Source organism: Zingiber officinale, chromosome 8B (genome assembly GCF_018446385.1).
Source record: "Zingiber officinale cultivar Zhangliang chromosome 8B, Zo_v1.1, whole genome shotgun sequence".
Classification (NCBI taxonomy): domain Eukaryota; kingdom Viridiplantae; phylum Streptophyta; class Magnoliopsida; order Zingiberales; family Zingiberaceae; genus Zingiber; species Zingiber officinale.
In genome coordinates this window covers 6334855-6406943 of record NC_056001.1, presented here as the reverse complement: position 1 = coordinate 6406943, position 72089 = coordinate 6334855, and the positions used below count along the sequence as shown (strand labels likewise).

Here is a 72089-nt window from a genome sequence, read left to right as displayed (position 1 = left end):
GAGTGAGCAGACCTACTCACTCTGCACGTATCCTGCTTGCGTGAAGTCAACAAACGCCGAGTGTAGAAGGACCAACCCCCCTTCGGGCCTGAATGCTTTAATATTTATAGTTTCCGCAGTTTCTTACTCCGATATTCGTTCTTCCACTTGGTATATTTATGGCCGATCAGCGCGACTCTCGACTTTTCACGACGGTGCTCGTCGGCTTTCCGCTCGGATTATTTATAGACGCCGGCCCGTCTCTCGATTTTTAACGACGGTGCTCGTCGGCTTTCCGCTTCATGAGCGGCTCAGGCCCTCTCTCGATTTTTAATGGCGGTGCTCGTCGGCGCGGATATTTATAGCCGATCGGCGCGGCTCTCGATTTTAACGGCGGTGCTCGTCGGCGCGGATATTTATAGCCCGATCGGCGGCTCTCGATTTTTAACGGTGCTCGTCGGGCGCGGATATTTATAGCCGATCGGCGCGGCTCTCGATTTTACGACGGTGCTCGTCGGCTTTCGCTCGGATTATAGACGCCGGCCCGTCTCGATTTTTAACGGCGGTGCTCGTCGGAGCGGATATTTATAGCCGATCGGTGCGGCTCTCGATTTTAACGCAGCGGTGCTCGTCGGCGCGGATATTTATAGCGATCGGCGCGGCTCGATTTTTGCAGCGGTGCTCGTCGGCTTTCCTTCGGATTATTTATAGGCCGGCCCGTCTCTCGATTTTAACGGCGGTGCTCGTCGGTAGCGGATATTTATAGCCGATCGGCGCGGCTCGATTTTAACGGCGGTGCTCGTCGGCTTTCCGCTTCGGATGATAGGCCGGCCCGCTCTCGATACGATGCTCGTCGGCGCGGATATTATAGCCGATCGGCGCGGCTCTCGATTTTAAGCAGCGGTGCTCGTCGGCGTCGATGAGACTACACACGCGAGCGGCTCGAGGCCTTCGTTCGAGCCATACCTCCGCTATTACCACGATCGGTAGGTTTTGGTTTCTTTGCCACCCTAGTATGCAGCGGCGAACAGCTCGGGGTCTTCAAGTTCGAACGTTGCTTATATTCTGGCCGAGCGGCACAGGGTCTTCGAGTTCGAGCTCCGGCTCGGATATGAACCTCACGGCCGAACGGTGAACCGTTCATCGGAGAATGCTCAATGTGTTTTTATCTTTTTGCTTCCTGCATCGCAAGCATATAGGCGACGAAAAAGTATATACATTTATATTTAGCGCACCTGTCACCCAGCGCGGAGAACGTACTCCCGACCGAACGGCTCATGGTCTATTTCGTCGAGCGTTTTGGCTCAGATAATTTACCTCCGTCCGACCGGTTCGGGGCCCCCGATTTTTGAGCGCTTGGCTCGACCCATATACCTCCGGCCGAGCGGCACGGGGCCTTCGTTTCTCGATGATAATGCCTTATTTTCGCTCTTTTGACCTTTCATTTCTGCACTTTCAGTAATCAGTCGAAAAATGTACACATGGCGATTTACAGTAATACACCTTTCACCCCGCCCGGTAAGGCTGGAGGTGGTTCGCACTCCACGGTCTATCTAGCTGCCGACCGTCCTCATCCTCCAGATAATACGCGCCCGAGCGGAGCTTTTCGATGATTTTGAAAGGACCTGCCCATGGAGCTTCAAGCTTGCCGACGTCACCGACCGGCTTGATCTTCTTCCAAACAAGATCGCCGACCTGGAATGATCGGGGAATGACGCGCCGGTTGTAGTTTTGCTTCATCCGCTGACGGTATGCCATCAGCCGAACGGACGCCTTCGCCCTCTCCTCTTCTACCAAGTCCAGCTCCATGTTTCTTCGTTCGGCGTTGTCATCATCGTAGCTCTGGATCCGGGTTGACTCAACTCCAACTTCGACCGGAATGACAGCCTCACCGCCATATACCAAATGGAACGGGGTGACTCCTGTCCCTTCTTTCGGCGTCGTTCGGATGACCCACAGGACGCTCGGCACTTCATCTGGCCAACTCCCTCCCAAATGGTCGAGCCGAGCGCGCAGAATTCGGTGCGACTTCAGCTTGACCGTTGCTCGAGGATAGGCCACGGATGTGAAATGTTGCTCAATGCCGTAGCTCTTGCACCAATCCTCTAACATCTTCCATGTGAATTGCCGCCTGTTGTCGGACACTAGTCGGCGAGGAATGACCGACAAATGATGTGTTGCCGGATGAATTTTTAACCATTTGTTCAGTAATCTTGCGGCTCGGCCTCCACCCACTTGGAAGTAATCCACCGCCACTAGTAAGAATTTCCTCGGTCGCCATCGGAACGGACCCACAATATCCATTCCCATTGATCGAGCGGACATGAGATGGTTGATGCCTTCATCTCCTCCCCGGTCGGTGAGAGAAGTTGTGATACCGGCATGAAAGGCAAGTAGATACTACCGGCGGCATCTGTTTGTAAAGTTGGCCAAAAGTATCCGGCTAAGAGGATCTTTTTGGCTAACGCGTCCTCCGGATGACCTCCGCATGATCCTTGATGTACTTCACGGAGGATGTGCTGAGTCCTCCGAGCTTACACATTTCAGCGAGGGCGCGAGAAAGCTTTCTTGTAAAGCTGATCTCCGATGAGTGTAAATCGACCGGCTCTTCTTCGAGGAGCCGGGCTGCATATTCATCGGATGGTGTGGTGCCGAACGGAGAAATTCCATAATAGGTGTCCTCCAGTCTATTGGAAATGTGAGGCCTTGCATCCGGTCGACATGCGCCACCAGCAGCGTTTTCAATTGGTTCTGAATGGCGACCGGCGTTATTGAACTGCGAGTTTGGCTAACTCATCGGCCGCCTGGTTCTTCGTGGAATCTTCTGAATAAGCACCTCTCGGAAAGTAGCTTTGAGTTTTTCAAAGGCCTCAGCGTAGAGCTTAAGCCGAACACAGTTGATTTCAAAGGTGCCGGAGAGTTACTGAGCGGCTAACAGTGAGTCCGAATAAAGTGTCACCCGACCGGCCCCCACATGCCGAGCGGCCTGCAATCCGGCTATAAGGGCCTCGTACTTGGCTTCATTGTTAGTCGCTTTGTAATCTAGCCGGATGGATAAGTGCATTTTTTCCTCCTGAGGTGAGAGTAGTAATATTCCGATCCCACTTCCGAGCCGGGTGGAGGATCCATCCACATATATTCTCCACATAGCCTCCGGCTCTGGTCTTTGCACTTCGGTCACAAAATCAGCCAAGGATTGGGCTTTAATCGCCGAGCGGGGCTGATATTGGATGTCAAATTCACTTAATTCTGTCGTCCACTTGATAAGCCGTCCGGACACTTCTGGATTCAACAGCACCCTTCCGAGTGGACTGTTCGTTCGGACAATGATGGTGTGAGCCAAGAAATACGGTCGAAGGCGCCGAGTGGCTAGAACCAAAGCTAAGGCCAACTTCTCGAGCCCAGTGTAACGAGATTCAGCGTCTTTTAAAATGTGGCTTAGAAAATACACCGGTTGCTCCTCGCCGCTCGCCCTCACAAGTGCTGAGCCTACAGCATGCTCAGTTGACGACAGATACATATACAGCGACTCACCCACGATCGGCTTGGCCAGCACAGGCAAAGAATTTAGATATGTCTTCAACTCTTCAAATGCTCGGTCACACTCTTCATCCCACTGGAACTTAGTAGCCGGCGAGATCTTGAAGAATGGCGGGCTCCGATCGGTTGAGGAGATGAATCTGGATAAAGCAATTATCCGACCTTTGCACTTCTCTTGTATTTCTTGGGGCGGCATGTCTTGTAGTGCTTCCACCTTGCTGGGATTTGCTTGATTCCCGCTCGGTCACTATATACCCCAAGAAACGCCCTCCTTTAGCTCCGAACAGGCATTTAGGGATTTAGCTTGACTCCATATTTGCGCAGTGTTCGGAAGGTTTCTTCCATATCCTTGAAAAGGTCGGCCGCTCGGACGGTTTGATAAGAATGTCGTCCACATAAACTTCCGATTCCCGATTTGCTCCTTGAACACCTTGTTCATCAAGCGTTGATAGGTGGCCCCGGCATTCTTCAATCCGAACGGCATCACTTTGTAGCAATATGTGCCGTCGGCCGTTACGAGGCTTACTTTTCTTGATCCTCCGGGCGAGCGGCACTTGATGATATCCTTGGTAGGCGTCAAGCATGCAAATTAATTCGCAGCCGCCGTAGAGTCCACCGGTTGATCTATCCAGGCAGAGGATAAAAGTCCTGGGGCATGCTTTGTTTAGGTCTCGAAAGTCGATGCGGACCCTCCACTTGCCGCCCGGCTTGGAGACCAATACTACGTTGGTCAGCACGGGAACGCACCTCGCGTATGTGGCGGCCTTGAAGTTCTACTTCGCTCGGATGATGGCATTTTGTTCGACGCTGAAGTCCTTTCTGCTCTGGCGTCCGGTCGGACATGCAACTCATGCTGTGCGCGGAGCTCGGCGAAATTCCGGGCAACTCATGTGTTGACGAGACAAAGACATCATGATTTTCTTTGAGGCATTGGATCGTTTCTCCTTCGCTCTTCCTCCGGATCCGAGGCGATAAATGTCGTAGCCTCCGGTTGGGTCGGATGGATCTGAACTTCCTCCTTTTCATCATAAATTAAAGCGGGAGGTTTCTCGGTTATGGCATTTACCTCGATTCGGGGCGCCTTCCGCTCGGATCATCTCTATATAGCACCGCCGAGCTGCTAGCTGATCTCCACGCACTTCTCCTACTTTGTCTTCCACGGGGAACTTTATCTTCTGGTGGAAGGTTGAGACAACCGCTCGGAATTCACCGAGCGCCGGTCGTCCCAAAATGACGTTGTAGGATGATGGAGAGTCGACCACCACGAAGTTTATTGTCCTGGTCCTCCTGAGCGGCTCCTCTCCCAGCGAGGTGGCCAGCCGGATCTGTCCGACCGGCTGAACTTCGTTGCCCGTAAACCCGTAGAGCGGGGTCGTCATGGGCAGCAGCTCGGCACGATCAATTTACAGCTGATCGAACGCCTTCTTGAATATGATGTTGACCGAGCTCCCTGTGTCAACAAATATGCGGTGAATGGTGTAATTTGCTATTACCGCTTTAATGAGCAGCGCGTCGTCGTGTGGCACTGCTACTCCTTCCAAGTCCTTGGGTCCGAAAGTGATTTCCGGTCCACTCGCCCGCTCTTGGCTACAACCGACCGCGTGGATCTGCAGCTGCCGGACGCCCGCCTTTCTGGCTCGATTGGATCTCGCCTCGGGAAGTATTGTTCCGTTTTCCTCTCCCCGTGCGGACGGTCGTGACCGTTCTCTGGACGCCCGGCGATTCTCCTGCCTTGGAGATCGGTGCCGCTCGGGTGTCTGCTGATGTCGTCTCTCGGTGCGGGTTCGGTCCGTTTCATGGGTCCTATGTCTCCTGTCGATGGGAGGAAATCGTCGTTCGGCTTTCCTGGGAACAGGATTGGATACAAAGGGAAGGCTTCGGCAATCCCTCGTGTTGTGCGTATCCGTCTGATGGAGGGTGCAGAACATAGGGGTCCACCTCTTCTTTGGCTTGGGCCGAGCGGCAGCTACCTCTTGTACGTGAGATCTGGCATGGGGGGATCGGATTGCATCGGCCCTCGGCCCTCTAGGGGGTTGCTGAGCTCGGCATGAGTAGATGCCCGCTCGGCTGGAGCTTCCTTTTTCCGAGCGGCTTGCGCTTCTTCCACATTTATATATTCGTTGGCTCGATGTAGCATGTGATCATAATCTCGGGGCGGCTTTCGGATGAGCGACCGGAAGAAGTCCCCATCCGCAAGGCCTTGCGTGAAGGCGTTCATCATCGTCTTCGAAGTGGCCGTTGGGATGTCCATCGCCACTTGGTTGAATCGCTGTAAGCTCGAAGCGATTCTCTCGGCTCTTGCTTGATGGCGAACAAGGTGACACTTGTCTTTTGATACCGCCGACTCTGGCGAAGTGGTGGAGGAAGGTCGTTGAATTTGAAGCTCGTGATGGATCCGTCCGGCAACCTCCGGAACCACCGTTGAGCGGATCCAGAGAGAGTGGTAAGAAAGACGCGGCATTTCACTCCATCGGTGTATTGATGGAGCGTGGCTGTGTTGTCAAACTTACCCAGATGGTCATCCGGATCCGTTGTTCCATTGTACTCGCCTATCGTCGGAGGCACGTAGTGCTTGGGTAGAGGGTCTCGTAGAATAGTCTCCGAGAATTGGCGATTGGTCCGCTCGGGAGATGAATCCGCCCAGTGAGCTTTCCCTTTTCTGTCATCTCGCCTTGGCATCTCGTCTGAAGAAGAGTCTCTATCTCTCCGAGCTGGTCCGGCTTCAAAATAAGGCCGGTGGAATGCGACGGTGGGTGGAGGTGCTTCCGCTCGGCCCCATGATGCTGATGTTGCTTTCGGCCGTTGCTTTCTGTTTTTGTTCAACAATTTTGGCGGCCCTTATCTCGAGTTCTTCCTGAAAGCGTCACCGTGTGTTGTCGTCCGACCTCGTCCATTGTTTCGATCGGATGCGGGAGCGTTCCCAGACGGCGCCAATTTGATCTGTCCGATCGGTTAGTTGATGAGCTGGGCACGTGGCGCTTCTGCTAGATCCTCGAATGCTCGGTGAACTGCAACAAAACCGAGCCGGGAGGGTGTCCGGCGACGGCCCCTCAAGTCAGGCGAGGAATAACAAAAAGGTGGCTTCAAGATGAAGATTTTTTCATACCTCCAGTGGAGAAATGGAAGCCTTATATAGATCTCTCAGAGAAGCCTGGGCGTGCCAATCAAAGCAACCACCTGCCTTTGACCATGCCCAGGTGTGGGTCTGTCAGAAGGGCCATGTCTGAATATGGATCTGTCAGGGAGACGCCCATGAGACCATACTGTTACTGTATCAGCCTCTCCGTGAGGTGACGGCAAGATCGTGCGATCTTGTGTACGGCCTAATCCTCAGACATGCTTCTGCTTATATCTCATATCCTGAGCCGAGCGCATAGGCCGCTCGGCACCCTTTATACCCTCGCCCCTATTTGGCCGAACGGACAACCCCCTCGGCCCTTGGCCCCGGCCGAGCGGACTCCCGCTCGGCCCTTCGGTCTTCCTGCCCTGGCGTCGGAAACATGAGCCCATGGATGGGCTTATCTCTAGCTCCGTTCGGACCTACCCATCCACTCGGTTCGGCCATCCTCCGCACAGCCTTTCATCGGTGCTCAGGTTGATCCCCTTCAGGAAGTGGGTTCCCCATTCTTACTGCCGGATCAGCAATCAAACTACTAGCATGCAGCTTACTAGTATTGCAATAATGTGCCTTAGAGATTACCTTAGGGTTTGCCTTAGCTCCCCCTATCGATGTGCTTGGTCTCTTGTCCTTGTGAGATTGCCTCCCCCTCGGACATTGGCTCCGATAATGTCCCCTTCGCTTGCATTGGAAGCACACCACGTGCTCCTTGCTCTTGCGTATCGGGACTCCGGCTTCCTTGATCTTTAGCGCCGGTGGAGTCTTCCTAACCCTCTTTGGACATTTACTCTTGTAATGTCCAAATTCCCTACACTCAAAGCATAATATATGCAATTTACTAGAACTTAAATTGCTTGAGTTACCTAGGGTTGAGGTGGGATGTAAGCTCTCTCTTTCATCCCTTCCGGAGGTAGAAGCTTCTTCTCCTTGCTCCGAACTTAAAGAGGAACTCTCCTCCTCTTCTTCTTTAGATGTTGAGTAACCCTCAACTTCTAAATCCATCCCTCCATGATGTGAACTCCTTGGCTCACTTGACTCCTCTTCATGGCTTGAAGTGGAGTTCCCCTCATGGAACTTAGCCAAGTTGTTCCACAACTCCTTGGCATCGTTATATCCACCTATCCTACACAAAACATCATTAGGTAAAGAAAATTCAAAAATTTTCAATACCTCATCGTTGACTAGGGATTGGTGGACTTGTTCCTTAGTCCACTTCTTCTTCTCTAGGGTTTCTCCTTTCTTGTCCATCGGAGGCTTGAAACCTAATTGAACACAACTCCAATTTTCAAGGTTAGACATAAGAAAATACCTCATTCTTACCTTCCAATACGTGAAGTCGTCGCGATCGTAGAAGGGTGGAATCGTGATGTCCTCCCCAAGCCGATCCATCTCTAGCTTATGCTCCCTTGGATGTTAATCCGGTGAAGAGCGACCTCGCTCTGATACCACTTGTTAGGATCGACGGACGCGGCTAGAGAGGGGGGGTGTGAATAGCCGACCCCAAATCTTCGTTTCTTTCTACAAGTTGACGTTAGCGCAGCGGAAAATAAAACAAAGAAACAAAGACAAGAAGATCAAACCTCAACACGCAGCGATGTAACGAGGTTCGGAGATAAACTCCTACTCCTCGGCGTGTCCGTAAGGTGGACGAAGCCTATCGATCCGTCGGTGGATGAGACCCCGGAAAACCGGCTAATATGAACTCCTTCTGGGTGGAGAAACCTCGCTACAATAACTTTGCAACAGCAATAAGGAGTACAACAGTAGAGAAAGAAAACAAGAACAATCGAAATGTAAAACCCTTTGCTTGCCTTCTCGTTGTCGACTGGAATCCTGATGAAGTAGCAACTTCTCGGATCCAAGCTCAGCTAGAAAACCAGCAGGAAGCTCACCCGAAGCTTCGGTAGTGAGAGCTCAGCAAAGCTCGCAGAAGGAACCAGGAAGAACTTGCAGAAGCAAGAAGAAACAGAGAGGAAGAAGAAGAAGAAACTAGAGACAAGCCCTTGAACTCCTTTTATAACCTGCACTCAACCTGCACTGCACCTGCGAAGAACAGAAGACAGAAGACTAGCCGTTGTGAGCCAACGGATAGTTCTGGACCGATCAGGCTGAAGCCTGATCGGTCCAGGGTACCTCTGATCGGTCCTGGGGACCGATCAGGCCCCAGTCTGATCGGTCCCCGGACCGATCCCACCTCTCTGCAAGAGAGGTGGCTGCGTCTCTGATCGATCGTGGAGACCGATCAGACTCCCTGCTGATTGGTCTCCAGACCGATCAGATGACTTACAGAACCCTTCTGTTTGTTATCTGATCGGTCACCAGACCGATCAGATACTCAGGCGTATCGCTGGATCGGTCACCAGACCGATCCAGGTTTAGAGCTCCAGCCCTAAACCCTAAATGGTCCTGAGAACGAGCTACCGAGCCCTCTCTTGACCTAGTCCGGAGAACGAGCTACCGAGCCCTCTCCGACTTCGAGCTACCGAGCCCTCTCTGACCACAGTCTGGAGAACGAGCTACCGAGCCCTCTCCGACTTTCCGTGCCAAGTCTCCAACTTGGTCTTCTCCGTGCCAAGTCTCCATACTTGGACTTTTCCCGTGCCAAGCTCCCTGCTTGGACTTTTCACCAGATGTCTGGTCAACCTTGACCCATCTGGATTTCCCTTGCCTGACTTCACTCACCAGGACTTCCAAACTGCCTAGCTTCACTCACTAGGTCTTTCCCCTACTTGGCTTCACTCACCAGGTCTTTCCCAACTGCCTAGCTTCACTCACCAGGACTTTCTCCAACTGCCTGGCTTCACTCACCAGGACTTTCACTTTCACCTAGCTTCACTCACTAGGATTTTCACCTGGCTTCACTCACCAGGTCTTTCCGAACTGCCTAACATCCCAGTTAGGACTTCCCAGTCAAGTATCCGGTCAACCTTGACCTACTTGACTCTTCTTCATCCAACCTGATCAGACCCTGATCAGTATCTCTCCGCATGGACAACTGCACCTGCATTGTCCATGTCTACATGTCTTTCTGTATTGTCAAACATCGAAACCATGACCAAGGTTTACGCTTGGTCAACTAGGTCAACCTTGACCTACTGGAAATTACACCAACAAGATGATCTACTGAGAAAATGATGGAGGATGACCCGAGCTCCAAGAGTGAAACATATCCATCAACTCGATATGACAAGTTCTCTCCTCCTCTCGAAGATTGGAAATGTCTTGTTGAAGATCGGAGACCTCCTATTGAGGACTAGTCATAGACTCCTCAAGTCTGGTAACTCTTTCGTATAGAGTAGGAGGGGCTGGAGGTGGAGGCAGCCCAAAAAGATCAACAAAGATATCAAGCATATCTACCTCCTCTGTTGGAGCTGGGTCAGGTTAAGGTTGCGCTATGGGGTCAGGCTAATGTTGGGCCTCTCTCCTCCAAGATAGGACTCCATGATCATCTATATCAATACCAACTAAGGACATGTTCCTAGCACCTACTATGTGTTGGATCAATTACGCACATGAGAGGGGGGGGGGGGGGGGAATCACGTGGTTTTCAAAACTTTATTTTCTGTTTTAATATTAAAGTACGAACACAGCGGAAAAGAAAAACAAAAATCAAAAGGACAATCAAGCGAAATAGAAATAGACACGGTCGGTTTACTTGGTTTGGAGTCTTCGGCAACTCCTATACCAAGACCCAGGTCCCACAGATATATCGATGGGTAATCCATTAAAAACCTTTTCCGGTACCTCCGGAAAAGAGAATCGAGTACTAGAAGGTTGAACAAGTGCAACACACTGCACTTGTCCTTTTGCAGTAATTAATTACAAAAGAAAATTACTAACACTTAAAGATCAAAGTGGAGCGCTCGTGTCGATGTTGGCCTGTCGACCGTGATCAGAAGTCCTTGGAGCAGTCGTCAGGCATAGCAGCTTTGCAGCAGAGTCGTAGTAAGAGTCTGGAGCAATCGAAACTTCCAATGAACGTGCAGTATCTCGTATAAGTGTTTTTTTCAATGCCTTCTAGAGATAGCCTTATAAAAGACATGGAAGGCACCTATAATGAGGCAGATTCGATCCTGAACAGCACAGTGTTTATCCACGACTTCGGCCAAAATTTATCCCACTAAAGGCACCTTCCATATCCATGGAAGGGGCCTTCCATAGCCATGGAAGGCACCTTCTATGAACAATACGAAGGCGCCTTCACTGTTTGAAGGCGCCTTCGGATACTATTCATTTGAAGGTAATTTTGCCCTACAAAATAATGCTAATCCAAAGTACCCTGCAAAACAAGTATTAGGATAATAATAATGAATAAAAAGTGTAGTACTTAGTTCCTATCTCCCCAAGACCAGGAACTAGTCAAGGTCTCAGTTTAGGGATCTCAAATAGACCTAAACTGAACCAACGCCTACTGTCCCTTCAATCGGGATGCATCCTCACTTGATCACTCTCCTATAGAGACTTACCTTAACTTACCATCTTGCTAGACATCTGGTAAGAGGATAACTTAGGGGAAGAAAAGATTTTTCAAAAAAAAACTCTTATCTTTTTTTCATAGAAAATAGTGGTTAAAATTTTTTTTTTTCAAAACTCTTTAAATTTTTTTAAAAAATAAATTTTAAAAAATAAGTTGGTTTAAAAACTTTTTCAAAAACATTTTCATCTTTAAAGTAGTTTTAAATACTTTCAAAAATTTTTAAAGTTAAGGAAAGATAAGTTTTAAAAAAATGGTTGAAAATGCTAGGTTTTGTAACAATAAAACTTTTCCAAAACTTGTCAAAATTATACAAAGTTTTGCAACAATGAAACTTTTTCAAAATATTTGTTAAAAATATTTTGCAAGAATTAAGGTTTGTAATAGTTTGTAAAACTTTTCAAAAAAAAAGTATTGGAAATAGTTTAGAAAAAATTAAAAAACTTTTCAAAAATAGTATTGGAAGTAGTTTAGAAAAATTGAAACAGTTTTCAAAATAATATTTCAAAACATATGATTTGATAAGTATCAAAATTTTTCAAACATATGTTTTTTCAAAACATGCAAAACAAATCCTTCTAGAAGGAAAAATTATTGAATTGTGAGATAATTTTTAGAGATATTATTCCTCCGATATTTGTTTTTAAAATAATCGAATCAACTATAAATTGTCCTTAACTGTCTAACCGTTAGTTACTAACTGGCTATCAGAATATAGCAGTCTTCACTTGATTAATCAGGTTAAGTCATTTTATCTAATTAGTGTTTGACTTACTTAACCTGATTACTATAAATTTGCTATTTAACCTAATTGCTATCTTAAGTCCAGGTAATTTGCCTATGCATCTCACCCCTTTCTAAATTTGGCAATCACAAATAAAGTAGCCCTAATGTGTTGGTGAGATACTCAAGTCCTAGATCTATAGGAACATGCTTTCTATGGATTTGACCTAGATTAAGGCTAAAAGTGATTTTGAAAATTCTAAAAATAAGAGAATTTTGAGAAAAGTATAAGTAAAGAACTTTATCCTAGAATTTGAAATTTTTTGAAAATATTGGTCCTAGTCTATTAAACATGTTCCTAACTGACGTCGTAAGTTACTAAATTCACTTTTAGGGAGGAGTTTGGTAAATATGTCAGCTAAGTTTGACTTAAACTCAATATAATTAAGTTCAATGTCACCTTTAGTGACATGATCTCTAATAAAGTGATGTCTAATTTCAATGTGTTTGGCTCTTGAATGATGCACAGGATTTTTTATTAAATTAATTGAGCTAACATTGTCAATTAGCACTTTCATTTTTGTAAAGTTTAAATTAAAATCTTTTAGAGTGTGCATCATCATAACAATTGTGAAACGCATTCTCCTATTGCTATATATTATGCCTCAGTAGTAGATAAGGAAACATGGTGTTGCTTTCTACTAAACCAACGAACAAGTGATGATCCAAGTAATTGGCATCCACCACTTGTACTTTTACGGTCAAGATTACATCCAATATAGTCTGAGTCAGAGTTACCTTTGAGTTCAAAGTTTAGTGTTATAGGACACCAAATTCCTACATTTGATGTTCCCTTTAGATATCTGAAAATTTATTTTACATTAGTTAAGTAGGATTCTTTAGCACAGGTTTGATATCTAGCACACATACTAACCACAAATAAAATATCAAGTCAGCTTGCGGTTAAGTATAGAAGACTACCTATCACACTTCTATAGTATTTTAGGTTTATGGGTTTTCCATTTGGGTCATTATCTAAGGTTGTGTTAGTTGTCATTGGTGTTTTTTCATTCCAAATTTTTTAAGTAATTTCTTGATATACTTTTTTTGGTAAACATAATTTTCTTCATTAGTTTGTTTAATTTGTAAACCTAAAAAGTAAGTTAGTTTACCCACTAAATTCATTTCAAACTCTTGTTCCATTAAGGTTATAAATTCTTGTAAAAATTCTGAATTAGTTGAACCAAAGATTATGTCATCTACATATACTTGGACTATAAAAATATCTTGGTTGATCAATTTGTCCTTGGTTAAATCCTTTGGAAATTAGGTAGGAAGTCAACCTTTCATACCAGACTCAAGGTGCTTGTTTAAGACCATACAAGGCTTTCTTGAGTTTAAAAACATGGTCAGGATGGCCTAGATTTTCAAACTCAGGTGGTTGACCCACATAAACTTCTTCTTTTATCAGTTCATTTAAAAAGGTGGATTTAACATTCATTTGATAAAGCTTAAATCCCTTATGGGTTGCATAGCTCAGTAGCATTCTGATAGACTCAAGTTTAGCTACTAGGGCATACGTTTCATCATAGTCAAGTCCTTCCACTTGACTAAACCCTTTGGCCACTAGTCTAGCCTTGTTTTTAATTTTTTTCCCACTTTCACTTAGTTTATTTCTGAACACCCACTTTGTTTCTATGACCTTTTTATTGTTGGGTGGTGGCACTAATTCCTAGACTTCATTTCTTTCAAATTGGGCTAGTTCTTCCTGCATGGCTATGATCCAGTTTGGGTCAAGTAAGGATTCTTCTATCGTTTTGGGTTCAAATTTTGAGATCAAGGATATTTGACTTAAATTTCTACATGATGATCTAGTTTGAACTCTTTGTCTGGGTCATCAATTATTTGGTTAATTGGATGATTTGAGTTGACTCTTACAGTTCTAGTAGGTTCCTTTACTTGAGGTTATCTTCTTCTTCATATTTGTGACTTAGGTTTTCACTGGCTTCTCCTTTACTACTGTTACCTTGAGTTTGAACCTGAGTCTATTCTAAGTTTTGGTTGGTCTCTTCAAATCTTACATTAGAGGTTTCTTCAATTCTTAGTGTTACTTTGTTATATACTTTGTATCCTCTACTGTTTAATGAGTAACTTACAAAGATTTTATTTTCTATTTTTGAGGTAAATTTTTCTAAGTATTCTCTTGTATTTAGTATGTAGGCTGGGCATCCAAATACTTTAAAGTATTTTTTATTAGGTTGTTTATTATCATAGAGTTTAAATGAGATCTTATTATAAGTTTTATTTATTATGGTTCTATTTTGTACATAGCATGCTATGCTAATAGCTTCTGCCCAAAAATATTTTGGTAATTTATATTCATTTAACATTGTCCTAGAGGCTTCAAGTAGAGTTCTATTCTTTCCTTCTACTATTCCATTTTGTTGGAGTGTCCTAGGGCAAGAAAATTCATGGTGATATTCATTTTTAATGCAAAATTGATTAAAGTTGTGATTTTTAAATTCACTTCTGTTATTACTTCTGATTCTTTTAACTTTTCTATCTTTTTCATTTTTAGTTTATTGTAAAAATTACTGAATACTTCAAATGTTTCATCTTTACTTTTTAAGAATTTTGTCCAGGTGAATCTAGAGTAATCATCTATTATTACTAAGCAGTAAAGACTCCCATTTATTGATTTGATTCCATGGAAGTCAAATAGGTCCAAGTGCAACATTTCTAGTATAGAATTTGTTTGAAGTTTATTAGTTAATTTATGAGTTGACTTTGTTATTTTCCTTATTGACAGACATTACAAATTGTTGAGTCTAAGTTGGTTAATTTTGATAAGCCTCTAATTAGTCCATTTAATTTACTTAGATTTTTAAAATTTGTGTGTGACATTCTTCTATGCCATAGCCAGATTTCTTATTTTTGGGTCAAGTGACACTTAAGTGAAGAACCAGTTAGGTTGATTATATAGATATTGTCCTTTCTAAAACCCTCTTAGTTTTATGGTAGGTTTATCTATGTGCTTAATTAGGCATTCAGAGGGTAAGAACCTAATCTTATATCCAGAATCGCACAATTGACTGATGCTAAGAAGGTTGCATTTGAGATTTTCAACAAGTTATACTTTCTTAATAATAAAATCAATTTTGAGTTCAATATTACCTATCACAATTACATTGAGTTTATTGTTATTTCCAAAGACAACTATTTCTAAGCTTTTGTATGTTAATTACGTGAATTTAGTGTGATCCCGAGAGATGTGTTTAAAACAACCACTATCTAATATCCACTTGGTTTCCTACAGCAGGTAGGAGTTAAAACCAATTTATATTAACTTTGATTTGAAATTAAACTTTTAATTCAAGTTTTAAGCCCTTAGTTTTAATTTTAATTTTTAGTTTTCATTTTAATTTTAAATTTAATTTTAGTCTTAATTTTAATTTTACATTTAATTTTATGTTTAATTTTTATTTTAAATTTGAGTTAAATTTTTTAAATTGAATTTTAAGTTTAAGTTTAATGTTTAATTTTAAATTTTACTTTTAATTTTAAATTTAAATTTTTAATTTGAGTTAAAACTTTAAATTTAATTTTAAGTTTTAAGTTTAATGTTTAATTTTAAATTTTAGTTTTAATTTTAATTTTAATTTTAAGTTGAGTTAAATTTTTAAATTTAATTTAAGTTTTAAATTTAATGTTTAATTTTAAATTTTAGTTTTAATTTCTTAGTCATCTCACCCAATCTACGTTTTCAACCAGGGAATCCTATAATTTTGTGAGATGAGTTAAGTTTAATTTCAGGGTTTAGTTTAACTATGTGTTAGATTCAAGTTTACCTTTGAGTTTAACAAACAGACATTCTTTGGATAAACTTCTAGGCTATGGTGAGTCACTTAGACATCATTAGAGTAATCATGCCTTCGAGGTTTTTCAAATAGTTCTATCCACTGAACATAGTACAAACCCTTAGTTTAACTAGTTAGGGTCCATGAGAGGTAGCTTCAGTTAGTTCCACTAAGTGAAATCCACTAGGTCGAAGTCATATCTTCCGAGACATGCATAGATATAGTTTCCCTAATCTACTATCATCCAAAATTTCACTAGTACTTTTGTCAAGTTAAACTGTTGTCCCTATTTTAGCTAGTCCTAATTATCCTTCAAGGTAAGTTATTATTTTAGAGATGCCAAATAATTTGGAGTTTAAGTTTTGGGTTTATGTCGATTACTTTTATAGTTATAACTTACTTGATGGTAATTTGATCTATTTGTTATAAATTTATTTCATAAGTTTGATTTTATTTTATCTTTTAGATTTAAGTTTAATTTTGTTTTGTTTTTAAGTTTAGACTTTGATTTTAAGAATTCATTTTGGTTTGAATTTAAGAGTTTAGTTGGATTTATTTTTAGGTAATGGATTTCTTTTTTAGATACATAATATTGATTAATTCCTACTTGCATGGTTAGACACGCTTTTGGAACCTAAGGTTTAGCTTGATTCTTATTTTGGTTAACCAATGATATAAAGGATTTGTTGGTTGAGCTGGACTTATATCCGAGTTCGGACTTGTTGTATACAGTTCTTTATGATCCAAGTATCATATCGAGGTACTTGGATCCAGTTGTGAATTTTTGTAATAACTCATTTAGTTTAATTATTTTATTTTTTAATCTGGAATTATCCTCCTCAAGTTTTACAACTTGAGTTGGGATTTCAGTTTGAATTGGTTCATTTGTTGAGTTTAGTTGTTCATTAAGTGATTTATTTTCTTTACTTAGATTGCTTATTTGATTTTTCATAAGTAGTTAATTTCCTATTTAAGCATGCAATGATTTTAAAGAAATTTTTATTTAAACTAAAATATACCTCATCGAAACCTTCAGAGACGAGTGCGGACTCATGGCTCAATTCGAGTTCGGATCCGTCTTCTGATTCACTTTTTGATTCTGGTCCGTATGCCCTCAGTGCGAGGTAGTTGGAGTGCTTTGGTTCTTCGCTGTCTGAATCTTCCCCTGACGATTCATCCCATGTCGCTTTAAGAGCCTTCTTCTTTTTTAGATTCGGACAGTCGGTCTTGTAGTACCCCTTCTTGTTGCATCCAAAGTAGGTCACATTCTTGTTATTAGAGTTGGAGGTGGAGTTGATCTTCTGCAAGTCCTTGTTGGTGAAGTTCTTCTTTCTCCTTGTGAACATTTTCCTTACCAGGTTCACTAGGTATTCTTCATCATCTGAGTCTGAGTCAGACTTGACTTCAGGTTCCGGTTTAGATATAAACTTGTCTTTTGATGATCCTGCAATAAGAGCAAGACTTTTCTCGGATTTGGCGTTAGTCTATTTATGCAGTTCTAATTCATAAAATAATTCATCTAATTTTAACTTTGACAAGTTTCTCAAAATCTTATAGGCATCCACAATGAATGTCCACAGTGCATTTCGAGGAAACATGTTTAGAGCATACCTTATTAGATCGCGATTCTCCATCTGGTGGTTGATGGTGTGAAGTATGTTGGGGATATCCTTTATCCTCGCGTGTAGCTGACCAGCGGTCTCACCTTTCTGCATTTTGACATTAAATAATTTATTTAAGAACAAATCTCTTTTTGTTACATTTGCATCATTGGTTCCCTCGTGTAGTTCTATGAGCTTATCCCACAATTCCTTTGCATTTTCATGTGGACCGACGTGGTTCAACTCTTCTTTTGTTAGTTCACACTGAATTGTGTTGAGAGCTTTGAAGTCGATCTGAGCTTTTTTCTTCATTTCTGGATTCCAATGTTCCGAGTCCACTAGAATTCCAGCGTTGTCGATGGGAGCTTTATAGCCTCTGGTGATGCTAAACCCCTGGTCGAAGTCGGTCTTCAGGTACATCTCCATTCGCTTCTTCCAGTATGAGAAGTCGTCACCGTTGAATAGGGGAGGATGAACGGTGTTGTACCCTTCAAGTTGTGTCATTTCACAGCTGTAGAAAAAAAAAAACTAAAACAAAGTACCAAGACTTGGTCTTAGATTAGCAGTGTTTGAGATATATTTAAAAATGTAGAAAATTTTGAGAGGTGTTGCACCAATCTCAAATTAAAACCAAACAAAAAAATTATCTGAATAGGTAAAGTTTTACCAATTCAAATAGAATGCAAAAAACAAAAAACGATTCCCCCGACTTGATTCATGGTTGCACCAATTCAAAGCAAAACCTGCTCTGATACCACTTATTGGATCGATCGCACGTGAGAGGGGGGGTGGGGGTGAATCACGTGATTTTTTAAAAACTTATCTTTTCGATTTTGAAATCAAAGTATAAGCAGCGGAAAAAAGAAAATGAAAATAAAGAACATAAGAAAAACATAAACGGTTTTACTTGGTTCGGAGCCTTCGGCGACTCCTACTCCAAGACCCAGGTCTTGTGGACCTATCAATGGATAATCCACTAAAAACCTCTTCTGGTACCTCCGAAAGAGAAAATCGAGTATAATGAAAGTTGAAAAAGTGCAACACACTGCACATGTCCTTTTATAGTAATTAATTATAAAAAAAATTACCGGCACTTAAAGAATGATGTGGAAGTGCTCGTGTCGATGTCGGTCTACCGGCCGCGATCGAAAGTGTTGGTTGCTATTCGGAAAACCTAGAGGTTCCACTGTACAAAAATTTTGTACAAAGGTCTGAACCTTTTCCTAGCTACCATGTGTTCTTTTAAATTAAATTTTGGATCGCCTGCAGAACTTAACACGTTTGATCCAAAACTTAATCTATTTGTTCTTTTAGGTTTAGACTTGGATCTCCTGCGGAACTTAACACGTTCGATCCAAATCACATTAAGTTATTAATTTCATTAAATATTAATTTCCATAATTGGTTCCCAGTACTGACGTGGCGAGGCACATGGCCCTCTTGGATATGGGAGCAACCACCACCGACTAGACAAAACCTTTTATGGAAAGCTAATATTTAATTTCCTAAAATAACTTTAGGTTAACCGAAAGGAACATTCAATCACAAGGAAAAGAAAAAACAAAAGAACACAACATCGAAAAATATATTCGAAATACTAGAATCGTAAGCCTCTTGTATTTGGTATTATTTCCATAAATAACTAATATGATGCGGAAAGGGAAAATTACTAGTTATACCTTCTAGAAAGACCTCTTGATCTTCTACCGTATTCCTCTTCTAACCTCGGACGTTGTGTGGGAAACGATCTTCCAAGATGAGAAACCACCAAACACCTTCTTCTCCTCCTAGCTAGGTTCGGCCAAAACAAGAAAGTTTCACCAAGGAAGAAGAAAAAAACACCAACCAAGCTCCAAGGGATGCAAACTTTCTCTCCTTCTTCTTCTTCTTCTCCAAGTAGTATCCGGCCACCACAAGAGCTCCAAGCCAAGAGAAAGGTTCGGCCACCACATAGAAGAAGAGGGGAAGAGAGGTTGGCCGGCCACACCAAGGAATAAGAGAGGAAGAAAAATAATAGAGGTTGTCCCCAATGAAGGCACCCCCACCCCTTCTTTTATATTCCATAGCCTTGGTAAATTAGGAAATTTAATTACAATAAAATTTCCTTAATTTCCTTGACATGATTTAATTGAGAAAAATAAAATAAAATTTCCCAATTAAACTCTTAATGGCTGGCCACATCATAGAGAGGCAAATTAGACAAGTTTCAATCAACAAATTAAAACTTCCTAATTTGTTTCCGGAAATTTTAAAAATAAAATTTCTCTTCAAAAATCCCTTTATGGTTGATAAAAAGAAATTTCTATAATTTTAATTTTTCAACATGTGAATAATTTTCAAAGAGAAAATAAAATATCTCTCCAATCTACAAATAAGGAAAGAGATCTAATCTCTTTCTTTAATCTTTTGTAGATCCTTTTTAAAAGAGATATTTTAATTTTAATTCTCTTTAATAAATTATATCTTCTACATAATAAAAATTAAAATTAAAATTCTTTTTAATTTAATTATGGCCGGCCCCCTCTAGCTTGGGTTCAAGCTAGGGTCGGCCATCCTAAACCATGCTTAGGCCGGCCCTAGCTTGATTCCCAAGCTAGCTTGGCCGGTCCCCTTTAGGTGGGTATAGAAGGTGGGTATAGGTGGGTATAATACTCTATAAATAAGAGGCTACGATAGGGACCGAGAGGAGTAATTGATTTTGGTCTCCCGATAAAATTAAGCATCCCGTGTTCGCCCCAAACACACAACTTAATTTTATCAATAATAATTCATTCCACTAGAGAACTATTATTGAACTACCGCACCAATCCCAAATTACATTTTTGGGCTCCTTCTTATTATGAGTGTGTTAGTCTCCCTATGTTTAAGATATCGAATGTCCACTAATTAAGTGAGTTACTGACAACTCATTTAATTAATATCTTAGTCCAAGAGTAGTACCACTCAACCTTATCGTCATGTCGGACTAAGTCCACCTACAGGGTTTAACATGACAATCCTTATGAGCTCCTCTTGGGGACATTATCAACCTAGTATCTCTAGGACACAGTTTCCTTCTATAATCAACAACACACACTATAAGTGATATCATTTCCCAACTTATCGAGCTTATTGATTCATCGAACTAAATCTCACCCATTGATAAATTAAAGAAACAAATATCAAATATATGTGCTTGTTATTATATTAGGATTAAAAGCACACACTTCCATAATAACTGAGGTCTTTGTTCCTTTATAAAGTCAGTATAAAAGAAACGACCTCAAATGGTCCTACTCAATACACTCTGAGTGTACTAGTGTAATTATATAGTCAAGATAAACTAATACCTAATTACACTACGACCTTCTAATGGTTTGTTCCTTTCTATTTTGGTCGTGAGCTACTGTTTATAATTTATAAGGTACTGATAACATCATCTTCTGCATATGACACCACATACTATGTTATCTACAATATAAATTAATTGAACAACTACAAACAAATGTAGATAATTTGACCAAATGTGATTCTTTATTCAAAACAAATGTTTACAAAAGCTTAGGCTTTCAGTATACACTCCAACATAAAGTCCTTGAAGCAGTCGTCGGGCGCAGTAGCTTTGTAGCAGTGTTGCAGCAAGATCTTAGAGCAGTCGGAATCTCAACGAACGCATAATAGCTCGTATATCAGTTGTTCTTCCATGCCTTCTCGAGACAATCTTAAAAAAGGCATGGAAGGCGCCTCCAATGAGGCAAATTCGATCCCGAACAGCTCAGTGTTTATCCACGACTTCTGCTAAAATTCAACCTGCGGAAGGCGCCTTCCATAGCCATGAAAGGCGCCTTCTATAAACAGTACGAAGGCACCTTCCATCTCCGTTGAATGCGCCTTCAGACACTGTTCATTCAAAGGTAATTTTCTCCTCTTTGCCCTGCAAAACAATGTTAGTCCAAAATACCTTGCAAAATAAGTATTAGGATAATAACGAATAAAAAGTGTAGTAATTAGTGTAGGACCGTTGGGTCGGCTAGAAAGGGGGGGTTGAATAGCCCTAAAAACAAAAATAAAAATATCCTTCTCGACTTTTCAAACCAACACTTGAAGAATAATAAAATAAATAGAAAATTAAAAAAAAACGAGGCACCGGATTTGACTTGGTTACAACCAGGGAGGTTGTTAATCCAAGGAAGATGATCACACTACTATCTCCTTCAGGCGGAGAAGCCTCTTATACAGCAGTGTAGGCACAGAAAGAGAGAAGCTAATCTAAATAGTGGAAGCGCACAAGTGTTGTTACAATTTCTGAATTGATTTCAAAGCTTCTGGACCAAGGCTATATTTATAGCCTTGGTCGGGGCGCCTGGAAGGGTTTCGGGCGCCCTAAGGGGGATAAAACTTTATTCCCCAACATTCAGATCGAGATTGACTCTATCTGGTCAAACTTCACGGTCCGGTGTTGCTCGCCTCAGTTCGAGTCTTCCACTCCGGCTCCGCTTGCTTGGGTGATCTCTGCCATCCGGAATAGAGCTCACCCAAACCTAACTTCCGGTCTTAACGAGCAGTCTTCTACTTCGACTTCTCGTCCCTCGGAATCATCGCATGCTTCCTTCTCGTCCTCTAGCGTACTCGTCCGCAGTCTTCGTCCCTCGGTCGCACCCCGTGCCGACCTTCTTGTTAGCTGTGTCTCTTGCTCCCCGAGCATTCTTCTGCTTCGGCTTCTCGTCTCTCGAAACCACCGCACGCTTCCTTCTCGTCCGCCGGTGTACTCTTCCGCAGCACCTCGTCCCTTGGAAGCATCGCGTGCCGTCCTTCTCACTAGCTGTGTCTTCCACTCGACTACATGTGCTCCTAAGCTCCTGCACACTTAGACACAAGGTTAAAAACCGATGTGACCTAACTTAACTTGTTGATCATACCAAAACAACTTTGGGGTTCCAACAATCTCCCCCTTTTTAATGTGAGCAACCCAAGTTAAGATAGGTAAATAGACATAAAAAATAAACTAACTAATTTTGCAATAAAGTGCAAAAAGATAGAAAATTTAAAGTTTAGTCTACCTCCCCTAGACTTATACTTTTCCTTCTCCTCCTTTGATCACATAAAAAAATGGGGTTCCGAAAAAATCTAAGGGTTAAATTTTTTTTTCTAAGTTTCTTAACAAAAATTCTAAGTTAAATAAATTCTAAGTTAGAGAATTTGCAATAATTTTCAGCAAAAAAAAATATTCTAAGTTAAAAAAAACTTTAAGTAAGAGAATTTTAAAAAAAATTTGACTTAAGAAATTTTACAAAAATATTTTTGAAAAATTTTTCTAAGTAAAGATTTAAGTATAAATTTCTAATTTCATATGAACTTTTAACTTAGCAATTTTAGTTTTATGCAAAAAGAAAATTCTAAGAAATTTTTTTTGAAAGAAATGTTAAAAAAAAAATTTTAAGCATTATTAAATTTCAACCTTAATGTTTTATCAGAAAGTTAATTAAACATTTTATTTCAATCTTTTGGCTTCCAGGTCGTGGCGAGACACTAGACCTTCTTGGTTATTGGAGCAACAACCACTTCATTAGACAAAACCTCATAAAGAAACTCACTGTTTAATTTTCTCGCATAAAGCTCTAAATCTAATTAGTTCAAGTTCAAGTCAAACAAGACTTTGGAACCCAATATAGGTTCCAGTCTACTGGATTGACTAAAAATTTCTTAGGGACATATCTTTTTCAAATGTTCTTAATTTGTCCCTTATGATATCTAAAATACCAATTTAAATTATTAAATCTTCTAAAATTTGTATTAGATGAGCATGCATGGTTTTTTAAGTTTTGTACTTGAATTTTCATATTTACATTTTCTGATTTCAATTTTTTATTTTCTAATTTTGATTTGTCTAAATCTTCTAGAGGGCAAGATTTAGCTAGTATTACTTTTAAATTTTTATTTTTTATTTTTAATTTGCAGCAATCTTTTGTTAACAATTTAACGAATTTAAAGAGTTTATCGGGAGGAAGAGATCGAACCTGACTTACCTTGTCGATCTCGTTATCCGTGTCTCCCCCTGAACTGCTGCTTTCTTCTGACGTAACTCCCCCTTCATCGATGCTCTCGATGCTCATTTCGGAAGAGCTTGAATCACAGTCGTCGTCTTGATGACTCGCCATTAATGCGAGCCCGGAGAACACCTCGACTTCCGATTCGGACGACGTATCATCCCACATCGCCTTTAGGACCTTGCGCTTTTGGACAGGCTTCTTACCTTTATCCTTGTCCTTGTTCTTTAGCTTAGGGCAGTTGTCCTTGACGTGCCCTTCTTCGTCGCAGTGGTAGCAGCGGATCATCCTTTTCTTTTTATCCTGCGGATGGTTAGAGGTTCTAGATTTACAAAGTTTTTTAAACTGTCTTACCATCATTATCATTTCCTCGTCGTCGTGAGAAGACTCCGACTCAGGTTCGTCTCTCGATGCTTTGAGGGCGACATTGTGTTTGGGCTCCTTCAAACATGCACATCTTGATTCGTGCACTTCAAATGTCGAGAATAATTCTTCTAATGTAATTTTTTCTAAATCTTTTGAAATATAAACGGCATCTACTAGTGATACCCATTTTTGAATTTCTCAAAAAAGAATTTAACGCATACCTTAGCGAATCTCGGTTACTTACCTTTTCTCCGAGATTCGACAGTCCGATTATGATTTCTTTAATTCTTGAGTGCAGATGCACAACTGTCTCGTCTTCCCCAAGTCGCAGGCTAGTGAGCTGATTACGAAGTAGATCCTGTCTAGCGAGCTTGGCTTCGGACGTTCCTTCGTGCAGCTCAAGGAACTTCTCCCAAAGTTCCTTTGCAGAGTCATAGTTCCCGATCTAGTTGACTTCTTGTGGCGGGAGAACGCTTAGCAGATTGTACTCTGCTTTGTCGTTCGTCATGTAGTCGGTCTGCTCCTTTTTCGTCTATTGATATTTTTCTTTGCCCTCTGGAACTACAAAACCAAATTCCATTATTAGAATTAACTCAAACTCTGTTGTAAAAAATACCTGCATTCATTTTTTCCAGGTAACGAAATCCCCTTCGAACTTCGGCGGGTAGATGTTCGGTCCGGCCATCGTCTTTGCTTCGATCAGCGGTTAGTCCTCCTGAAGCGCCTTGGCTCTGATACCACTTGTTGGACTGCTGCGGCTAGCTAGAAGGGGGGTTGAATAGCCTGTAAAAATAAAAACAACCCTTCTCGACTTTTCTTAAACTAACACTTGCATAAATTATAAAAGTGATAAACAAAAGTAAAAATGACAGGCACAAGATGTTTACTTGGTTATAACCGGGAAGGTTGTTAATCCAAGGAATGGAACGCACTAGAATATCTCCTTCAGGCGGAAAAGTCTTTTACAGCAATGAAAGCGCAAAAAGAAAGAAGCTAGACTCTAAAGGAAGAATTACAATTCTTGAGTTGATCAAAAGCTTCTGGACCAAACCTGTATTTATAGTCTTGGTCGGGGCGCCCCGAAGGGGTTCCGGGCGCCCTGGGAGATAAATCTTTATCCCTAACGCAACGGATCGCGCTTGACACGATCCGGTCAAAAATCCTCTTCCGGGCGCCCGGAATGGTGGTTCCCGGCGCCCGGACCACTAAGTCAACCAGATTGACTTTCGGGTCTGGGCCTTCTGCTCCGGTGCTACTTGCCTCGGTTCGGGTCTTCTCCTCCGACTCCGCTTGTTTGGGTGATCTCTGCCATCCGGAATAGGGCTCACCCGAACCCAACTTCCGGTCTTCTCGAGCAAGCTTCCGCTCCGGCTTCTCGTCCCTCGGAATCGTCGCGTGCTTCCTTCTCATCCGCCAGCGTACTCATCCGCAGTCTTCATCCCTCAGTCGCACCCCGTGCCGACCTTCTCGCTAGCTGTGTCTCTTGTTCCCCGAGCATTCTTCCGCTCCGGCTTCTCGTCCCTTGGAACCACCGCACACTTCCTTCTCGTCCGCCGGTGTATTCTTCCGTAACGCCTCATCCCTCGGACGCACCTCGTACCGTCCTTCTCGCTAGTTGCGTCTTCCGCTCAACTACCTGTGCTCCTAAGCTCCTGCACACTTAGACACAAGGTTAAAAATCGACAGGACCTAACTTATAACTTGTTGATCATACCAAAACAATCTTGGGGTCCAACAAAATATAATTCCCTTACTTGCTCATATGAGGATAATAAAAAAGAATAGAGCGTCTAACATGAAGATGTTCTTCTAATAGCTATATAAACTCAAGAGATGGTAAATGCAGGGGGATGTCTCTTTCTAACACTTTCTTTGGTTACATTAAACTCTCGCACTTTCTTCTCCATTAGCTTTATACCTCAAACAAACCCTAACATGAACATCGGAATAGTTTACCGGGATATCTTTCTGGCGTCATTCTAATTCTCTATTGGATTATGTTTTAAATCTTCCTCATTCTCTTCACCGGCGATATCTAACAAACGCATATGTCAATTCATTCATTCATTGACGACTTCATCATCGACAATATTTGACCAGAACATTCATAATATATATATATATATTTTGAGTTTTGAAGTTCATTACCATGCAGTTTTGTTGAACATGTCGGCTATCAGTATGAACTGCATATAGTTTCTGACCTTGCCATTGTAAATTCTCTTGCAGTATAATTGAGATTTATCAACACGTGAAACACCCATCTGTTTATTTCGTGCGTATCTTCTCCGTATCTCTGACTCAAACCACCATTATCTATTCATATCCAATAGTCAGAACTCAACTTGACAGATAATCAAATTATATGAAAATCTGATATGCAAAACTGGTTGGTCTCTTTTTTTTTTTTTTTTCTTCTATTTTTTGTTAGTTATTTGCCTACCTTGATATGAGTTATCCTTCCAGTTATTCTTAAATAAATTTCTTAGGATATACATGTCAATTTCTCTATCATTATATTTAAAATTTAATATAAATAATTTATTTTTTAAAAATTTAGATAATCTCTATTCACTATACACTACATGAATTATCCTAAAATTTCTATTATTTTCAAATTTTTATTATTTTTTATATTTTTTTATTATTATATTTATTGTGGCGAAAAACAAATACACTCACTTTTAGCGTCCCCGTCAATCCGTCCTAGTTTATAGAATGAGTAGGAGAGATATTGAACAAAATGATTAAAAAGAGAGAAATTAAAAAGAATCATTATTCATCAAATCAATAAATAGGGTAGCTAATTTTTTAATTATTTTATCTAAAATTTAAGATAAAATATTTAGATAGGATAGTTAATAATGAATGCTCTTAGTTATTTGTCTTGAGATGAGTATACTTGCTCATGTACAGGATTTAGACCAGAACAACAGGCAATTAAGCTCAATAATGAACTGATTCGTATCGGCATGGCCAATTTGTATCAACAGTGTGACCTGTGCGATGACCTTCGAGATGCAACGAAATTGGTAACTCTTGAAAATGAGAGCTCGGGTGAAGGAAATTAAGGCAATGGAAGACTTCATAGCTAGATGGATAGTTTTGTTATCTATATCAAGGGAAAATGAAGATCAAAGTCTTCTCTATAGATAAAATTTTACCTTTCTGGTATATATATGGAGTCAACATGTACATGATCTAGATGCAGTAATATAATTATTAAGAGTTAAGAGAGTAACAGTAGGATTATAAAAGCTCTATCGATGTGTGAATCTTTCCCAAAACTATATATATTTCATGATTGGATGGGTGGAGTCAGCTTCAAAAACTTGGTTTTCATTATATAATTCTGCACAATGACCTGGGAAATATTTTGAATCGTTGATTAATTAGCCGAATGGACAAGTGAATCAATCAATAGTAAGTCAATCAAACAATACCTCATCTTGATTACGTGTGATTAGCTTAATTGAATTCGCTAATGCCATACAGGTCTCTTCGATTTGTCTACTAGCTAACCAATTAACAATTCATTTACTACCTTGGTCCTAGTCTTTGTTTAGTTGTACTTATTAGCAAAGGTCTTCAATAATATCACTCTTGTCAACTTTCTATTGATTTGCATTGATAGCAATAGCTTATTTCGTCCCTCAAATGAGAGATTTGATCCTTAAGAAACTAATTAAAAGGTCCGGATGAGATATATATATAGAGAATAATTAGCTTGAGAATCAGCTCATGAAACACGGCTAGTAGAAGTACTTTAATTTTAATTTAGAGGCTCATCGTCATCTTTTCATGAGTTTTTTAGTATTTTAAAATTTTTATTTGGAAATATGTTTTATCCTTGATTTTGTAATTTTCTTGGATCAAAACTTACATCAATTTATATACAAATAAAAATTATCTACTTAAAAAAAGTATAAATTTATAACTAAACATTATGATTTTTTTTACAAATTTCGATTTTATAATAGTAAAGTTTGAATTTAGATTTTGGAAAAAAAATAATATTCAGATTTTAACAAATTAAAATTATAAATTTCAAATTTATAAAAAATATGTGAACTGATTTTTATACTAAACTTCGACCTTTTCAACAAATTATAATTTTGTAATATCAAAAATTGAATTTTGATGTTGTAAAATTAATATCCAGATTTCATAGAGTTTAAGTTTGTCATATTCTAAATTTATATTTTTGTTATATTTTTTAAAAAGATTTAATAAATAAGGGCAAAATAGACACTTTATAGTATTTTTGCAAATTTAATAAAAATGATGGGTCCGGCTCCATGAAAGTTTTCCATCTATTATCAGAGTAAATCGGGAAGCGCATGCGACGGTCAGCCCAGAAATCCAGCATCCTTTGGTTACGCCCCCATTTGGAGAAAAAATTCCTACAAATACGTCATAGTTGGGATTCGAACTACGGGTGCCTGAGTGACAACCTAGATGTCCTACCGTCGCACCATAACCTCGGGGACAAAAAAAATGATTAACCAGGCTGGGTAACGTCGAGTCTGGGATGATCGACTCGGCCCCGCGGAAGTTTTCCATCGATCATCAAAGTAAAATTGGGAAGCGCACGTTACGGGCAGTCCAGGAGCCCAGCATACTTTAGTTGCGTGCCCCATTTGAAAAAAAAATTCCTATAAAATCATCATAGCTAAGACTTGAACCGTGGGTATCTGGATGACAACCTGAATATCTTATCACTACACCATACCCTTCGGGAAAAAAAAAATTAGTGCCACCATGTGGTTTCATTTAACTCTGTATGAGTTCCGCCATGGTCAATGGAACAAAAATTCAATCACCAAAAATAAAATAATAAAACTAATAACATATTTTATGAATAATATAATTTTACCCAGTAGTAAATTCAAAGTGACGCAACAGCGTTGTGTTTCATCTTCTACAGGGCTCTACATTAAATAGCATCCAACAAAAGGGAATCAAATGTATATTTTTTCACGGTGTGAAAAAAAAAATTAAATTCCAATTATTTACCCAAAAAAAAGTAATTTTTATCGGCACGCATTGAAAAAGAATAATTGAGGTTTAACTGCGTTCCCATTTTATATATATAAATATATATTTATCTAAATATCTCACACCTCTCACGCGATCGTTTCTCTAATATTTCTAGAACATGCAGCATATTTAATCCTTTTTTTATTTAAAGTGCTTTGTGAGGGAGCTACACGTTGCTTTCAACTCTAATTCCTCTTGGAATTCCACCATATCAATTAATACTTCCATCTTTTGAATCTCGATCTCTCTCTCTATAAATACGATCGGAGCAAACCGAAAGTTGGTACAGTCCAGCAATCGATTGAGAGTAAATAGAGTTTTGATTGAGGGATTAGGAACAGAGATATAGCTAGGGAAGATGAGAACAGAGCTTGAGATGGCGGAGGAGGAGGACGACGTGATGCTCCCTGGATTCCGCTTCCACCCGACGGACGAAGAGCTCGTCGGCTTCTACCTCCGCCGAAGGTGGAGAAGATGCCGCTCAGTATCGAGATCATCAAGGAGATGGACGTTTACAGGCACGAGCCTTGGGAATTGCCAAGTAATAATTTAATTGATTGGTTAATTAGTTAATAATTGCACACTGGTGTGCATGCGAAATTTAAATTTGATGATCGAATTTCAGATTTTATGATTACGGCGGGGGAGAAGGAATGGTACTTCTTCTGCCGGAGAGGTAGGAAGTACCGGAACAGCGTCCGGCCGAACCGGGTCACCGGCTGCGGCTTCTGGAAAGCCACAGGAATCGACCGGCCGATCCACGCCTCCGGCCGCTGCATCGGCCTCAAGAAGTCGCTGGTTTACTACCGCGGCCAGGCTGGGAAAGGCACGAAGACCGACTGGATGATGCACGAGTTCCGCCTTCCCACTAGCGGAATGTCCGACGCCGGCGACACCGCCACCGCCTCCGCCTCCTCCAAGGCCGCTGCCAACCTCCAAGAAGCGGTAAGCTTATACTTGAATTATTCCTTACGTGGTTGCATGCATTTATGGAATGCAATTAAGATGTTTGAAAATTTTGCGTATACACAAACTCCAATGACTTTAAATTCCTTCTCAATATAACAGTAAATCTTGTTTAATTCAAGCTTTAATTTGCTTCTAATTTCGTAACAAATGCGGCTCATAATTAATTTTACACTTTGTTTTATTTCCAGGAAGTTTGGACGATCTGCAGAATCTTCAAGAGAAGCTCTTCTTACAAGAAGCAACCGAACAGCTACAAGACATCGACGCCGACGAAGTCGCCGCCGGAGTCCAGCATCGTCACCAATTGCTTCGAGTCCATCGACGACTACATGTGCTGCACCTCCTCCGGCGGCTCGGCGAAGGAGCTGCAACTCCTTCAACGTCAAAACCACAGCGTCCTCCACGGGAACCTGAGCGGCGCCCCCGGCCAAGGCGCCCAATCTATCTTTCCGGCGCCGGCGAGGTCGGATATTAACAATCCGGAGATGAGCCTGAGCCCGAGCTCGAATGACTTCATGAGAGATAGCATCTGGGACGAGCTGGGCAGGATCTCGGAGTTCCTAGCGGATGACGGAATATTCCCATTCAACGACTGTGGATACGCGTCGTCGTCGCACGCTCTTGAGATCGAAAACACGTTCTGATAATTTGCCGGAGATTAAAATTTGAAAAAGAAAAATAATTCAGCTAGACTTTGTTTTTCCCATCTTGCTAAATTTTATCAGTTTATATTATATATAGTTAGAAAATTAAGATGGAGCGTCCTGTCAATCTGATTAATCCAGCGGCTCAGTTGTGATTCGGAAAACAAATAATCTCAAACTTGGTTTAATTTTTTGCCTGGAAAGGTCAACATTAATTGTACTTCGTAATTTTGATGGTCAATTTTCTGCTTTGAAGACTTGGTCAGCATCAAAGTCAACCTGGTGAATAATATTAATCAGCATAGATCATCAGGGCAGAGAAGCTAGACTCGTATCTTGTCGCCACAGGCCGAACTCAGTCTAAGAAATACAGCATGAAATGAAGCTTCCTGTTTGAAAGAGCTTGCTAGCTTGTAGGTTTTTGTAACAAACACTACAAAACTCTATAGAAAATTGCAGTTTCTCAGCCAAATTTATGTGTGCCATGGACTAGACTTTTGCAGGGAGTTTGATGACAATAATTTTGTGAGCATGTGGACCCATTGAAGACGTGCGTGTTACAATTAATTAGGTTACAGTATTAATTCAATGAGAGGAAGGTTCTGACTTGTATAACACGGTCTCTTTTAAAATATAACAAGGGGAAAATGAACATTCTTGTTTCTACTTAATACCCTATCAGAAATGGCCCTGAGGAGTATGATCAAGAGATTTACAGTTGAAAAATATTTAAGGCTTCGAGAAGATTTTTTAGACGCTCATGAATCGTATATATAAAATCATTCTGCATCATTAATTATATATGGCGCCACCAGATTTAATTATGTTCTCTTAATCAAAGGTGAATTAAGGCAGATTTGCATCAAAGATAAGATTTCACCCAATATAATGACCTTTTTATATGGGATCAGATGACTCATAATACATTTGACACATGTTGAAAATAAATCTTCTCCTTGAAATATCAACAGTGTGAAGCAGACTTCAAGAATAAAAAAAGAGGTTATTGTTGTTTGGCGCCACGTGTAAATAATTAATAGGTTAATTGATTTAATGTTGGGATCTAGAAGGGTAATAGCTTATTAACCTATGTTTTCTTTTTCAATTATTTCCTCAATGTAAATGCACCTCCAAGTTCTTGGTTTATAATAATAATAATAATAATAATAATAAACATTATTTTTAGATCAATTCGACCGTTGGAGCGTTGCGTGCGAATCGCAATTCGACCGTTAGAATGCCTCAAACCAAATATTAACGTTCGAATCACTTCCTATTCAAATCCCAAAGCCTCTCCTTTCTTCTCCACTTTCTCTCCATTTGAGAGCTCGAGCCTCGAAGAATCCGAGAAGAAATTCGATCGAAACGATGACCGACGGTGAAGGGAGCATTGATAAATTGGCATTGATTCTCCGCCACCCGCTCCACCAGATCGCTGAGAGCGCTACTCACAAGCTCCTCCTAAAGCAGTGGATCAAGGAGGAGGATCTCGTAGCCCAGCGCGTCGCCCTCCGGGAGTCACGCGTCGACTCCGTCCGCCGAGAGATCTCCGGTCTCTACTGCGCCTTCTTCGTTTTCCACTCCCTAATCCTGCTCCTCCTCTACTCATCCGCCGTGGCGTCTCCCTCCTCGGCGTGCCGCCGCTCCTGGATCCCCTGCCTCTGCTCCCTCCTCTGCTCCGTGGCGCTCGTCTGGGCCGTCCGCTACAAGACTGACACGGAGTGCATGCTGGAGCGGCTGCTGGAGAGGGAGCGGGAGGACGGCGTGCTGCTGGCCAAATGCGTGGAGGAGCTGAAGCGGAAGGGGGCGGAATTCGACCTGCTCAAGGAGGTGGACGCGCTGAGGCGGGCCAAGAGCCTGCGCATCGAGGCCAAGGAGGGCGGCGCCAAGGTGCGCAAGTGGTCGACTCGCGATCTTGCCACCATGGTTCTCCTCGCGCTCTCCTGCTGCGTGTTAGGCCTCACCAGGTTCGTGCTCTGTCATTAGGCATGCAGCGATCTCTATCAAAAAAACTTCTTTTGTCCCATTTTCATATATAAAAAACAAGTGATTTCGGGATTTTTTTTTTTTGATGGAATTGATTGCAGAATGATGCTCGTTCTGCTGTTATCGTACTCTTGTTCTGTACTGTGATTTCAACCTCAAATGGTGAGGTTTTTGTTAATAAGATTATTGATTCAAGTAGTACTTCGGAATTATGAGGAAAAGATTGTGAATTCTTGTTTTTCCTCTTCGATTGCAAATTTGATTTTAAAGAGTGAATTGCCACTTTTTTTCTGGTAATATTAATATTCATCTGCAATCATAAATATATATAATGAATCCTTCATTAAATTTTATAATGTTCGATCTACCAAAATTCTAGTAGCGGCAACACCAAAATACTAGTTTTTTTTTTAATTCACAAAAAGAAGACAATTTTACATTAAACAAAGAGTTCTTTTACAAAATAGTTGGTTAAGTAAAGCTTACGAGAAAGTTTTAAAAAGAGCGGTGGGTGAAGAAAGATTTCTTCGGGTATCGTAGCCATCGAGGAGGTACGGTTTCCTCGAATTTTATTTTATTTTATTTATTTTTGCTTAATTTAATTTCCTCACGACACTCGTGGCAGGTAGATTCTAAGAAATTTTACTTCCTAAATTTTTTTATTTTTATTTTCCTAAAATTTCCGTTTCATTTTTAAAATCAGCATTTTAAACATGGAAATCTACTTGAGAATAATTAAAATAGAAACAGACGTCGTCCTCCATGGGCACGCCAGGTTTCATATGGAGAAAAGTTTTCGAGATCATTTAACAAACTCTATAATTAAAATTGTAGACCACTTCATTTATGATTGAGACATGGATTAATTAAATCACAACAAGATTAAGCTATCACAATCTCCTACCAAAAGAAACCCTCCCGACTAATTAATAGTCATTAGGCTTAGTCGATCGATCAATTGACTACAATTTGTTGACCTAGTTTCCTGTAGGGCTTTGATGCTTGTATGTCGTAAACACTCGTGAGAAACTTTTTTGTCTTAATGATTCAGTGCAAGCAAGCAAGCAAGCTTGATCCATCTCAACTACTACACCGATGATCATGTTGATAATTAATTAGGGAAGTGCGTGAAAGAGTAGAAAACTAGAAAGGATTTGGAGTGTGTTCGACTACCACTGTTAGGCATTCGCTGGCCGATGAGCATGAGTGCGAGGACACATGGGCAATCTTCCGGGGTAGCAATGGGCGTTCCAAATCAGTGGACGTAGTTATCTTCGCAACTACTCGCAAGCCAGCTAAAGTGTTTTATTTAATTACGATAGATCATGATCGATCGATCGATCAAAGAGAACTTACGGACAACCGTACAACATCCATGGATAAAGTTTTCACATGGGGAGTTTCAGTTCATGCACTACGCCGCCTCCAGCTGCTGCCACCTTTTCCATTTGATGTACGCTCGACATGTGCTTAGTATGACATTGTTGTTCATTTGTCAGAATCGATCCTCGGACTTTATATTTGGTTTAAACCTTCACATCGAGGGTCGTATGAGAGCCCACTGCAACCAACGCAATGACCAAGCAACACCACTGCTGCCGCTGCCGCCATGTCAAGTCCATTCCTTCTGAGCATGAGCAGCTGCCAAAGGGCTACATTCCAGTGCTCGTCGGAACAGGGAAGGCGGCCGAGCTGCAGAGGTTCCTGGTTAGCATCGAGGCCTTCAAACACCCGCACTTCGTTGGCTTCCTCAACATGGCAGCGCTGGAGTTTGGCTACCAACAGAAAGGCGTGCTTACCATACCTTGTGATCCCGAGAAATTTCGACAGGCAGCGGGCAAAGAAGTCATCAGACGTGTGTAGCTTGAATTTAGCTTGATTTCATTGTACAAGGCAATTTGTTGATGAAACTGGAATTCAATCGTAGCTACATGTGAATTAGATCACAAAACTCTTGGAAATATAAGTAAAAAAAACGGATTAAAAAAAATTGAACCGGGTACAATTAGACACCAAATTATGTTCTCAGGCGAGTGCGTTTTGTAGCATGTTGTCGTAGAACTTTGTAAAAGCAGCACTTCTATCACATTTCTCCAGCTGCAAATGTAATCAGGACAAGATACTGTCAGCATACACCAGCTCAGATAAAAAAAAATAATAATGGTTATTAGGAAGGAAAACTGACCTGCAAAAAGCTATCCACTGATTCTTTATCTTTTGGCGAAAAGGAAACCTGATCTCTTTTTCTCTGAATGAAATCGCTATTTTGCTGAACCTGCATTACCAGAGGAAGGCGACATAAACCACTGTTTTCTCCTATTTGTAGTTCTAGATTAATGTAATTGATAATTCGTGCAACATTCAGTATCTTGACCAGTAATTTATATTCTTTCCACTCGATTATTGGTGGTAAGACAAACAAAGACCCCTTTGTTGGTACCTGGTCTATGAACCGCTTAACTGGACGGCGCACACTTTCGATAGAAGTATTCTCATGGAATCTTTTCAGGAGAATCAGTGGAATGGTCGCTAAATCAGGAAAAGATACATGATAGCACCATTGAGAAAGATGTTCTGCCAGTAACTTGATAGCTGAAAGAACACTCGCCTGCTGAAAGTCTTGTGATTTTAGAAGCTGATTAGGCACCTATTTTGACAGAAAAAAACAGAGCAAAGTTATAGAACAATAACATAATAAAGATGAATATTAGAAAGGATGTGTTTGTATCCTTGGAAGAGAACTAACTAAGATAGAACAACAACAACAACCAACTTTATCCCACTAAGTGGGATCGGTTAAACAGAAGTGGATGGATAATATCAATAAGAGTCTCACCCCAGAAAAAGGCACTGATGTGAAATGGCAGATTACTAATGCCCGAAACTGTCAATCATGTGCACATTGTAAATAAATATTCCAAGACCTAATATCAGCCTATTAGGTTAATGAAGGTCAAGAACAATAGAACTATTTGCATTCCAGAAAAAGACATTGCAATAGCTATTATCCAAATATCAGACATGAATAAACTATTTATTAGAAACCAAAATGATTAGAATTTAAGAATAAATATGGATCTTAATGCACACAAAGAACTATAATATGGTACAAAATAAAGGGAAAAACAAAGTGGCGATAAACAACATTAACATCAAATATGATTGTTCTAAACTATTTTTTTACCTTCAATAATAAAGCAAGGTCCAAATGTTTTAACTTCGTTCCTTCTGCATTGTTAGTCCCCCTGATTTCTAGGCAGTCAAAAAGCAAGGACTCAACTGGAATGAAAACTCCACTTGAAAAAGAGAGCTGATTTAGCATTTTAACACACTTAAATCTTAAAGGCAAATATCGTGGCCCAGGAAATAAGTGAGCAATCCCCTTTATGACTCCAATAATCAAGAAAAGTAATTGTTGAAGATCATGATTCTTGTAATTGCAAGAAACAAACTTGACCCACAAGCTGATGCAATTGATGTACTGCCAACTATGAATCTTCTTGAGTTCATCCTGCACACAGAGCAATCAGAAAAAAAGTACATAAGTAAAGGTCTCTCTCTACATATCTTATAAGTTTATAACAGCAATTTTATGCTGCGGACCAGCACTGCGGAGTTACGCTGTGTGACTGAGACATGCAGTTTTTTTTTTAATTATTTTTTTTTAGCTTACGGTTATGCCATTTAGGATTTTGCCTTTAGGGTTTAAGGGTTGGGTTACAGTATTAAGCACAATTTTTTTTCAAACAATAGATTCTAACAAAAAGAACCAAAAGATTCTAAATATACAATTATGCAGCAGAAAAAAATAAAGCATAGATTAATGAAATTCTATAACATTTCATATGCATGAACCCAGTCAATTTTACAAAAAGTTAGAATTTGACTTTTGACTTGTTGGATTATTACAGGAAAAAATAATTTACTTGCAATCTTGAATATTGAAGACAGGACAAACCTCTTCACACTAGGAAGCATTATACACACATGATGGGACAATTGATGATGTGATTTTTTGAATATACATACACGTTTATAGAGGATCTCCAGTTGATCTAATAACTTTTAGGAGATCAGTGACAGAATGTGGAAGAAACAATGAATGAATTTCCATGAAAACAAATAACTAATATGACAGATCAAACATAGCCACCTCAAATGTGCAAGCTCACATCAATAAGAGGATATGCAAGGGACAACAACCTAACTCAGACAGGTGAAAAAAAAATTGTAGTAAGTTTGTAAATGTTTTCCACATCCTCAAAAAAAAAATAGTTTTGAAACAAAAACATCATGTTTAAGTTGAATGGTAGGAGTCAAAGATCTTAACCAACAAATTGAAACTTAGCACAAAGATCTAAAACTTACTCTGGCGTGTACTGTGGTCTAATGGGATCTGTCAGAACCTTTTCTTAATCATTCTTTAAAAAAAAATCTTTTTTAGTTTTCTTACAAATATCCGACACCTTTTTATTTGAATTGCAGTATATTTGAAAATTAGCATTGTCCACTATCAGTCAACAAAGTCTCCAATCCACTATAAGTACAAAATTCAAGAATAACATGAATGGGCCAACATAACTAGAGGGAAATAAATATTTCAGCATGCAAATATAACTCGCCATATAAGGCTATGAACCTCTTATGAAATTTATAAATATGCATAACAGAAACAAAGATGCAAAGAGCTATGAGGGATAGTAGACCTTTTCCTTTGTTTTAAGAGCCAGTCTCAAGATACTGGCAAGCTGCTGTACAGACATAAGCACCTTCTGATATGATTTCTGAATATCTAACGAATAAAGTTCCACGACAGAATTTTCCAAAAATTCAATATGTTCAATGTTTTGAGGCTTCATGAACTTGCTATTGGCAATGAAAGCTCCAAAACCTTTCGTCAGGCATGTATCGATATTGTCCAAAGAAAATTCAGAAGCAATGTCCCGTAAAATTAAAAAAGAACTTGCAGAAAGATCCTTGTCACCAGTAACCCATAAATGAATGGATATCTGTATCAAATTGCTAAAGAAATAAGAGAAAATGGAAAGATAAAGATAAATTTCTCAGTTGTTAACGAACTTTCCTGGCTATAATATACAATGACTATCTTTTGGTCACACTAAATACAGAATATTCAGGTAATTTCTATTTTCTTTTGCAACCGAGGGCTAACAAGATTACAATCAATCAAGTTGCTCAGAATTGTATGAGTAGTCTATCCTTCATAGATATTCAATATTGTGGATAAACTTCGCTTGTCACATAAACATAGTAGCTTTAGTAACAATTCAAACTTACCTAACAAAGTCACAATTTTACAAAATATGATGGGCAGGTTTACAAGTTTGTGGTGTGTCCTTCCTAGGATACATGGAAAATATTGAAATATGCCTAGTTATTGTAACCTTACTGATTATGCTAGTTGGCTGGGTACTAGTTGAAGCTTTAGCAAGGAACACATGTTTAGCATACCTTGATCAGTTTCTTTGTTAGGGATGGGAAAGCAGAAAATAGCAGAATTGACAATCTTATCTGAGATAAAACAAACACAAGGATCTGGTTGTCAGTTTCTTGATTCAAAAGGAACAGAGAACTCCTTAGAAATGACTTGATCAGTGATCGCGTAGTTTTCCATTCTGGCTTATTTTTCATTTTCAAAATGGTCTCTTTATTCGAAAAACCTGAAATCCTCAAGAGCCCACAAAAGATTCCCTTGGCCTCAGAAAGAACAAATGTCAAAATCTTACAGAAAACCTCTCTATTGGCAATCTTTACTGGTGAAACTTCGCCAGTATCCAGACCATAATGACAAGCTGCTCTGAAGGCATTGAGTAGGTTGGCAAGTCCAGGCCAATTTGGTTGCTCCATAACCAGCCAACACCATACATCCACAGTTGAGCTTGTGATGACTTTGCTAACTTGTGAGATTTCATTTCCTACTATATATTCATCATCCATGCTACTTGTGTCACCTTCATCATCTGAATACTGCCACCATCGATAATTGCTTTAATATGACTATGGTATTGTTTAATATACAAGTTAAAGAAAATAACAGAAAGAAGAAACCACCAAGACAAACAAAATTATACCAACTTAAGATAACGGATGCCCATATTTCATATTTCATAATGACCAACAAATGCATAAATGTTTAATGCATAGGACAGCTATGAGTCCATGTTCTACAATATAGTGTTTGCTTAGTTTCTCGTGAAAAAAGCCTATTTTCGAGCATTTGTATGTAACAAATTCATTTGCAAAGTAGGCCATAAAAAGCTACATGTACTATTTGCAACTTGAAATGGCTGCATATCACAGTCGCAGCATGCATCAAACACCCTAAAGAATATATTTAACAAACAATAGAGTATCTGCCCTATTGCAAATTTTTTTCTTTTGTATTTCCAACTTTGAAATACAATAAAAATCAACTAAATTTTAATTAGATCCACATAAGCTATTTACTCTGGTTTAGTTTAACAATGTTTAATCAGCATGATCTGGGAGTGTTTTTAAAACTTACAACAAAAATAGTGTAATGAAAAAAAAACTTTCATTTTTGTAATAATATAAAATAAAATAAGAAGATTATCTGGATATGAATTTGTTTAGATACAATCAAGCGACTCTAGCACAATATCATAAAATTTACAATGAACTGAAGTAATTAATAAGTATACAAATAAAAATATGTAAAACAATTATATATGTAGATAGGATTGCAAGTAACCAAACAACATAATTGCGAATGTCACTTGTAGCATTTCTATTTGCCAACAACTGTAATAGCAGGATAGCAGGAATCAAACCTAGGAGAATTTGTCAAAGCAAAATGTATGAAAATACAATCTAGTTGTCAATATATGTTACATTTTGAATCCTCTTATCAACAGATTATACCGAAAAAATTTAGCTAAGTTTTCAACATTTACGAACATAAGTTTATTAATATAACATGAACATCACATAATATTAAGCAAAAAAGATAAAGATATTAAATTATATTACCATAATTTATTTGAGCAAATTTCTAGGAGGCATTCCTGTGCATGTCATACTATAATTGCACTAGTACTTGGTACAATCATCTCCAAATAATAGTGGGCATATTAAATTTTTATACTTTTCAAATGATAGCAATAAATATCTTACAATTTCTTCACTTTTGGACTTGAGGAATTCAGATCTTCTGCTTTCAAGAAATTTTGAGAATTGTGGGTCCTAACAAAAAAATTATGTCAGGGTTAACAATACAGAAAGAGTTCAGTGAAAATATAGGAAAACATGCTTCAGAAACTCAGGTAAACTAAGAGTTTACAATGAAAGCAAACACACTTGCTTACAGCCACCAATCCACCCACCAAAATCTATAACATCATTGGATAATACATGCGCAAACAGAGATAGGATATTTGACAGAAATTCGTAACTAGTAAACCATTAGCATCGATGGAAGATACACAAGATTGTCCTCAATATAAAAAAATAGAATAGCTACCATAAAGATGAATATCTATGACATGATTAAGGAATGTGTAACATAAATCTCATTAGGAATCATACTAGCATGCAGATCGTATGAGTTGAAATCCGAATACCAGTGCAGTAGAATAACAAGTCATGAGATAGGTGACCAAAACCAACAAAATAACAAAATCAACTGAACTACTAGTATTTTGTTTCGTCTAGCTTGGTTGCTGGCTCAATATTTCGGCATCTTTGTTTGTTTCTTTATAAGTTGGATCAGTTCTTTGATGTCGTAACATCTATAAGACCAGTGGATTAATTATATTTTACTTTTTACATAAAAAGAAATAAAATGAACTGAATGAGCTACTAGGTATAGTTGATCTGTAGGCCACAATTTATAATATTGTATATATTTATTGCTAACATTATCCTACCAACACCGGTACAGGACAGTTAATTATCAGTTGTCTAAGCAAGAGACTTCTTGAGTTTATCATTGTCATTAGTTGTTAGGAATCTCAACTCTCATATCTGGCCTTCATCTCCCATTCATCCCAAACACCAGAAAACTAATTCATTGAACATGTTCACAGCCTAACTACATCCCAATTTGATGCAGGAGGATCCGAGCTTCGACGGACCACAATTTTTAACTCAGGTTGAACCACGTGACCTTTAACCACTCAAATTGAAGCTCGTTCAGAAATCTATAATTGGTTACTGGATGAAACCCATAACAGCCAGTCTCGGGCCAAAAATGTTGTTTAAGACCTTTTCAGTGGCTCCGAAGATTTTATCTTTTCTGTTAGGTTTATTTTCAGCTTTTTTGCATCTTAGGGTTTTTGGGTCAATTTAAACAATTGCTTAGTTGATGTTAGGGCATCATCTTTTGTTTTGAATCAATTTATTTCGGCTAAACCTAGAGACGGCTTCTCTACGTTTTGGCGATTTCTTGTCTTCTCTATAATTCCTCTCTAAACTTCTGCCTGCAGCCCGGCGTCACAATTGGAGTAACAAAAAAATGCTTGAGAGCCAACTTGGATTTAGGAGAAGAAAATGCTAGCACAAAGAGAATTTTAAATTCATAATCGACAGCAGTTATGTGGTTCAGTTTTTCAAAATACCCAGTGAAAGGATCTACCAAGGAATAGAAGCATAAATTATCTGAGGTGATCACTCTGATAAAGATTAATTATTGAAAAAAAATCCAATGCTATTCCAGTGTAATGTATCTAAAAAAATTGCTAGAAGCAGGTATTCCATAAAAACATATATCTAAAATAAAACAAAAGCACACATGCAGAATCTGAAATCAATACAAAACAGAGGTATGGTTGAATTTTCATATATTAGGACAGAAATCGTCTACTAAGAGGCTAAACTATGCAGAGGAAACTTTAATGAACAAAGTTATGGACCTTCATTAGAAGAAAATGGATTTCAAACTTATTAACAATTGCCACAGGCAGTTCACAATGGAAGAAAGTTCAAACCTTTTTACACAGTTTGGATAGTTTCCTCTTCTGATTTTTAAGTCTTTGATTAATTTCTGTATTCTGTTCTAGTAAAACAACATCCTTGCACATTTCTACAGATATACTGCAGAAGTTAGACCAACAAACATATCACGTGACAGTATTAATATATAGATGGTAAAACAACACTAACCTTCAGGACAACTCTCCTCTTCATCTTCAGAAATATATGGGCATTCAGGATCCTGTAGCAAACTATTATCAGCATAATTTACAGTAATGGTGCAAACAAATGCATGTTCATTATACAAATATGAATGGAATATTGATCTGATACTGGCTGAGAAGAATATGCATTTGCATGCTGTTTCTGCATGAATGGAAAAAATTATTTCTATCTAAAATGTCACAAGAAAAATAATGTAGTAACAGCCTAACAGAAAAATCTTAAATTCAAAGATTTTTATAATTTGAAATCTACATTATGAATATTTAACAAATTTGTGAACAAGAGAAATCCACTCAACTAGAACGTGAGTATAAATTTTGATTATAGACTTGAACAAACTTGAGAAATATATGTATAGAAAAAATGTCAATGATGCAACAAAACAGACATAGAAAGGAAAAAATCTGATACACAAATGCAAATGGGACAAAAAAAACAACAAAGGATTAATTTTCTATTCAGTAATTACATTATTTCTGATAACCAACTAATCCAAAGATCTAGATTAGGCCTACAATAACAATTATCCAGCTCCTTGACAATTATTGTACAAAAATAATCTACTTCAGTAAAGTTTAATATGGTGAGATTCAAGGAGGGTCCAATTTGCATACCTCAGAGAGGTATCCATCACTATCTGAAACATCTGCACCAGAATCATCATCTTCCTTAATAAATAAATCACCAAAAGGATTGGTGGAAACAATTCCATCCAGAATCTCCTGTTCTGGATCTCTGAGTGAGGAGAAACGTAAAATTTTAACATGTTTTGACACAACAAAACCCCACACAATATGAACTAACACAGTATCATCTATTTCACATTCTTAGGGAAATTTTCATACACTGGAGTCTGCATATCATTTTTCAAGTTTTTGCTTTCTTCAGGGGAGTCGCTTTTTTCTGTCAACGATAGATAACCACTTTAGCAACAATAAATATGTCGAAAAGATACCAGCTATTTAGCTAAATAAACAAATAACAGGAAACAGAGGAAAAAATAAGCATAACGCTTCTTTTTTACATGACCCTGAAAAACTTACAAGATAACAACACTATCAGTCCAATATAACAAAGCAGGTGGACAAATAAATGGGAAAAGATGCACCCTTTTGTTTAGGATATACCTTGTCGAGGAGCGAATTTCTTCTGGAACAAAGCATTGAGCTTGCGCTTCCGCTTCATCACGGATTGGAGATTCTTCTTGGCGAACTTCCTCGCCCTCCTTCCCATTTTCTTCGCCATCTTTGGTTTCAGAGGATTTCGAATTCCGGGGAACGAGGGCCTGTGGCGGACGGGTGGGCGTTGGGGTTTTAGATTAGGGTTTCGAATATGAAATCAGAACCGTAAAGCGAGGGACGGCTCTATAGGAGAAACATGCAAAAATAGAATGACTAAAATACCCACGATACGTTTCTTTACAAACAGACATAATTTTTTAACTATTCTTTCTTATTTTTTTTTTCCACTTTCTCTTAAAACAAAAAAATCAAGGACACAGAAGTAGCGTTCCCTGCCGGCATCTGCACCCCGGTCGGCGGCGGCGGCGCCGCCGAGTACAAATTGCGACTCGTCCCCGTGGCGCCTAAAGTGACGATGAAGAGCTTTCCTGATCTGGCCGTGGAGGCCGAGGACTGTAACGAGAAGAGTTCTCGGCTAAATCCCACCTTTCACCCCCAAGTAAATAATTACTGATGCTTTGCATTTGCACGCATTTAATCAAATATACTAATTACTAAAAAAATTATGAAGTTGGTCTGAATGAATAATGATAAATAACATCCACTAAATTTAACTGTTTGCATAGTCTGACAAACAACAATGTAATGTACATAGAGAAATAGATTGCTTAATTTTGCATCACTAATATGACACAAATCAAAATCAAGTAATTATGATTTGTTCAGTGGCTAATCCACACTACAACAGGAATTCTTGGCACCAGCTTAAATTCAGTGTTACAAAAATTAAAGAATCCAAGAGAAACTTTACGCACTTGGATCAACAAATTTACAGGTAACCATCCCAACACCGCTGTCATATCTTTTTTATGTACAGATTGAGGAGGACGAAATAGGTATGCATGATGGGAAAGCTTCTCGGTTGTTCAGGTATTAAGAAGTTCATTGAACTGGTTGTGTTATCTCTGTCGATGATGGGATTGATCCAGAGACTAACTGCTCGAGTGAGAAGATGACTCTACACTTTCAGGCACTTCCATTTGTGTAGGGAGTAGTTTGAGGAAGCTACCTTGGACAAGTGGACTTGGATTTGATGTTGAATCCATGTCTGTGCGATCAAAGCATAGTCCAATGGACCTTATCTTCACAAACAAGTGGTTATCCAAACAAATTAATTAGGAAAAAAAATCAGAAAAAGGTCATTACCAAACAAGGATTTAATTGTTGGCCTCTTTGGCTTATTACTCTTTTTCTTCAACTCAGCTGTGCAAAAGCGAATAATAACAGAAAAGTCGGTGTCAGGGAAATTAGGAATGACAAATCGTAGATTCTACATACACCTTTCAAAGTTTAAAACCACAGAAACATGTACGATTTTACTCCTATGCTTAACAAAATTACACAACTAAGAAATGAGAGAAAAGACCAACCAACGCCTGGAACTTGATTGTCATTTATGATTTCAAAATTTTTGTAAGTATAACCCACAAAGTTGATGTCCTTCGACGGAAGCATCTGTACAATGAGAAAGAAAAGATTTGTCATTTGACAATGAATATCACAATTAAATTTTAACCAAATATTGTCAAACTATTATCATATTCGCAACATAACCATGAGCAATTAAGCAAAAAGCTGTACAGTTCATAGACATGGACTGGAAAGCAATGGAACGAATAGGATGACATTAATTAATTAACAAAAAATTCTCTAGGAAGTAAAATTAGAAACGTTAGATAAAGCTAGAAATTGCATCGGGCAATGAAACTGAATAACTACCTCAACATGAACCTAATAAGGCCTTTCCCTGCCCACGGGCATAGCCGAGCCAGTCACCACATAGTAGATTTGCAAGATTGAGCAAGGGTCGATTCCCAACGAAGTCGTGGAAATACCCTCCCATATGATGGCTTGCTTCGGTTTCCTAATATGCAGTAAGACAACTATTTCAAGTAGGTTAATCAACTACCGTCAACATTACAATATCAAGGGTACATTATTTGGCTCCCTCATGGAACTACTCAGAATCACTCTTGGAACTAGGATCTTCATCTTCATTAGCATAAATGTGATATTTAGTTTCTTTCCGTTTCAATTTCATATTGGGAGTCATATTGCAAACAGCTCCTATTACTCAAATAATTACAATAGCATCTTATTTTACTTCTACACTTTACCCTTCTTTTTGTGTGATAATCTAATTTATATCTGGTACAGAGGACAAGTAATGAAAATCTTAGATTGCCCATGCATAAGTTATGTGCCAGACTGCCAGCTTTCATTCTGAAAAAAAAAAATGATTTATGGGTGATCATAACCCGTGAGCTACCTTTCTCCATGGGCCAGACTTTGAAGAAGTTTGAACCGGTGCTGATGTCTGCATCAAGATATAATGATACAGGTCAATTGTCAAGGGGTGAACTGGAAATGTACTTTTCAAATTAATGATTACGTTGTGTTTCTTGCTAATTTAGAAAATTTTAAGAGTCAAAATGAACTCCCCTGATACAACAAGAAAAAAAACCTCCCATTTCCAAAAACATCCAAACAAATCCATCTGCTGGATACAGATTTCTTGCTCATTGGTATCTTAGCCAAGAGTTGCAGTGCTTTGTTGCATCATCAAACAAGAATAAATACCTCAATTTCTGAGAGATACACTATTTAGAGGTGATTAAGATATCACAAATATCCAAAGCATAGATTTCTCATGAAAAGTTGTAGTAAAACAAAGGTGAAAAAGAACAGAAGACAAAGATGAGGACCACCAAAGAAACTGGAGAACTTAGCAACTCATTGTTCGCATATAAAACAGGGAAGCATCAGAAAATGACAATGGCAGGATACGTTGGAAAATAATTACAATGCCCTGGACAAAGTAAAGTTTTCCTATTGTGTATAAGTTAACACTGAGGAACTCAATGCCTTGGACAAAGTTTTCCTATGAAATATGAATTAACACTAAAGAACTCAGCATTGTTTGAGATGGCTATACCTCCTCAAACTTCTCAAAGTTCTGAGTATCCAGCTCATCATTAACTTCTGGCTTAAAAGCAGCTTCTATTTGGTACAGTCTCTCCCATTGGATGCCTCTAAACCATGGGTGTGCCTGAAATTGATGATTTCATAACAAGCTTCCGCATACATTTCATGAACTGGCTGCCAAAAACATCCCAAGTAAGCAGACCTTTATTTCATGGGTGCCTTTTGTACCAAGTCTATGCTCTACATTACATAGAAGTCTGCTGATAAGATCTTTAGCTTCTGGAGAAAGTTTTGCCTCTTCAGGGAACTTTAAGTGGTTTTTCCAATTAACAATCTGCAAGATAGAAGTGAAGCAACTATAATAAATGCTGAAGCGGCACTGCTTCTCATTCAAATCTTATCTTTTCGTGTGCAGTTTACAGAGGGGGGGATGTAACTTTTTATCCTCCACAAACCTATACACTTGGGCCAACTTCTTATCTTTTTGTACCTTTTTGTAACCAATTATGGCAACAATAACTGCCACGTGGGCAATAAACAGTGTTATGCCAATGAACTGAAACTGAAACACCAAGTTGCACATCATGGGAAGTTTAATTCTCACATCTAACCCCTTATTAGTGTTTAGATTACTCTCAGTAATTTACAATTTCGTGTTAGATATAAAGACACAAAAATTGAGTCTTACTGAATTATGGGGATTAGCATATTCTTGGCAGTTGTGTCACCTAAAACTATGTGATATCAAAATATCAGGCAGACATGAATCTGTCCTTCTAGACTAAAGAACGATCTCCTGAAATCAGGGGTGGACAGGGAAGATATGGCATCTCCAGATGAAAGTTCAAAACAGAGAGGACACAATTTAATTATTCTGTTTTCTACCTTAAGAACTAGCTTAAGCTAAGATAGAAGAAAGAAAATAGCAATAGTTTCTAAGCATGGAAACCAGAGATCCAGAATTAGGTCATTGATTTCAAAAATCAATAGCATGGAAAAAGCTACAAACTTTCAAGGCGCTTGACAAACCTTTCTACACGTGGACATTGGATCTTCAGAATAAAATGGTGGATACCCCACACGCATCTCATACATAATTGCTCCAAGTGACCACCTAAAGAACAGCATGAAATCAGGACAATTGACAATGAAAATTTAACCAAAAAAAAAATTAGGAATCTAACCAGTCACACTCCATTCCATAACCCTTCTTGAGAAGAACTTCAGGAGCAATATAATCCGGTGTCCCAACAGTTGAGTAAGCCTGGACACAATAAAGAACTTGCAACTAAATGACAATATGCTAACATGAATAAGTTACAAAAGTATCTAGTACTCTCAAAAAAACATGAAAACAGGTGACACAATTTAAGAACTGAACGTAAGAGGGAAATAGTATGCAGTACTGTAAAATGGTAGACGAGTAACATGACATAGTGAGCCAAATAATTTGTAAAAATAAAATAAAATGCGTCAAATTATATCTCAAAAGTGACACTGAAAATGTTTCCCTCAACAGCGAGCCAAATGATTCTGTCATGAACCAAAAACTTTCACATTTATTACTATTATATACTCTAATCAGTACAAAAGAAACCAAAATCTTTTATTAAATCCAGTAACTACATGAGAAATCTACCTAAAATCAGTATAATAAACAAGTAGAGTGGTTCTAGGATTTAACTGTAGAACAGTATAACAATGTGTTACCAGCATCCGTCTATTCTTTTGCCAATGTTGTAGTTGCTCTTGTTGAGTACGTCTCGGTGCAGGAGAGACACTAGATGGCTTATCATCCAAATTTCTTCCTGGTCGATATTCAGGTTCATTAAGATTCGGAAAGCTACTACTATCCAGAGGTTTACACAACCCAAAATCTGAAAGCTTCATATGCCCATGTCGGTCCAACAATAGGTTATCGGGTTTGATGTCCCTACGAAGATAAATCCATGGTTCATCAACTAAGTGCAGTTCAATAAAAAAGAGCATACACACAACTGGAAGAAGCATACCTGTGAATGTAATTATGCTTATGAATAGATTCAATGGCTAAAACAGTTTCTGCCACATAAAACCTGGCCTCATCATCCGTCAATGTATCCTTGCGCATGAGCAGAGTCATCATGTCACCCCCAGGCAGATACTCCATGATGAGATATAAATATTCATCATCTTGAAATGAGAAGTAGAGTTTCACAATGTAGGCACTGTCCACCTCTGCAAGTAGGTTTCTTTCAGCTTTCACATGCTCCACCTACAATTTGCAATGTAAATAGACAACTAAACTGTTGAAATAACCAACAGAATAGATAAATGAGCATGAATTTTACCTGACCCCTACGAAGCATTTCAGATTTCTTAAGTTTTTTCATTGCATAGACATGTCCACTTGTTTTCTCTTTACATATTCTGACCTGCATGAACATGAAAAAGCCTAATCAATCGTCCAATCAGGTAAACAATACTGATAAGGCTTAGATAAGTTCAAATATGAATAGTCACAAGGACACTATCTTTTTGCTTGAAAAAATAAATTTCTGAGATAGTCCATATTTAGTTGGTAGATAATATTTTTGGCTAACAAACAATATACAAATATATTGACTGATCATAACTGCAAAAAACAAGGTTGACACATTAAAGAATTTTCTGGAGAATCCTTTCCATAATCCAACAAGTACTAGTCAACATTGAATTAAACATGTAAATCTGAATGATAGGGCTTGAGGTTCGTAGGAGGAACAGATAAAGGAGATTTCACAAGTAGAATAAGAGCCTATTTGGTTGAAAGGATGGATGAATGGACAGATGGATGCTATTAATTTATCTGTTTGTTTGTGCATTTGGACATCCATCTATCACTTGTTCAATTTGAAAGATAAGTCAAAAGACGGATAACTAAATTTGGAAAATGATATCAATACCCTCCTCATCATAACTCTTGTCCTCTCTTCTCTCCCATTCCATCAATCAACTTTCACACAACAATTGTTCAATAATTCAATGAACAATATTTATTCTTGTAAATGCAAGAAGAGAAAAATGAATTTTACCGGTGGACAATCACTTTATCAATAATTTCTAGATGCCAAATTCTGGAGAAAGAGCAGCATGCTGGATTCCAGACAAGCAGAGTCAAACTCTGCATGGGCAGTACGTCAGATTTTAGATGAACAGCACGCACAAGAAACAGGCCGATTCTTGATTGAGCAGCACACCAAATTCAGGATGAGTAGTATGCCATTTGTCTGGACGAACAGAATGTACCCAGAATCACATTAGCAAAATAGGAACAGAATAATACAACCAAAATGTGTTGGGGGAGAAGAGTGAAATGATGGCATAATGTTGATTAGAAAGGGAGCATTCAAAGAGAATGTGAAGAAGAATTTATCACGGAACTTTGGAAGCAAATAGGAAGAACATGTGGCTAAATGTTGGAAGAGGTCAGAACATAATAGGAATGACACGAGCAGAATATAGACACGAAAAAGAGCAAAATCATGGCCAAAATTTGAAAGGGATAGTGCCCTATGTTAGAAGAGAACAGGAAGAAGTACGCATGACTGGAAGTGATGCATGCAGAAGCATGTCAAGTAAGAAGTTGCAACCTCAGTTCGGATCTCCTGGACCCTAAACTCTGGTCCCCTCCCGGTCCCCTCCAAAATGACACACTTCAAATGTCGTTTCATTTACACTCACAACCTAAATTCCAGCAAAGAACGTCACACTGAACATACTTAAGCTTAAATACCAATTTGCGAAAAAACACAAAATCAATCAAAGCTTGCAAATTTCGATGAAAAAAGCTAAAAACATCTCCCAATGTTTATAAAATGCCTATATTTTGTCAAAGAACGCCACACCTAAGCTTAAAACAGCACCAAATTACCGTTTTTGGTACTGTGAGCGTAAATGAAACGGCATCCGAAGTGTGTCGTTTTGGAAGGGACTAGGAGGGGACCAGGGTTTAGGGTCAAGGAGATCCGAACTGTGGGTAGTGTGATCTGGGAATTGTAGCAACACCTATGTTATGAATAGGTAGTTAACAAAATACCCTCATCTTCTTTCTCCTGTCTAAGCAATTTGGATGAACCAAATATGAGGGGAAAATCAGAATTTTTTTGCCATCAACTTATACTTCCTAATTGATCCATCATTTCAGCCAAATAGTTGAAGAATGGCAATAGATATCCATCCATTAAAGTATCCATCCTTCCACTTATTCATCGAAACAAACAAATCTAAATCATACACAATTAACAAGTTTTCATTTCTCACAAGAACTATCTTGCATTACTAATATTGAGTTATGTCTATGAAATCTCCATCGGACACAATAGAAAACCATATCAATCTATTGAATCTAAGATTTTTCACTTCAAACTGACACAGTGACAGATTTGAGTAGGAAAAAAAAGGTTGAAAAAACTTAAGGACTTACCTCCCCAAATGCCCCCCTCCCAATAATAGTCAAAAGTTCAAAATCATCCACACCCATTTTGTGTCTTTGAAGACGCATATATTCTGTTTCTTTTTTCTCTAAATTCTTCAAAATGCTATTCTGCTCTTCTGCAGGAACTTCTCCATCAGCAAGTTTCCTCTCCAACATCCAGCGTCTGGAATTGCCATTGAATTAAATGCAAAAGAATATATCAACAAGAGTAAGTTGAATCCATATTTAAGGTAAATGCAAAAATGTAAGATTAGTTTCGTAATCAGAAGGCACATGCGACCATGGTCATGGTTTCATTATTTCATACTCATGTTCGACAATAAATATAAAGGAAATTTAGAGGCACAAACGAGTACATAGTAAGTCAATAACAAGAAGCAGATTATGACAACTGAGCTATATGTAAGACTATATTGTTAATAATAACTAGTCTATTTAATTATTTTTTTTCCAATTATGTTAACAGGAACTTTTTCTCTCTCTAGCTTAAGAAACCTTTTAATTCAAAAGAGCCAGCAAAATAATTAGCAAGTTTATTCATAAGGGCTACATAACCAATTGTAGCTATGAGACATTAGCATGTGTGAACTAGACTGACTGAGATATATAAGCTACATACAGTCTCATGAGAATACTAAAATGGCCCCAAATGCATGGTTTAGGTAATGATAGAATTATGGTTGTGTTTCCTTTGAGAAATAGAAGAGAAGAAAAAGGGAAAAAATAGGTGAGGTAAAAATGGATATAAGAAAGTTATGTAGGAAAATGAAAAGAGAGGAATTTTTTTGTATCTATTTAAAATCAACCAATCCAAAAAGGATAAAAATTGCTGCCACCTCACTAATCCCTCACAATTGCCTCAGTCTTTGTCCCCAACTCTAGGGAAAAAAAATTTGTGTGTGTGGTAACTATCACTAAAAGGAAATACAATCTACAAGCACGATCACTTTAGTTTTGCATTCCTTTCCTTTCCCACCCATCCATCCAAGCACACATAGTTTAACTATCTAATGGGAGTTTGAACTTGATAAATGCATCGTTTGGATACTACATTCACTGAAACTATAATAGAAGCCCTACAGGGAAGGCACTCCAATCCAATACACTTAGAAGGTAAAGGGATAGTGATGTTTTGTAGCACTTGGGGACCAATGGTTTTGGACAATATATTACGTCCACAGATTTTTTTTTTTTTAATAATCACCTTTCCTTGCGATCTTGCAAGGACTTCATCTGGGCCTTGTAATGGTTCTCAATATACTGCTTTGCAGCGGCGACCTTCTGCTTAGTAATATTAGAAGGCGCATCATCAATTAGAGGCTTCTGCAAATCTTTTGCACTCCCCGTTTCCTTCTTAATAGGTCCCGGTTTGACCTCCTCCCTAGGTTGCAATCTTTGAAACCAGCTTCTCGCACACTCCATAAGGAACTACGCCGCGCAATATCTCCGAGGTTGCTACTCCGTGTCAGTAGACTGAATCAGGAAAAAGCAAAAACAAACAAACAAAAAATCGAACTCAGAGAAATAATTCATAGATCAAGTACAAGTTCAAAATTCAAACCAAACAAAACTAAATTGTGTAAAAAAAAAAAAAATCATACATAACTATGGAGGGAAGAAAAAGGGCTCAGCAAATCCTAGATTACCACCCTAAAATGAAATCTAAAGCAAAAAATGCATCAAAATCTATGCGTTTATAGAATTCCCTATAGAGGACACGAGAATCTCACTGGGGAACAACTAAATGCCTACTGCTTCTCAATTTCCCTTCTACACTACCAAATAAACTCTGAAGATCTAAAAATAAAAAAACATGAATCTCCACATTAATCGACCACAATCCACTAGCAAAGACGCGCAAAAACGGATACCTCTAGAGCGGCACACACGACCAACTAGATCTGCAACTCCTCGAGCGATTAGGAAACTTTCGCCTTTGCTCCCCACAATGATTCGATCGCAGCAGCCTCGCGTCGCTTTGACTCTCCGCAACTAACGCCTGCTTCAGCTTTTTCTCCACCTTCCTGCCGCGACGGGATCAACCCACAACAGAGATATTTAGACCACCATTACGGCAACACTTGCCGATGAACTCTCTTTATGGCCGTTTTGCACGCGAGTCCCTTATATAGTATAATTACCATTTATAGATTCATTCTCATTGATGAGTTTCGACTAATAAACAATACAATTTTCGAATAAAAGAAATTTTTAAAAATATATATATGAGACTGGAAATATTCAATTTTATTTAACGATTCAACGATCAAAACATTGGAAAGATAAAAATAAAATAAAAAAAATATTTTATATGTATGTTTATATTTTAAATTGGTTAGTTTATTTTTCTTAATAGTATCACACTTAGTTGTATACAGTTTTCATAAATTACTCCCTATTAATTCTCTATATACAAACTGTTAATTTTTAATATTTTTTTTTACTTATTTATTATTTTAAATATATCCACATTTATTTATATATTACCCAGTTTTTACTTTCTGAATTAAGTATTTATGAAAATGGATACTGAATAAGTTTTCCTTCCGTGAAGAAAAACAAATTGCTTTTTAACTGTCGTAAAAGAGAATTATATTAAGCTTCATAAAAAAAATAAAAATAGAGTTTTTCTTTATTTTTTATTCATTATGCTTGATTCTTATACTAGTTTCCCGTATTTTATAAATAATTTTATCTAAAATAATTGTCGCTGGTAATTTAATGGCAATATTGAAATGGTGAATAAATCTAAGAAATTAATATTGAGAAAATTGTTGGGAGGAAAAATCCATTTACAGATGTAAACGAAGAATTTCCAAAAATAAAAAATGAAGTTATCAGAATTATAAGGAAACTATTAATCTCATGAAAACATTTTAATATTAAAAAATGTACTTTAAATTTTAGCTTTGATTTTTTTTCAGTTTGATCATTTATTTTATTGAACAAAATCATATGTTGGTCAGAAAATCAAAGTAAAGTATTTTCTTCTTTGTGTGTGTTTTTTTTTTTTTACAAAAATCAAAAGAAGACCAAAATTAAGAGAAACATCATATTAAGTTTTTTTCAAAAAAATAATAAAATAGACATCTCTCCCATAAATTTATCCTAAAAATATAGGATTCAATTCTATTATAGAAGCTAAATATTAGTTCCTATATATTCAATCATGATTAAATTATATTCATTTGAAATGTAATGAGTATAATGAAGATTACATATATTCATTTTGCTTGTTTGAATATTATTTTAATAAAGTTATTATTCAAAAAGTAAGATTAAAATGATATAAAATTATTATTGTAGAAATTTGTAACTAGCTTATATTCATAATAGAAGCTACATGCTAACTTTACATAGTAAATTGTAATTAAATAATATTCATATGAAATGTAGTGAGTGTCATAAAATTTTTATTATTTTTTTTACTAGTTAAAATATTATTTTAATTAAATTATCATTCAAAGAAGTAAAATTAAAATATATAAAGCCATTAGTATATAAGATAATTCATAGATGAGATAATATAAGAATATTTTAAACAATTTATATTAAATAGGGCATCAATTTGACTTTAATTGAAAATGGAATGTCTATCTAATTTTATAAATGATCAACGTCTTTTTTATTTTTGCCCAAATATTTTCATACTTGGTTTTTGAATGTAAAGTATTTATTTTATTTTAAAAATATTGATACACCTTGTCTTTATATATTATTTTAACTTTCTCTTTTAAAAAATAAAAGAATTTCTTTGCCAATAAATTTTTAGTGATTGGCATAGAAAAGTTAATTTCCCCTATTAGTTGTCTATATTTTTTATAAACAATTAATTGACATTAATAATTCAGTGATAGTATATAAAAGGCTCGATAATATCTAACAAATCTTTCTAAAATTGTGGAGAATGATTGCTAATAAGCAATAAAGTAATCTTTCTAAATGGGCTAATTTTTCCGTTTTGCCTTTTGATAGGTTCGAAAACTGAATTACCTAACAGAGCCTTATTTCTTTCCCCGGCACGGGTGGTAATACCGTAAATTGAGCCATGTCTGAGGTCGGTTTACATCAGCAGTGGGGAGCCAACTTGCAGCTGTTGAGATGCCAAAAGCAAGAAGGTGAATCCGAGTCAGATCCGCGAAGACGCGTGTGGTGGGTCCTTCCGGCCGCGTACGCGTAGGATCAAATCGAGTGGCCAGGCGTTCCAAATGCGGTTCAGTTCTGACTTATATTGTTTCAATGGTTTATTAATGGATGTATCGACGTCGTCGTCCTAGAGATCTGATGACCCTACGCATGCTTCAAGAAGATAAATTACGAAGACATTTAATCTTAGCCAAACGATAATTCTTTAAAGGGACAAATTTACTGAAGTACTGAGATGAATAAATCACTTTTTACTACATGAAATAACTAAAAATAATATTTACATCTATCAAAATCAACTCTAATAATAAATCCTCATTCAGTTACCCCGCGAAAGCAATGGGTCATGGGTGTATCGTCCACACTTCAACTTGAATATTTAAGTGATGCCAATTCGATTATTGGGTAGCCGTAACCAAAATATATATATATTTTTTTAAATAACTAAAATATTATCATTTTAAACAAATAAAAGTAGTGAGAGTGGCATCTATCAGGAGCGGATCAGCTAACCTCATTGATGATTTCCACCTGCCAGATCAGCTATTCAGGTGGCTTTCCTTGCCAACCACGGTGCAACCCCTAATTCCAACCATCGCCAGTAACGCGCTCATCCAGTGACGCGCTCAAACCATTCCCGCCCATGCCGCTGATGGAGCGGGAGAAAGCCGAGAACAAAGCCCACGAGGACGGCGAGGAAATGACAAGGAGACGCGATGCAGAGTTCTGACAGAGGAGCAACAGCGAGGCGTCGCCGGAAGGGTTTCCGAGAGTGGAGGCCGACGCGAGCCCCAGCTCCTTTAGGACTTTAAAGACCACGGACTGGAGCATTGTCTCCGGGGCGAAGGCCAAGCGAATCATCTCCTGCTCGTTGTGCTCCTGCAGCAAGAGCAGCCCCATGATCGTGATCATCTACAACCACCTCCTTTCCCTCCAAATCATGATCATTTTTTGTCCCTTCGGAGTTACAGTGGTTAGCACACCTCACTTTGATTCAAATTTCGATAAAGTCAAGATAAATATCTTTCTTATGTCTTAGTCATTATTCTAAAGTTAATAGTAATTCATAATTTATTTTCTTTATGTTGACCTTGGAACAAATTTACTAAGGCCTTAAGGATGGATGTATTCATTTTTTTTGTCATCATGATTATTTTTTAATACTTGAATTTTTAGATCTATCTATCTAAATTTCTAAAATATTTTTTTTATATTAAAGTGGTTTGGGCCGGACAAGACTTATCGAAATGAGTGGTCTCACCTGTCCAACTTAAATGCGTCTATGTGCGATACGAATTTAAGCAACCCGAACCCGGTTCGTATTCGATTGATGGCAATGCAAGCAAATTGATTGTTAGCTAACAGAATGAATCAGAGTATATAATACACGGCGCACCCAGCAATTAATTCCGGTTCAAGATCCGGTTCGAGCGAGATAAGTCTGCCACACTAAGCTCGATTTGGTTGGTCGGGAAGCGCCCCTTCCGGATGAGACCGTGCGATCTCGCGCTTCTTCCGCTCCGCTCCGCTCCGTCCCGTTGCAGATATTTGACTCTTCGACCCTTCGTTTGGAGTTATTGCAAACATCGGAGGCGATGACGGTGGCTCCTCTCCCTTCCATCTCTTCCTTCCCAAGTTCAGCGCCTGCCAGACCTAAGCTCTCACTCTTCCTCTCCGTACTCCCCCTAAAGAAGGGTTTCTCCAGGGTCTTGGCCGCCTCCTCCCTCGCCACCGTTCCCCCCAACCCCAAAGACGACTCCTTCACCCTCCCTAACTGGAGGAACTCCGGGAACGGGTCCCGGAGCAAACAGCTCCGGCTCCACGACGCCTTCCTCCAACTCGAGAACATGGTCGCGGAGGGACAGAAGCCCAACGCATCTCACGCCACACAGCTCCTCTACGGTTTCTGCAAGTCCAACAAGATCCGGAAGGCCATTCGCGTCATCGAGTTGATGGTCGCCTCCGGAGCCACACCTGACCCGTCTACTTACACTTTCCTAGTGAACCATCTCTGCAGACGGGGCAATATCGGATACGCCATGCAATTGGTCGATAAAATGGAGGAGCTTGGGTTTCCGCCTTCCACCATCATCTACAACTCCCTTGTCCGGGGCCTTTGCATCCATGGCAGTTTGCAGCAAAGCTTGCAGCTTTTGGAGAAGTTGATGCACAGGGGGTTAGTTCCCAATGTGTTTACCTACACGTTTTTGTTAGAAGCGGCATACAAGGAAAAGGGGGTTGATGAGGCTGTCAGGCTACTTGATGAGATCGTCGCCAAGGGTGGGAAGCCTAATCTGGTCAGCTACAATGTTCTTCTTACCGGGTTTTGCAAGGAAGGTAGGTTGGAGGAGGCAATGCACTTCTTCAGGAAGCTGCCATCCAAAGGTTTTAGGCCCAATGTTGTAAGCTACAACATTCTATTGAGGAACTTGTGTTACGAAGGCAGATGGGATGAGGCAGAGGAACTCTTAGCTGAGATGGCCGAGAAAAAATGTGATCCCAGCATTATTACATATAATATCCTAATAGGTTCACTTGCCAATCATAGTAGAACAGAACAAGCCCTAGACATCTTGGAGGAGATGATGAACAATGGATTTAAGCCTGTAGCTGCGAGCTTTAACCCTATAATTGCACAATTCTGCAGGGAGGGAAGATTGGACATGGTTCTCAAATACGTGGATATCATGATGCATAAGCATTGCCCTCCTAATGAAGGGACTTGTAATGCGATCGCTGTGCTGTGTGAAGAAGGCAAGGTGGAAGATGCGTTCTCCATATTGCAAAGCTTGAGTAAGAAGCAGAATGTTTCAACAAATGAGTTCTTCAAAAATGTGATATCATTCTTGTGTAAGAAAGGCAACACCTTTGCAGCTTTCCGGTTGTTGCATGAAATTACAAAACATGGATTCACTCCTGATTCTTTCACCAATTCCTCTCTGATTAGAGGCCTTTGCTTGGAAGGTATGTTAGATGAAGCTATTGAGCTTTTTGAAGTAATGGAGGAAAATGACCACAAACCCAGTATAGACAACTATAACGCACTTATCCTCGGATTGTGCAAGGCTCAGCGAACAGATCTGTCATTCGAAATATATGAGTCAATGATCGACAAGGGTTATTTACCTAATGAAATGACATACACCATTATAGTTGAAGGAATTGCTCGTGAGGATGAATTAGATTTGGCTGCAGAGGTGTTGAGAGAGTTGCACTCTAGAGACATCCTGAGCCAAAGTACAATTGAGCGAATCACTATGCGATATGACTTGGATTAACTTCTAGTAGACTGCCAGTGTCTAAATAAAAAGTTAATGAGTTGGACTTGAGATACATTTCAAAATTTTGGACTTGAAGAAATGTAATGAATCACTGATTTCCACTATCAGCAGAGAGTGCCATTCAGAATACTCTCACTTACATTTTCAGTTTTGAGAAATTGTGTTTTTCTTTTCAAACTGTTGATGCTCTTACAAGGGCTACTTTGGTTAAATTGGTGACCCATCTGTTCTGAATTTTTCCTGAATTAGTAAAGCAGTATCTTGGTCACTGGTTGACTTCATGCTGTCCCTACTTCTCCTATCATTGATAGTTGGTGCTGTTTCATGCTTCTGCAGAAAAACCAAATAGAAAGAGTTGTGCAGATCGCATGAGGTAACTATTTCCCTCTGAAACAAGGTTCAAGTCTCCTAGGCATAGTAAATTGCAGTCAATTTGATTCATTTATCCTTCTGATTTTTACCAGAGGAACTACTATATCCTACGCACTTTTATTTTCTGATGTTTAACATATTGCTTTTTTACATCATCGTCAAGCTGTATTTGTCCCTACTATTTGTGATCGACCATAGGAATCTTATCCCTCCTTTAAGCTCCATATTCCATTGTATCAATCCCATGTCACCTATGCATGATGATTCATTCTTCAGAAAAATAAATCTTTAAGCCCATATGTTTAGACAAAAGTTTGACACTGTTTCTAGGAGTGTTATTTCTTGTATGCAGTTTGTATTTGTGACACAGAATTTGCTACAATTTGTAACATGACGATCACACTTACTTTGCAGGTTTAAACAGACACCTAAATCTTTATCTGCCCTTCCCACCAATATGAAGATGGCCAGCATGAGAGTTGACTATTTGTTGATAACAATCATGAATACCAACCAGCTGATCTCATTATCTCAGCCAGTCAAAAGCAATCGGCCAAAAGTATCAAAAGTTGAAGATTTCAAGTTGAGCTCATGAATTTTTGGATTGTATTTACGATAAACTGAATCTGAATACTTAACAGAGAAATTTGAAAATTTGTTTTAGTTCAGTTTCCTTATACTGCATACTTGGGTAATGCTCCTCAAATTTATCTGCAACTACACTCGACCACGATTGCGATTGCGGTCCCTCTCAACTATCTACATAAGAGCATTTGGGAATCGAGTAAGTTGCATTGACAAAGAGGATGATAAAGAGGCTTCTCTTCTAAAAAGGTTCCCTGAAGTTGCTCTTGACCCTCCAAATTGCGAAAAGCCACGCCTTGATATAACAGCAACAACAATCCATAGAGATGCTATGAGAACCTGAACAGACTTGACTCAAGGAGAATTGTTAACTAAAAGGAGGTAGATAGAGTTGCAAGAGGATCATGCAATTGTCATTTTTTTTTTCAAGGTTGATTATGCGATTGAAGTCGCTTACGGCTTATCTCCTAATTCATCCTTAAATTATGGTCCCTCACGTCACTCATCAATGATAATTGATAATTGATCTTGTTCATTCGATTCAATTTTCTATAGATTTGATCTTTCTCAAACACTTTTTAATTCAATTATTAGTTTTTTATACTTCAGCCTCGATATCTAAAGCTAGATACGCTAAGATTTCGATCAAGCTCATCAACCCATAAAGAAGCCTTATAGTTGACTGAAAAAAGAGGCAGTTAGATTCTGGTTGACTTACCATTGACCACACGGCTCTCGTGCTCCCCTGTATACCGTACGTACAATTCTGAGCTTCTCCGCCTGCTCCATGCGTCGCGGAGCCACGAGAACGTGCGTGGATCGCTCCCCGATCCACGTGGAGACCGTGCGCCGCCTACACCCTCCATGAGCCTGGTGGGTCCCACGCGCCACGCAGGACCAGCTTGTGGAGGAGAACTCCCCATGTTGCCATTCCGCCGTCGACCGGAGGGCTCCGGATCAAACCGGCCGGCCGAACCTCGCATAAAGCGACCAAAGCCTGGCCACCTGAGGAAAAATGATGCGGGAACGATCGCTGCATGCACTAGCTCCTCGCCTGCTATAAATAACTGGCTCCATGTTGCTTCTCTCTTCACAACGAAATTAAGGAAAGCTCGATCCAGTAGAGCTAGCCCCGCAAGCTTCGAGTTAGCTAGACGGTTAAATCAATAAACCGGCTGCAATGGTTGTCGTCGCAAGCGAGGAGCACCGCTCTCTCATCTATGGCTCGGTTGCCGTCGAGCTGGTGAGTTATGACAACGTGGTTGATGGAGAGAGAAATGATGGCGATGACGATGACGACGACGATCATGATGTGGCACCGGCGGCTTGAGGAGATTTAGTACCGTCTATGGTGGCAAAAGGAGATTTAGTACCGTCTATGATCTATGATATATATATATTATATATATATATATATTGAGAAGGAGATAGTCAGAAGGGTAGCTTCAAATCATATATCAGTCTACTGTGGTACAGGTAGATAAATGTCAACGTAGTGTAATATTTTTACTGAATTATAATTATAATATGCTCTGAGTTGCTGCCTAGACTGTTTCTTGTAATATCGAAGATAAACAACTAATGCAGACTTAGAAATATATAAATTATTTATATAAAAAGATTTAGATGGATAAAAAATTAGGATTTTTAAAAAAATCACTATATAAAATTAGTACAATAAGAAGGTTGTTTCGCCACATACCACGACGAGCTTTCTGATGATGCCATAATTAATTATTAATGGTGAATTCTTAAAGGATTCATGAAGTTGTTCAAATTGTTATAATCTCATTCAAATAAATAATGTTATGTGGCAAATATGGAATGTATTAATGGATAATTAATTGAATTATGATCGATTAAGAAAGGAGAAATTGATGGCCAGCAAGAACATTGAAAATTTAGGTAATCTATTAAACATGAAAATGAGTATAAATGTTTTTAAATTTTATTTTTAAAATATATATATATATATATATATATATATATATATATATATATAAATTGATTGAAATTTAATTAGATGAATAAAATTTTCCTCATAATATATAATCTTCAAACTGAATATTGTTATCAATACTTAAGCACCTTCATTATATGAATAAAATATTTTCTTCAATATCATTCTTTTGTGTCAAACTCCATACTCTTTTTTTTTAAAAAAAAAATGATTATCATGATCGAATTAAAAAAGATTAAATGCGTGTGATTCATGGAAATAAATATTTTATTTTTATAAATTTTCATTAAGTAAATGTTTAACATAATTGGAACTCCTCGATCAGTCGATAACCTTCTGCTCCATCACGTGTGTTGATGGGATGCTGTAGTTCAGGGATGTTTCTTCAAGGAAACTGCAGTGCCTGGCTCCATGGACTGACATATGAAATTGATCTGATTTTATCCTTGACCTAGAGAAGTGCCTATAATAAACTCGAGAAGCATGGAATTCTTCCTGAACAGAATGGCGTGAAGAAGACGTGTGATGAATTGGGAATCAATCTGATGGCATATTCTACTATTGCACAAGGTATTACTCAAATATACACCACTCTCCATATTATTCTGCTTGTTTATTTAGTACAATGAACCAGTTGCATAAGCTTCAAATGCCACTATTTATTCAAAATCTTCTGATGCTTACAAGGACAACAACTACAAACTGTATAAACTCTGTAGATTATTTGGTGAAATCATCAAGATTTGTTATGCATTTTGATGCTTAAATAATGCGCTCAATCTTTTTTATTCAAAATTTCATTTTGTCAAGACCATAAAAACTATAAATTTTATCTTTTATATCATTAGTAATCAGATGATAGAAGTCGCCTTGAGTGCATTCAATTTACATCCCAATTTTCTCCTTTTCTATGACTACATGATATATACGTTTGTTGTAGTATAACTCTCGAAACTATACCTGTTGTAGTATAAATGTGCAATGACCGCTGGTCCTTTATTTCTACATTTACTTTGTATAACATCATAGATAGAAGGGCAAAATTGTTGGAATTTTGATGGATCTAAGATGAGAAAATAAGAATGTAGGAGAGACTTTATAAGAAAGTATGAGAATGATAGAGAGTTTCTATGAAGAGGAATGTTTACTACTTATTATTCTTCCCTATTTATTCACTTAGATTCATGCTTTCAAAATTTCTACAATTAATACATGATGTTATTAAACACAAGACAATTAGATTTTATTTTTTTTCTATACTAATGATTCTTGTCATAAGGAGTTTCATTGAATTTAGTAAGATAATTGAACTTTACTTACTTCATGAAAAGTCATATGAAGTCAAATTGATTTTGACAATTTCCTTGCATGGTTGTTGAAGTCAAATTATTTTTGGCATTATTCTTGTATAATTGAAGATAAATTGTCTTTGGAATAAGTTTACATGCCAATATCTGCCCTCCCTAGACTTGTTCCTTCCTTGACTTCCCCGTAAATTCCTTAGGTATTGAAAAGTTTCCGTTTTTAGAGGCTTTGTAAATATGTCGGATACTTGATCAGTTGACTTCACATAAAACAATTCTATTTCTTTTGACTTAACATACTCCTTTATGAAATGAAAACAAGCATCGAAATGCTTGAATCTTTCATGATGAACTAGATTTTTGACTAAAGCAATTGCTGATTTGTTATCCACATAGATCTTAGTTGTAGCTTCTTGTTGCAATTTAAGATCTTGGAGTAATCTCTTTAGTCAAATAGCATGACAGACACAAGAGGCTAGGCTACAGCAATATACTCAGCTTCACATGTCGATAGAGCAACAATTGATTATTTCTTTGAATACCAAGTGAATGCGACATTACCAAAATAAAGCATGTACTAGTAGTGCTCTTGCAATCATCATAACTTCTAGCCCAATCACTATCACTGAAATAAAAAAACTCTATATCTTTTGTTGATGAATAGAGAAACTCATAATCAATTGCCCCTTTGATATATCTAAGAATTCTCTTAGCTACGTATAAGTAAGAAGTTTTTGGAATTTTCATATACTTGCTTATCAAACTAACTCCAAATAATATGTCAGGCCTTGTACATGTCAAATATCTGAGGCAACCTATAAGACTCTTGCAATAAGTCGAATTCATAAGTTTACCTTCTCTGTCTTTAGTCATTCTAATGTCATATTAAACGGGTGTATCCATAGCAATCTTCCATTAAGAATTTCTTCAAAATCTCTTTGGCATATTTTTCGTGTAATACAAAGATTCCCTCTTCTCTTTGTTATATTTCAATGTCGAGGAAGTATTTTATCAATCATGGATCTATCATCTCAAATTCCTTCTCTATCGATTGCTTGAATTCTTTAATTATGGAGATATTATTACCTATAAAAATTAAATCATCCGCATAAAGACATACCAGTAAAATATCTCTATATGAATTATTCTTCAAATATAAAGAATGCTTATAGGGACACTTTGTGAAACCTTCCTTTATAAAGTGTTCATCAATTCTTGAGTTCCAGACTTTAGGGGCTTGCTTGAATCCGTAAAGAGATTTCTTTAATTTATACCTTTTCATCTTACCTTTTGATGATAAAACCCGGTGGTTGCTCGATATAGACCTCTTCTTCAAGATTTTCATTTAAGAAAGTAGATTTTACATCCATTTGGTATATCTTCCATCTTCTTTGAGTTGTAAGAGAAATGGATAGTCTTAGTGTTTTAAGCTGGGCTACTGGTGTGAAGACTTCTTTATAATCAATTTCGTACTTTTGCTTGTATTCTTTAGCTACCAATCTTGTTTTATATCCTTCAACTTCTCCTTTTGCATTTGTCTTTATTTTGAACACTCATTTGACTCTAATAGCTTTGAGTCTTTACGGAAGTGAAGTGAGCTCCCATGTATTATTTTTCTTTATAGTATGAATCTCTTCTTCCATTGTTTTTCTCCACTTTGCATCCTTAGAGGCTTCTTCATAAGTTATAGCATCATATTCTGTAAATAAGCATAAATTATTAAGAACAAAATCAACATCAATCACTTGGCCGGAGTCATATATGTCTTGGATGCTCTTCATCTTTTTCACAATTGGACTGTTTGGATCATTATTTCCTGATTGAGTATCAACTTATTAGGGTGATGATACTTCTTCACTTTCTCCTTGCTTTTAACTTTTTTCTTCTCTCTATAATCTTCTTCAAATGAGATTTGCTTTAAGTTGTCATTATTATTATTGTTCTAATTCCATGCTTGTTCTTCTTCAAATATTACATCTCTTAATACTATGAGCTCTTAAGTTATGAGATTGTATAATTTGTACCCACTAGCATTCTCGTAATAGCCCAAGAGAATACACTTCTAACTTTTATCTTCAAATTTTGTTCACTTCTCTTCTTATACTTTTGCATATGTTACGCTCCCAAAAATACGAAGATGATCCACCCTTGGTTTGTGGAAACTCCAAGCTTTCTCTGGGTGATGTCTCCAATTTTTTTAGTGGGAAACCTGTTTAATAAATATACAACACAGACAACATGATCTTTCCAAAATTCTTTTAGAATATTTTTCTCTTTCAACATACATCGAATCATATTTAAAATAGTTTAATTTTTTCTTCCTAAAACACCATTTTATTGTGGTGTTTGGGGCATTATGAGTTGATGAAGAATACCATTTTTCTTGTAAAAAATTTCAAACTCCAACGAGGTGTACTCACCTCCTCAATCAGTTCATAAACATTTTATCGAATATCCACTTTATTTTTCAACCAAAATTTTAGATTGCTTAAACTTGGTGAAAACTTCTTTCTTCTCTTTTAGCATATATACCCAAGTTTTTCCACTATAATCATCAGTGAAAGTTAATAAATACCTGTTTCTACCAAAAGAGATAAGTTTGATGGGTCCATAAATATCGGAGTACACAAGTTCAAGTTGTGAAGATGCTCGCCTCATATTATACTTTTTGAATAGCTTCCTCTGTTGCTTTCCTACAACACATATTTCATATAGATGGTTGGAACTTTTAATCTTTGGCAATCCAAATACTATGTCATTTTTTGAAAGTAGCTTTAATCTCTCAAAATTCAGATGTTCATATCAAAGATGCCAAAGAGTGGAACTATCCATAGTACTTGCCTTTAAGCAATTCTCTTCATTGATGATTAACTTTGAAACATTCTATTCTTGGCCATTATGACATGAGTAATAAGATTTTACTCTTATCACAAATACTAAGAGTCAAGTCTTTCATTTGTATATCATATCCTTTCTCCAATAGTTGATCAATGCTCAAAAGATTTTTTTTTAATATCAAGAACATAATAAGCATCTAAGCTGCATACCTTCTTTCCATTTTGTAATTCAAACAGAATGCCACATTTTTCTTTAATTTCTCTTTTTGAGAGATCTCTAAGGGTGATATTGCCTATCAGTCTTTCATCAAGCTTTGTGAACAACTCCTTTCAGCCACACTGTGGTTTAATGTATTGAAGCAATCTAAGTGTCCTAGGGTTTGATATTTGGACAAGGATTTAAGTTAGGTTTATTGTTATATTTGATATGCATTGTGAATATGCAGGATACAAGTACAATAAGAAAAGTCCAAGTGTGATCTTGGCAAAGGAGAAAAGTCCAAGAGGAGTCTTAGCGGTGTAAGTCCAAGTATGTAGTCTTGGTAATGTAAGTCCAAGTGTGACTTGGCAATGGTTGAAGTCCCGAAGGTGAGGAGCCTCTTGGCAAAGGAAGATCTAACAACAAAGACAAGACTAAAGGAAGCTCCAGAAGGCAAGACATGAAGAATGGGGAGACATCCGAGGGACACGAGGCTGATAAAGGAGGTTAGAAGGCTAGGTCAAGGTTGGTCGGGCGAGGATGAGTGCTGAGTGAATATACTCGAGGGGTCAAATCCTAGCGTTAGGGTTTGACCATTTGACTAGGTTAGGACATAGAATATATCTGTGCTCGATGGCTACGAAAACAGTAAACTGCACTGTAGCAGTTACTGTAGCAGTACTGTAACAGCATTATAGTAGTCGACTGGTGTTTTCATCAGTCAACTGGTATTGAGTAGTTGGTGTTGGATCGTGAAACGTCGATAGAGGGGGGGGTGAATATCGATTCGAAAAAATCGCGTTAATAAGAGTTAAGCGCAGCGGAATAATAAAAAACTTAGGCAAACTGAACAAGGTGTTTTTTACTTCGTTCGGAGCCTGTGACGACTCCTACTCGAAGGCCCGTACTCCTTGAGTACTTTCGTTGGGCAATTCACTAGCAATTCGAAATACTATTACAAATTAAGGTACAGAAATGCTAATGAAAATAAAGTGATACCGACAAGAAAGTTAACCAAAGAAGAAGGAGCACTTTGTCGGAGCTTTGTTAGCGTCGCAGGAGCGTAGAGCAGCAGAGCAAGTAGTCGAAGAGTTCTCAGTTGTTCTTGAAGCTCCACCCCTGGGGCTTCTTTTATATGCTGCTCCGGGCGCCTGGATCCCTTCCGGGCGCCCTGGTGCGACGTGGTAGGTCTAATCAGCGAACTCCACGTGGCGACTACTCGGCCTGGATAAAATTCACCTCCGGGCGCCCGGACCTCCTATTTCCAGAAACTTCCTTTCCTGCAAAACAGAGTTAGTCCGAGGCAAATATATATTCTGCAAAACAGATTGTTAACACAACTAAAGTAATATGATTTAACAAGAAAAGAGTATGACTTAGATTCCGTCTTTCCGAGACCGGAATCTAGTCACGATCTCGACTTAGATATCCGAAATGGATCTAAGCCGGATCGACGCCTAATGTTCCCTTCCTGGGAACGCGTCCTCGCAGTCACTCCCCTCCAGTGACTTACCTTACGTCCGGTCAGCCCGTCGACCCGTCTGGACTTCGTGCCAGCTATCCGGTCAGCCCGTCGACCTAGCTGGGCTTCGTGCCTAAGCGTCCGGTCAGCCCGTCGACCCGCTTAGACTTCGTGCCAGCTATCCGGTCAGCCCGTCGACCTAGTTGGGCTTCGTGCCAGACATCCGGTCAGCCCGTCGACCTGTCTAGACTTATCCTGTACACTCGATCAGAGTGTTAGATCAACAATAAACCTAACTTAACCTATTTGTCATTCATCAAAACCTGGGTTAAATCGTTAGTGCTAACCGCACCAACAGTTGGTATATAACGGTTAAATTCCATAGAGGACTAGTCGACTGTGATTGTACCAGTCGATTAGTGACTAAAAAATAGCTTGGTGTTTTTCTGCTGAGCTCTATTAAATAGAGCTCGGGGTGCTTAGACATGGTTGACTAAATTAGTGGTGGTTAACCCTAATTAGAGTCTCCAAATGCTCTAGTGATCTAGTGTGGTCTTGTACGAGTTGTGGTGAGGTTTCTTCACCCACAAAGATCTACGCGAGCTAGCCAGAAGTTCTCCGGGGAATCATCCACCGATAGATCAGGCTCGTCCACCTTACGGACAATTGTGGAGTAGGAGCTCTATCTCTGAACCATATTAAATCAACGTGTTAGGTTTACTTTCTCTTGTTAGTATTTATTTTTATATTCCGCTGTGCATACTAACTATTGTAGGAAGCAACGATATGGGTGATCGACTATTCACCCCCCTCTAGCAGACGTCAATATCCCAACATAATACTCCTATGTCTAGGAACTATATAATAGGCTGGACAAATTCTGACCCATCACATGCCATTAACAATATTAGTCCTTCATTGTCCACCTCCTTATTAACCCGATTCACTTGTTTTTCTCCATTGTTAGTGTTATACCAATATTCATTATAGTGATGACCATACTTCTTGCAAATGTGACTTTGAGATTTAGTTTTATCATACCTCCATCTAGTGTTTCTACCTTATCCACGACCTTAACCTTGGCTTCCACCATAGCCTCTTCCATGTCCTTTTGATTATCTTCATTTCCATCATTCTGATTTTGAGTGTGCCAATTTGAGTTAGAAGTACGACCACCTCTTTCTCTCCATGTAGAAGCCCTTCCTCGTTGAGGACATTCTCTGAATAATTCACACTTCTTGAACAATAGTTTGGCTTGAAATGCTTTCTCCAAAATTCTTCCTTCACTTTTCTTCAATATTTTTTGTTCATATGCTTCAAGGGATCCCATAAGCTCTTCCACAGCCATCATCTCCAAATCCTTTGATTCCTCGATCGCCATAGCTATGAAATCAAACTTTGAGTCTAAAGACCTTAAGATTGTTGGTGCAACCTTAGGTCAAGGTTGACCTGGTTGACCCGACTCAAGTTGACCTGACTCGAGTTGTATTTTGATGTTTGACGAAAACAGAAGAGTTGTATTTTGATGTAGATTGTTGGTGCAACCTTAGGTCAAGGTTGACCTGATTGACCTGACTCGAGTTGACCAGACTCAAGTTGCATCTTGATGTTTGACAAGAACAGAAACTTGGGAGGTTGTGGGTGCAACCCGTGGTCAAGGTTGACCTGGTTGACCCGAGGTGAGTTGACCTGACTCGGAAAAGTCCAAGTATGGAGACTTGGCACGGAAAAGTCCAAGCAGGGAGCTTGGCACGGGAAAAGTCCAGGTATGGAGACTTGGCACGGAGAAGTCCAAGCAGGGAGCTTGGCATGGGAAGTCAGAGAGAGCTCAGTAGCTCGGTAGCTCGGTAGCTCGCTCTCCGGATTAGGTCAGAGAGGGCTCGGTAGCTCGTTCTCTGGATCGGATGAAGTCGGAAAGGGCTCGGTAGCTCGTTCTCTGGAGGAAGTCGGAGAGAGCTCGATAGCTCAGTAGCTCGGTAGCTCGGTAGCTCGGTAGCTCGCTCTCCGGATTAGGTCAGAGAGGGCTCGGTAGCTCGTTCTCTGGATCGGATGAAGTCGGAGAGGGCTTGGTAGCTCGTTCTCTGGAGGAAGTCGGAGAGAGCTCGGTAGCTCTGTAGCTCGGTAGCTCGGTAGCTCGGTAGCTAGGTAGCTCGGTAGCTCGGTAGCTCTGACTATGGTCAGAGAGGGCTCGGGAGCTCGTTCTCTGGATCGGATGGAAGTCGGAGAGGGCTCGGTAGCTCGTTCTCCGAACTGTGGTCAGAGAGGGCTCGGTAGCTCGTTCTCCGAACTGTGGTCAGAGAGGGCTCGGTAGCTCGTTCTCTGGACCGTCAGTGGGAAAGTCCTGGTGAGTGAAGCCAGGCAGTGGGAAAGTCCGGTGAGTGAAGCCAGGCAGTTGTGAAAACCCTAGTAAGTGAAGCTAGGTGAAAGTCCTGGTGAGTGAAGCCAGGTAGTGGGAAAGTCCTGGTGAGTGAAGTCAGGCAGTTGGAAAGTCCTGGTGAGTGAAGCCGGGCAGATTGGAAATCCTGGTGAGTGAAGCCAGGTGAAAACCCTAGTGAGTGAAGCTAGGTGAAAGTCCTGGTGAGTGAAGCCGGGCAAGGGAAAATCCAGATGGATCAAGGGTGATCGGACATCTGGTGTTGAGAAGGTCAAGTAGGTCAAGGGAGTGACCGGATACTTGACACGAAGAGAAAAGTCCAAGTGGGTCAAAGGGATTGACCGGACACTTGGTGGGGAGTCTTAGTAGGTCAAGGGAGTGACCGGATGCTAAGCATGATGTACCAACAGGTCAAGGTTGACCGGATGTTGGTGTGGGAGACTTGGGAAAAACCAAGCTCTGGATCGATCTGGGGACCGATCCAGTGATACAGCTGATCGGTCTGGTGACCGATCAGTAATCAAACAGAATGCTTCTGTGGATTATCTGATCGGTCTGAAGACCGATCAGGAGGCAAACAGAAGAGAAGAAGGAGAAAGGCTGATCGGTCGTGGAGACCGATCAGACTCCTCCTGGACCGATCAGGACATAGCCTGATCGGTCCAGGCTTAGCCTGATCGGTCCCCAAGACCGATTAGGGACAGTGTGGACCGATCAGGCTTCAGCCTGATCGGTCCAGAACTATCCGTTGGCTCACAACGGTCTTCTGTCTTCTGCTGTCTTCTGGCTTCTTCTTCGCAGGTGAGTGCAGGTTATAAAAGGAGTTCAAGGGCTTCTACAGAGCAGCTTTTCTTCTTTCTACTTCTGCTGCTCTAGAGCTTTGTTAAGCTCGCTTCCGAAGCTTCGCGTGAGCTTCCTCGACTTCTTCGACTGGTTTCAGCTGCTGCTGTGATTCTGTGAAGTCGGTGCTTCATCTACAGATTTCAGTCGACGACGAGAAGGCAAGCAAGAGTTGTTACATTCATCTTTATATTTGTATCTTGCTGTGCTTCTTGTACTTGTACTCCTTATTGCTGTTGCAAAGTTTGTGGTGAGGTTTCTCCACCCAGAAGGAGTTCTTATTAGCCGGTTTTCCGGAGACTCATCCACCGACGGATTGATAGGCTTCGTCCACCTTACGGACACGCCGAGGAGTAGGAGTTTTATCTCCGAACCTCGTTACATCGTCGAGTTCGAGTTTGAGGTTTGATATTTCCTTTTTGCATTTCTATTTAGTTATTTCCGCTGCGCTAACCCTAATCGTAGGAAGAAACGCGAAGAATTTGGGGCGGCTATTCACACCCCCCCTCTCTAGCCGCGACCATCGATCCTAACAAGTGGTATCAGAGCAAGGTTGTTCTTCGTCGGATTAACACCCGGGGGAGCACAAGCTAGAGAATGGATCGACTCGGAGAAGACATCAATATTCCACCCTTCTACGAGTGCTGCGACTTCGCGTATTGGAAGGTAAGAATGAAGTATTTTCTTATGACTAACCTAGCAAATTGGAATTGTGTACAAGTAGGTTTTATTCCTCCGGTGGATAGAAAGGGAGAACTTCTCAAGAAAAAGAAGTGGACGAAAGAACAAATCCACCAATCCACAATCAACGACGAGGTAACGAAAATCCTTGAATTTTCATTACCTAGTGATATCTTGTGTAAGATAGGTGGATACAGCAATGCCAAGGAGTTGTGGAACAACTTGGCTAAGTTCCATGAGGAGAGCTCCAATTCAAGTCATGAAGAGGAGTCAAGTAAGCCAAGTAGCTCACATCATGAAGGTAAGGAATTAGAAGTTGAGGGTTACTCAACATCTATGGAAGAAGAGGAGGAGAGTTCTTCTTCAAGATTGGTGCAAGAAGAAGCTTCTACCTCCGGAAGGGATGAAGAAGAGAGCTTACATTCATCCTCAACTCTAGGTAACTCAAGCGATTTAATTTCAAGTAAATTACATATAATGTGCTTTGAGTGTAGGGAATATGGGCATTACAAGAGTAAATGTCCAAATAGGATTAGGAAGACTCCACCGGCACCAAAGGTCAAGGAAGCCGGAGTCCCGAAACGCAAGAGCAAGGAGCACGTGGTGTGCTTCCAATGCAAGCGAAGGGGACACTATAGGAGTCAATGTCCGAAGGGGAGGCAACCTCACAAGGACAAGAGACCGAGCACGTCAATAGGGGGAGCGAAGGCAAACCCTAAGGTAACATTTAAGTCTCACTCTTGCAATAAGACACATGCTAGTAGTTTTGTTGCAATTGTTAATAATAATAAGCATGTTAACTTTAGGAACCAATATATGTGCTTAGGTGCTAAACATGTGAGCCTAGATAAGGATAACACTAGGAAAGCCAACCCTAGAATTAACCCATCTAAGGCTAAGGAAAACCTAGGTAGAAACCCCAAAACAACTAGACACATGCCTAGGAATACCTCAAAGAAAAATGAAAAGTTAAAAATTGAGGTATTAGAGAAGGAGAATCAAGTCTTGAGGTCAAGACTTGATACTTTGGAAAAGGCTCTTAAGAACTTGGAGAAGTCATCTCTAGGGTTTAAGGGTCAAAAACCAATGTCCAAGGACATGAGAGGTTTGAGTCACAAACCTAAGTCTCAAGTGGTCAAGCCCACTTACCACAATGTTCCATTCGATTATGGAACAAGACCTAGGGCTAGGAAGACCATCACCAAGGTCACAAGGGGAGTCACCCCTAGAGTTGATCTTGATGAGTCCCAAATGACCAAGGCTTTAAAGCCTAGAAGGGTCATTAGGAGGGTTGCTAGGGAAGTCATCCCTAGTGAATATTTAGTGAACCCAATGAGCTCAAATAGGTATTGGGTTCCTAGGAGCGTGATTCCATCACGCTAGATGGTTTAGGATGTGCCAACCTTACTTGAATAGGTAGTTAACCTAATCATGTCAAAAGGTGGCACTTTAGGAATTTTCAAGGTGTAATCAAGCCTTGAAAATGAAATGGAAAGTTATTCCTAAGGTGATTAGGATGTGCCAACCACATTTGAGGAATTTTCTAGAGTCAATCTAGTTGGCACATAGTGATCTAAAAGCCTTGAAGATATGATTTTAGGTCTATCACACTTAGGAATATAGAATTTATGGAAAAATGATCGAAATTATCAAAAATGGCAACTAAGGCTAGAATTAGGTATTTTCTATACCTTTACATGTTATTTGCCATATATTGTTTGCCATATGCCATGTCATGACATCATATTTAATCTATGATCATTTGAAATGTCGTGATAATGCTTAGGTTAGTTTAAATGTCATGCTTTATTTAAGTTTCACACTTTATGCCATGACATCATGACATTGGCACATGTTATTATGTATGATATCATTTTATGCCATGTCATCATTTCTTGCATTTATAATCAATGAAATTGATTTAAG

At 39.0% G+C, this 72089-nt stretch overlaps 4 protein-coding genes and 1 pseudogene across 5 annotated transcripts; 3 read left to right on the top strand and 2 right to left on the bottom strand.

Annotated features, from left to right (window-relative positions):
• Window positions 1–29012: 29012 nt before the first annotated feature.
• On the top strand, window positions 29013–30512 carry LOC122016904 (annotated as a pseudogene).
• Window positions 30513–31626: 1114 nt separating this feature from the next.
• Window positions 31627–32522, top strand: LOC122016797. The gene has a single exon (XM_042574196.1). It carries the CDS (start codon window positions 31706–31708, stop codon window positions 32321–32323), a length of 618 nt encoding a protein of 205 aa, XP_042430130.1. The 5' UTR covers window positions 31627–31705; the 3' UTR covers window positions 32324–32522.
• A 1680-nt stretch (window positions 32523–34202) lies between these two features.
• LOC122015168 (nucleolar complex protein 2 homolog) lies at window positions 34203–42854 on the bottom strand. The gene is made up of 12 exons (XM_042571918.1): window positions 42628–42854; window positions 42346–42403; window positions 42115–42235; window positions 41465–41516; window positions 41290–41384; window positions 39479–39547; window positions 37796–38311; window positions 37030–37332; window positions 35508–35834; window positions 34764–34970; window positions 34509–34598; window positions 34203–34420 (listed from the first exon to the last, which is right to left on the bottom strand). Exons 1-12 carry the CDS (start codon window positions 42743–42745, stop codon window positions 34349–34351), a joined length of 2028 nt encoding a protein of 675 aa, XP_042427852.1. The 5' UTR covers window positions 42746–42854; the 3' UTR covers window positions 34203–34348.
• A 408-nt stretch (window positions 42855–43262) lies between these two features.
• On the bottom strand, window positions 43263–52231 carry LOC122015200 (serine/threonine-protein kinase 38-like). Of its 2 annotated transcripts, none has more exons than XM_042571964.1 (14): window positions 51994–52231; window positions 51327–51595; window positions 50111–50285; window positions 47997–48080; window positions 47679–47920; window positions 47377–47599; window positions 46851–46930; window positions 46696–46780; window positions 45869–46000; window positions 45677–45790; window positions 45011–45058; window positions 44112–44196; window positions 43888–43944; window positions 43263–43789 (listed from the first exon to the last, which is right to left on the bottom strand). In XM_042571964.1, exons 2-14 carry the CDS (start codon window positions 51542–51544, stop codon window positions 43674–43676), a joined length of 1659 nt encoding a protein of 552 aa, XP_042427898.1. In that variant the 5' UTR covers window positions 51545–51595; window positions 51994–52231; the 3' UTR covers window positions 43263–43673. The 2 variants fall into 2 exon arrangements, 1 of the variants encoding a protein (XP_042427898.1); XR_006120848.1 differs by lacking the exon at window positions 43263–43789 and adding an exon at window positions 44461–44605 and having other exon boundaries at window positions 43892–43944.
• Window positions 52232–55685: 3454 nt separating this feature from the next.
• Window positions 55686–58589, top strand: LOC122016464 (pentatricopeptide repeat-containing protein At1g79080, chloroplastic-like). The gene is made up of 2 exons (XM_042573763.1): window positions 55686–57922; window positions 58336–58589. The coding sequence occupies exon 1, from the start codon at window positions 55864–55866 to the stop codon at window positions 57544–57546; it is 1683 nt and encodes a 560-aa protein (XP_042429697.1). The 5' UTR covers window positions 55686–55863; the 3' UTR covers window positions 57547–57922; window positions 58336–58589.
• Window positions 58590–72089: the final 13500 nt, after the last annotated feature.

Bases quoted from the DNA above. Each gene is read 5' to 3' on its own strand.
- LOC122016797 (XM_042574196.1), top strand. From the start codon at position 31,706: ATGACCGACGGTGAAGGGAGCATTGATAAATTGGCATTGATTCTCCGC.
- LOC122015168 (XM_042571918.1), bottom strand. From the start codon at position 42,745: ATGGCGAAGAAAATGGGAAGGAGGGCGAGGAAGTTCGCCAAGAAGAAT. The intron at 42,236-42,345 runs GTATGAAAATTT...CTCCTCACTCAG, and splicing joins AATGATATGCAGACTCCAGT to AGATCCAGAACAGGAGATTC. The intron at 38,312-39,478 runs GTAAGATATTTA...CGATGGTGGCAG, and splicing joins AGTCCAAAAGTGAAGAAATT to TATTCAGATGATGAAGGTGA.
- LOC122015200 (XM_042571964.1), bottom strand. From the start codon at position 51,544: ATGGAGTGTGCGAGAAGCTGGTTTCAAAGATTGCAACCTAGGGAGGAG. The intron at 45,059-45,676 runs GTATAGCCATCT...ATCTTGATGCAG, and splicing joins ACTTTGAGAAGTTTGAGGAG to ACATCAGCACCGGTTCAAAC. The intron at 43,790-43,887 runs GTAATGACCTTT...TTGATCGCACAG, and splicing joins AACAATTAAATCCTTGTTTG to ACATGGATTCAACATCAAAT.
- LOC122016464 (XM_042573763.1), top strand. From the start codon at position 55,864: ATGACGGTGGCTCCTCTCCCTTCCATCTCTTCCTTCCCAAGTTCAGCG.